Source organism: Brassica napus, chromosome C1 (assembly GCF_020379485.1).
Source record: "Brassica napus cultivar Da-Ae chromosome C1, Da-Ae, whole genome shotgun sequence".
In the NCBI taxonomy this organism is placed as follows: Eukaryota; Viridiplantae; Streptophyta; class Magnoliopsida; order Brassicales; family Brassicaceae; genus Brassica; species Brassica napus.
Window position 1 is genome coordinate 48,947,187 of NC_063444.1, and position 60,948 is coordinate 49,008,134.

General features: G+C 37.6%; 10 protein-coding genes and 1 long non-coding RNA gene across 16 annotated transcripts; 5 read left to right on the forward strand and 6 right to left on the reverse strand.

Moving 5' to 3' along the window:
• Nucleotides 1-3,733: 3,733 nt before the first annotated feature.
• On the forward strand, nt 3,734-4,254 carry LOC106412154 (uncharacterized protein At4g04775-like). The gene is made up of 2 exons (XM_013853047.2): nt 3,734-3,907; nt 3,976-4,254. Exons 1-2 carry the CDS (start codon nt 3,734-3,736, stop codon nt 4,252-4,254), a joined length of 453 nt encoding a protein of 150 aa, XP_013708501.1.
• A 7,921-nt stretch (nt 4,255-12,175) lies between these two features.
• LOC125580099 (glutathione S-transferase T3-like) lies at nt 12,176-13,140 on the reverse strand. The gene is made up of 3 exons (XM_048744073.1): nt 12,986-13,140; nt 12,412-12,805; nt 12,176-12,244 (listed from the first exon to the last, which is right to left on the reverse strand). Exons 1-3 carry the CDS (start codon nt 13,138-13,140, stop codon nt 12,176-12,178), a joined length of 618 nt encoding a protein of 205 aa, XP_048600030.1.
• A 3,276-nt stretch (nt 13,141-16,416) lies between these two features.
• LOC106379394 (cyclin-dependent protein kinase inhibitor SMR1-like) lies at nt 16,417-17,036 on the forward strand. The gene has a single exon (XM_013819358.3). The coding sequence runs from the start codon at nt 16,531-16,533 to the stop codon at nt 16,909-16,911; it is 381 nt and encodes a 126-aa protein (XP_013674812.1). The 5' UTR covers nt 16,417-16,530; the 3' UTR covers nt 16,912-17,036.
• A 1,650-nt stretch (nt 17,037-18,686) lies between these two features.
• LOC106381191 (non-symbiotic hemoglobin 2-like) lies at nt 18,687-21,152 on the forward strand. Its single transcript, XM_013821073.3, has 4 exons — nt 18,687-19,061; nt 19,159-19,273; nt 20,697-20,813; nt 20,890-21,152. The coding sequence occupies exons 1-4, from the start codon at nt 18,958-18,960 to the stop codon at nt 21,037-21,039; spliced, it is 486 nt and encodes a 161-aa protein (XP_013676527.1). The 5' UTR covers nt 18,687-18,957; the 3' UTR covers nt 21,040-21,152.
• A 312-nt stretch (nt 21,153-21,464) lies between these two features.
• On the reverse strand, nt 21,465-25,465 carry LOC106381194. Of its 3 annotated transcripts, XR_001276495.3 has the most exons (10): nt 25,269-25,465; nt 25,117-25,180; nt 23,882-25,043; nt 23,548-23,666; nt 22,864-23,409; nt 22,509-22,797; nt 22,258-22,423; nt 22,070-22,172; nt 21,799-21,998; nt 21,465-21,683 (listed from the first exon to the last, which is right to left on the reverse strand). XR_001276495.3 is itself a non-coding variant. In XM_013821077.3 (9 exons), exons 3-9 carry the CDS (start codon nt 24,920-24,922, stop codon nt 21,881-21,883), a joined length of 2,382 nt encoding a protein of 793 aa, XP_013676531.1. In that variant the 5' UTR covers nt 24,923-25,043; nt 25,117-25,180; nt 25,269-25,465; the 3' UTR covers nt 21,465-21,880. The 3 variants fall into 3 exon arrangements, 2 of the variants coding, with proteins under 2 accessions (XP_013676531.1, XP_013676532.1); XM_013821077.3 differs by having other exon boundaries at nt 21,465-21,998; XM_013821078.3 differs by lacking the exon at nt 25,117-25,180 and having other exon boundaries at nt 21,465-21,998; nt 25,269-25,454.
• Nucleotides 25,466-37,897: 12,432 nt separating this feature from the next.
• LOC106381195 (NAC domain-containing protein 53-like) lies at nt 37,898-40,514 on the reverse strand. Its single transcript, XM_013821079.3, has 5 exons — nt 39,908-40,514; nt 39,644-39,826; nt 38,675-39,187; nt 38,485-38,608; nt 37,898-38,388 (listed from the first exon to the last, which is right to left on the reverse strand). Exons 1-5 carry the CDS (start codon nt 40,361-40,363, stop codon nt 38,051-38,053), a joined length of 1,614 nt encoding a protein of 537 aa, XP_013676533.2. The 5' UTR covers nt 40,364-40,514; the 3' UTR covers nt 37,898-38,050.
• Nucleotides 40,515-41,248: 734 nt separating this feature from the next.
• LOC106381197 (NAC domain containing protein 52-like) lies at nt 41,249-43,704 on the reverse strand. Its single transcript, XM_048744740.1, has 4 exons — nt 43,285-43,704; nt 42,498-42,775; nt 42,233-42,418; nt 41,249-42,017 (listed from the first exon to the last, which is right to left on the reverse strand). Exons 1-4 carry the CDS (start codon nt 43,508-43,510, stop codon nt 41,415-41,417), a joined length of 1,293 nt encoding a protein of 430 aa, XP_048600697.1. The 5' UTR covers nt 43,511-43,704; the 3' UTR covers nt 41,249-41,414.
• Nucleotides 43,705-45,164: 1,460 nt separating this feature from the next.
• LOC106381196 (NAC domain-containing protein 74-like) lies at nt 45,165-47,149 on the reverse strand. Its single transcript, NM_001316012.1, is given in 4 exon segments — nt 45,165-45,772; nt 45,974-46,159; nt 46,243-46,520; nt 46,939-47,149. Coding segments are annotated over 4 exon segments (1,257 nt in total). The 3' UTR covers nt 45,165-45,190.
• Nucleotides 47,150-47,500: 351 nt separating this feature from the next.
• Nucleotides 47,501-50,554, forward strand: LOC125580370 (aldehyde dehydrogenase family 2 member B4, mitochondrial-like). Of its 4 annotated transcripts, none has more exons than XR_007318124.1 (13): nt 47,501-47,798; nt 47,896-47,999; nt 48,115-48,178; nt 48,304-48,386; nt 48,464-48,563; nt 48,856-48,906; nt 48,995-49,063; nt 49,233-49,365; nt 49,488-49,639; nt 49,712-49,827; nt 49,899-50,127; nt 50,217-50,243; nt 50,348-50,554. XR_007318124.1 is itself a non-coding variant. In XM_048744741.1 (5 exons), exons 2-5 carry the CDS (start codon nt 49,797-49,799, stop codon nt 50,361-50,363), a joined length of 306 nt encoding a protein of 101 aa, XP_048600698.1. In that variant the 5' UTR covers nt 49,462-49,639; nt 49,712-49,796; the 3' UTR covers nt 50,364-50,448. The 4 variants fall into 4 exon arrangements, 1 of the variants encoding a protein (XP_048600698.1); XR_007318125.1 differs by having other exon boundaries at nt 49,719-49,827; XR_007318126.1 differs by lacking the exon at nt 48,856-48,906 and having other exon boundaries at nt 48,957-49,063.
• Nucleotides 50,550-51,696, forward strand: LOC125580371. The gene is made up of 3 exons (XR_007318127.1): nt 50,550-50,664; nt 50,995-51,293; nt 51,548-51,696. It is a non-coding gene; the product is annotated as an uncharacterized LOC125580371 (long non-coding RNA).
• A 3,174-nt stretch (nt 51,697-54,870) lies between these two features.
• Nucleotides 54,871-59,889, reverse strand: LOC106380281 (zinc finger protein ZAT5-like). Its single transcript, XM_048744742.1, has one exon. The coding sequence runs from the start codon at nt 56,211-56,213 to the stop codon at nt 55,029-55,031; it is 1,185 nt and encodes a 394-aa protein (XP_048600699.1). The 5' UTR covers nt 56,214-59,889; the 3' UTR covers nt 54,871-55,028.
• Between the last annotated feature and the right edge of the window lie 1,059 nt (nt 59,890-60,948).

Below are 60,948 nucleotides of genomic sequence, written 5' to 3' on the forward strand. Positions count from 1 at the left end.
ATTCCAAATGGACTAAATCCATCGGTGCATAACCCAAGATAGACATTCCGAATATTTGTAGCAAAATCTGCGTGTACCTTGTTGAAATGTTTCCACGCTCTTGCGTCTGATGGATGTGCAACCTCACCATCTCTCTGGACATGTTCCGCATGCCACCTCATCGACGCAGCAGTCCTCTCAGATTGATATAATCTTTTCAATCTGTCTGTAATTGGTAGGTACCACATCCTTTGGTACGGTACCCTATTCCTCCCACGGCCTTGCGGTTTGAATCGTGGTTTTTTGCAGAATCGACACTCTTCTAACTTGTCATCTTCTTTCCAGTAGATCATGCAGTTGTCGATGCAAACATCAATCATCTCCGAAGGCAACCCAAGACTATAAACCAATTTCTGAATCTCATAATAAGATTCAGCAGACACGTTGTCTTCTGGCAAATACTCTTTAAACAACTCCGCCCATGCATCCATGCAATTCTCAGGTAAATTATGATCCGTTTTAATATTCATCATCCTAGCTGCTAGAGACAATTTAGAGAGACCTTCTCTACAACCAGTGTAGATTGGTTGATTTGCAGCATCTAGCATTTCATAAAACCTTTTTGCATCCAAATTAGGTTCTTCTACATTTCCAGTTCCATCAGCTATTGTTGTAGTTGTTTCTAAAAATGCATCACTAATCATATCTTGAACCCTATCATGATCTACCATCTGCTCATGATCTTGATGATAATTATATTCATTATGCAAATGATTCGGTTCTTCACTATGATGACCATCCTCAAAATTATTATTACTACTACTAGCTTCATTTCCCCCATAACCCTCTCCATGTTGATACCAAATGTAGTATTGTGGTGTAAATCCTCTGTTTACTAAATGCTTCCATACAGTTTCACTACGTGCAAATTTTGAATTCTTACATTTCCGACAGGGGCAGAACATCTTACCGCTTTCCTGTGTGATTGGTGTACAGCCCGTCTGGTGCATGAATGTCTCTAGCCCGCTCAGAAATGCGTTCGTCACCCTCCCGTTGGAATCTTTGTGCAAATACATTCAACTCCGTAACTCGTAAATACTACCGCCACCGGCCATTTTTTTCTTAGATTTTTTTTTCAAATCTTTTTTTTTGATTTTTTTTTCGGATTTTTTTTTCCGTTTGTGTGTTGTGAGGAAGAGAGTTGTGGGAAATGACATATATATAGAGAAATTTTCGAGTTGGGTAGTTGAAATATAACAACGATTTTACAAGGAATATTTTACATGGATTTTACATCGTTTTAACATAATATTTACAACGACTTTATGACGAAATTAGGTAAGTTAAAGCACATTGAATACACGTTTTCACCTAAATATAACGGTAACATGTTTCGTTGTAATGTCGATGTAATGATTACGACGTATTTCTCATTCCACGTAAATTCGTCGTAAACTTACATGGATTTTACGACGAAAACAATTCGTCGTAAATTTACATGGCGTTTACGACGAAAGTTGGATTCCTCGTAACTGCGTTGTAAACACCATGTAAATTTACGACGAAATATTTTCGTCGTAAATGTTCGTTGTTATGGGCACGTTTTCTTGTAGTGTAGTCACTGACTACTCAATAATTTAATATAAATAGAAAATGCAAATAAATAATAATACATAAAATTGTATATATATATATACATATATATATATATATAACATTCATCTCGCGCAAGACGCATGTCTTAATCCAGTAATTTGATTACATTTAGAACATCTCCAAATTTGAAGATTCATCTTTTTATTTACATTTTGATTTTTATAATTAATTACACGTCACATTTATGATTCTTAAGTATTTTTTCATTTATCATTTAATCTTTAAAACTTTTTTTATATCGTAATTATTTCAAATTTATTTTTATAAATTCAAATTTTACACATAAAATTAAATGAAAATTTTAAAATAAAATTTATAATTTTTTAAAACTAATTACTTAGAGCATCTTCGTCCCAACTGCATAATTTACTACAAAATAGAGTGAAAATGCAGTCATGAACAAACAAAAAAGCATTACTCCATTTATAGAGTATTGATTTTTTTGTTTGTTCATGATAGCATTTTCAACTCCATTTTGTAGTAAATTATGCAGTGGATTGGAGATCCACTTAACAACAAGAATATGACAAAAAATTTAATTTTAAAAACTTTTTAAAAATACATATGAAGACATAATTATTACACAAAATTAAATATTACAACACTAATAGTCTATTAAATTTGCTATGGAACCTTTAAAATATTTTCCAAAAACAATTTGTGTGATCAAAGATGGAGCATTACGGAAGTAATCTTAACAATTCTCAATCATGGCCTTTGCGGATCGGATCCATATAATTTACAAAAAAAAACTCCAAATATTTTATATATTAATATGGTATTTTGCTTGTAGTTTTATATTTAGTTATGTATTTCTATATATAATTTTATATTTTAGTATAATATTTTATTAATTAATATTACTGTAATATTTTTATATAAGTACTAATTGTTTACAAAATTTTTATGGATTTATATTAATTATGATAAATATAAATACCATAATGTAAATTACAAATAATTTTGAAGTTAAATTTGAAGTTTTGCTTCTGGAAAAGAAAACCTCGAAATTTCAAATATAGAGTTTTGCAAACTCTAAAATAGAAAGTCTTTTTGGAGATGCTCTTATATAGTATTATCAATACTTTCATAAATATAATGAATTTACATCCAAATATAATCGTTTCCTAATTTTCCTCAAAATCTAACATAACCGTTTTAAGAAGTTCCTATGAATAGATTATGAAAGTAACAAATCTGATTTTGATAATAATAAATAAATCTGTGACCCGCATATGTTACTCGGATAACCAAGTGGTTTTAGCCGAGTGATAAAGAGATTCCAGGTGGAACATTCGTTTTGGGTTCGATTTTCTTTGGTCCCTTATAAATGTTTTAAATGACAAAAAAACTCGGATTTCTATCTGTATCTTGGTGATTAGTGATTAAGCCTAGAAAGCTTTTGAAATGACACCAAAATTATATAAAAAGAAAAAGCCAGGACTCGGGCGGCCTAGCTCGTCTAGCAATGATATAACACGTAACAACTAGTATCATAATACAACCTACTTCGATAACTTTCCTTGGTTAGATAATTAATAGAGTAGATATACATGTCATTTTTAAGTTGTATGATCGATACAATCATACATCCGTTCATCTCTATGATAGGGAGACAATTGAATATGTTCCCTAAACATCCAAGGGAGAGCCACCTCTTTATCTTTACTTTTGGTGTCATTTGCTATAGTCTTTGGAATTTTATGCTATTTATATATTTGTTATTGTAAAATAGCTAAGTATATTGGGTAAACGACATATTTCCACACACAAAGTATCATATAGCAGCAGTTCCACACAATCTTTCAAGCGCGTCTTAAGTGCACACAGTTTAACTATCGCAACCTATTTCCCCCCATTTCGAAAGTTCGAAACACGAATCCCCACAGACGAAGATTGGGCTTGGTTTATAACATTAACCGATATTAAACCTGATCGTATTGGTTTATATTGGTACAACCCGAACCAAACATAGATCCAACGACAAACCAAATAAAACCCGACCCGAATCCTATTAAAAATCTCCAAATCGTTTTATCCCGTTAGAACCCTAAATTCTTAAATCCAGAGACATAAGAGAGAGAGAGAGAGAGAGAGTATGAGCAATGAATCTGGAAATTCGTCTGGAACCTCTGTATCTCGAGTAAGAGGTAGGGTCGTTGGTGTGCCCAAGAGATGCTGGTGTGGAGAATTGGTTGTGTCGTTGATGTCCAAGTCCGCCGCGAATCCGTACCGGAGATACTATCGGTGTGCTTTTGCGGTTGAGAGAAAGGTGAGTTTTTTTAATATAAATGTCATTGTTCTTCTTGTGTTAGTTGATCGAAATGTGTGTGTTTGTAGCTGAGTAATGATAATCACGCGTATAAGTGGGTTGATGAGGCATTGGTGGATGAGATTGAAGCATTGACATGTAGGATAAGCAGACTAGAACATACCATTCTTGCTGAGAGTGTGGAAGAAAAGAAGAAGAAGCTTGCAGAGCTTGAAATGAAGTTAGAGGTTGAGGTTTTTGCAAGGGTGGAAGAGGTCGTTAATGAAGCCAAATGGGAAGTCAAAAAAGTGATGGGGATTGTTTTTTTAGGAACATTGGCCATGCTTGTGCTGTCTAAGCTTGTTTAGCTTAAGTTTGATAATCGTTGTGTTATGTTGTTGTTAAAACAAAGTATGTTATTTCTAGCTATTTTAGTTGTTTAATGTCTTATCAATGCCGTGGAACAAGGTCCAAAATGCTTAAATGTGATATGTTATTTCCTTGTGTTTGTTAAGTGTGATTGTACAGGTTCTAAAAGCCAGTAAAATATACACATCAAAAGAGGTTGTAAGCCACTAAAATTATCTGAAAACTCTGAAACATTCATAGAAACAACAAAAGAGGACCACATTCGAGAGAAAAAGTCATAGAAAGAAAACAAATACGAGAGACAAAGTCATAGAAGATCATAAAATTCTTAAAAAGCCGTAAAAGAAGTCATTGAAACAACAATGACTTCTTAAAAAGCCGTAAAAGAAGTCATTGCTCATCATACTCTCTTTCAATCCACCTGATAGCTTTGTTCCTAGCATGTTGACACTGAGGCCTTGTCACTGTAAGTTTCCATTTTTCCATAATCAACTCCTCTATCTTCATAGGCATAAAGTACTCGGGTTCTTCTCGGATCTTGCCAACAAACAAACGAGCTATTACCGGAACTTTTAGCATCTCACAAGTGCCTGTAGGGACACAGCTATGAGCTTTCTTCATGTTCTTAACTTGCCATTTGTTAGGAGACTTAATCGAGGTTGAGCAGTAGATGCGCCAAGAACAACCTTTCCCATCACAGACAAACTCAAGTTTCGTTTTGTCATAACGATTCTGCTTGATGTTCAGACCTGTACGCAGAGCATAATCAAGCACAGCTTCCTTAAACATAATTCCATTGATGAAAACTTGGCCTTCATACAAATTTCCACTTCCTCTCTTAATATGGCTGCGCTTGTCCACTGTCCGTTGGATTTCTTCTCCATCTTCATCTTCATCTGTTTCAGGATATACATTATGCATGACTGAACCTTCATCGACAAAGTCAAAAACATCTTTCTCTATGTTGTAATCGTTACGCTCTCTGCGATCTTCACCATCAGAGTCAATATCAGGAGGAACAGAATCGGGATTTGACGGGTCGAATTCTGGCACAGTATCCCAATCAATAGGCACATCGTTCCACTGATTCGAAGCCATAGTTGATTTCTGCAAAATTGATGAACACAATTACAAATCATTATCTGAACCGGCAGAGATAAATAGGAACAAGAGGAGTTGTCGAAATCACCTTAGGTGTATATGTCGACGAAAAATACCACCGGCGAAGTGACGACTTCGATGATTCTATCAAGTTGTAGATTGTCGCAAGTGAGAGGATTTGGAATTGGGAATTTAGGTTTTTCAATTTACGGGTTTAGAAACATGGGTTAGGGTTGGATTATTAGTTCGGGTCATTAAGTCATGTAAAGCCGGTTAACTCTCTCTAATCGGGTCGTTTCGGATTAATTATGTTGGCCATTGGTTTATATTAACTCAACAGATAGTAAACCAAGCCCAATCTTCGTCTGTGGGGATTCGTGTTTCGAACTTTCGAAATGGGGAGAAATAGGTTGCGATAGTTAAATTGTGTGCACTTAAGACGCGCTTGAAAGATTATGTGGAACTGCTGCTATATGATACTTTGTGTGTGGAAATAGGTCGTTTACCCAAGTATATTAGTATAAGAATAAATAACACAAAGAATACAGGAACAATTCATGATTTGGAGGCCATGCACGTTACGTTTCACTTGCTTTCTTTGTCTACATTGTACACTACAACATATAAAATACTATAACGGTGGTAAATGCTAGTCATTTATCTTTTTCAAAAAAAAAAAAGCTAGTCATTTATATTATTTCTATTCATATCAATACGTAAATGCAAGTAATGCCATAAAATACCACTCATATATATATATATATACCTAATAGATGCAGTATATCGATCGCTATACAATATAGTTTTTCTTTTAACTTTCGCTATACAAAATACAGTTTGTAGATAAGTTAGATTTGGTCAGCGTGTAAATTAGCTCTATACATTATCAGATACATATGCATCACAATATGCATGTGGAATCACTTATATTCGGATATACTGACTAAATTTAGTAACATAAATTTTGAGAGTTTCCCAAAAAAAAGTAACATAATTTCGAGAAAATATTCATACAATAATATGGTCCTAAACATAGTTCTTACGGATCAAAACCTTTCCAAATGCAATCTAGTATCAACGCAGGCAGGGGCGGACCCAGCATTAATTTTCATTGGATTCAATATATTGTTTAAGTAAAAATAATAATGTCAAGAGGGATCAAGAGAGATTCAGACCTGAGTATTTGGAGGTTCATTGGGCTAAACTTACCATCTGAACTACATATACTATACATATTATAAGCCAAAATATTTTTCTTATAAAATTTTTGTGGTGTCATGTGACACCCCTCCTCTCTTACTGGGTCCGCCCCTGGTACTAAAGTTTATTCTTCATATACTTATATCATAATAGATTGTGTTATTGACAGTTTCACACTACGTTACCATCCGGTGCCTTATTGACACATTATCATGTGCCTTACAATGTCGGTCGTCGATCCGGGTAACAGTTATAGTAAATGATGGTTGCTATCATAAATGAGGCATATACTCACATTTTGTATAAATTAAGAATATGGCGGGTTCGGAACCTAGTTCTTTAGTCTAAATATCACACACCACAATTTTTTTTTTCACACACACCACAAAATTATTTTACTATCAAGATTTATTACGAATTTAAAAACCATTTTTATTTTATTTACTTTCATTCGGATCTAAGATTACTTAGACCTTTTCATTTTATATGATCGTAAGTAAAAGAAAAGACACATGATTACGTGTCTTTTTTCTTTGTTGGCATACAAATTTTCTGTATAACATATAATTAAAAGTTTAAATGCATTCGAGAAAAAAAAAAACTTTAGAATCCTATGTTGTGTGGATTTGTTCGACTATATGGATTTTTGGCAAAAAAAAAAAACTCATTCTTATCAATTAGGTTTGTATTCTTTGTAATCCACCTGTAATAGTGATTCTTGCTTCTACGATGTATACTCTTTGCTTTCACCCTGTAATGTAGGGCCATAGTGTTTCATACATTTAGAGTACTAAGAAATTTTTCTCCAACTCAAGTTGTTAATATTATGAATATATCTTTTAATATTGGTCTGATAGTGTAGAACTTTTAATCGATCAACCAAAGTACTATAGATCTAGGACTTTAATCTGATTTTATGTCCTCTTCTGGTTCGTGAACTTGTCCAGTTATAGGAATATATATGTTGAAACCGGTTAAAACAAGATCTGCTGTCTATTAAACTATGATTTCATTGTAGATTCAGATTCTTTTTTCTATGCAATTAAATTTTTTAGGACTTTACGGACTTCCAAGTCAGTTGTTTTAATATCCCGATTCATTTTTAGACGGCTCGGTTAGGCCAAAACAAACAACTGTAGTTGCTAGCTGGACCACCAAAACTTCAACCATAATTGAATTGATGGATTACAAATGCTACAGATTGTTTGATTGTGATTGTATGGTTTCGTAGCCTCATAGATAACATCGGCTTATCCTGATTCCATTTACATATATTTCTGTGCAAACCTCCCTTTGTACCTAAATCAAACTAGAAAACGTGTCCACCCCACCAAAAAAGATAAGAATAACCCAAAAAATTAATGAAAAAAAAAAAAGAGAGTGAAGGTTGACAAAAAAAACATAAATAAATAAAGCAAAGGCACGAGATCGAGATCTCCTGCGAGCGATCATATGGATCTTTCCACTTCTGTACTTTTTTATTTGGATATTCTGACTAACTCACTTCCACAGATCTACTCTATATCATCACCACATGCACTAGTTACGTGTCATGTCCAAAAATATGTCATACTTTGCCGTATATTTACACTGCATTTGTAATTTATATCAATACAAATTGTTTGAATCCAATACTTGCTCGAGAGAGGATGTGTATGTATCTGCTCCTTGGTAGACTATTTAGAAACTTCTTTACTAGAACGTTTTCTTCAATGATCTTCCCGAAAGCAGCCGATTTAGATGCCATCTCTGATAACTTCCCCGCGAAGCTATCTATAGTATCTGAGTCTTTCATCTTGATCATGTCAAACTCGGTCATGAGGGTTTGTAGACGAGCTTCCTTGACACGATCCGCTCCTACGTTGTGTGCTTTGACCGCATCCCATATCCCTTTTGAAGTTTCTTGTTTGCCGACTTGCAATATTAGAGACTCCGGGATTGCTTGGAACAATAATCCGATCGCGATATTGTTCTTGTCTGGATCCTCCATACCTGGTTCGATGGTTTCCCAAACCTTATAGATATTTAATAAGACTTTCATCCTCATGCTCATATAGTTCGTATGAAAGTATAATAAACTAAAGCTAAATCGTACCAAACCATATATAGACTGTAGTTTCATTATTATATCTTATGAAATGAATATATAGACAAAACTGCAACCACTAATAGGAATTGAATCATAACTATCTACGAACATAAGAGTACACAACTAGCTAGCTAGTAGCAAAATACAGCCTGATAATTATTATATATGGCATGGTATATTATGTATATTATTAAAGTCGGCGTGTAAAACGTTGGTGGTCCATCGTATATCTTGAGATCATACTGGCACATAAAGATTATACAACTTCTCACAATGGACATTTAATTAACTAAGGAGAAAAAACACAAAACTGATTCCAATAAAAAAAAAAACTGATTCCAATAAATTGTTTAACCAGCTCAAGTTGGACTAGTGGTCTTGAAGGAACTCCTCCATATAAACCCAGGTTTGATACGCGCTGGCCACATAATGACTTAGGCACTTGAGGATACAGACGCAGGTTAGTTCCGGGTTCAAGGGATTAGTCGGTTGACCATAGCCGCCGGATTACCTCCTGATTAATCAAAAAAAAAAAAACACAAAACTGATTCCAATAAATTGTTTACATAAATATTATGATGCATGGACTAGTGTTTAAACCCAAACACATGCCATGTTCTTTAGGTCGTAGTAGGTACGAGACACATGTATTTATAACCAAACTTTATGTTTGAGATCTTTGATAAGACGTTGATCTGGATTTATATTTACTGTGTATGTACTTTACTTTACCTGTAATGGTATTACTATTATTTTGATGGTTTATAGTTTTTTGAACGACATAGTTTTTTAAGGTATGGGGTGCAATTTCTCTAGTTTTTTTTCTTATCAACTGAAAGTTTCTGTATATATACATGGCTTTAATGTTATTGCTGAGACCATAACCCACACGTCTTTAGATAGGAGACCGATGGTACAAGAACACCATTTGCGTTTGTTTCATTTGTTGTGGCCTTTTAATTCATTCTGATCTTTACTGCGCTTCCAAACTCACAGTTTAGTTTGTCTTTTGTTTATTTACGAAAACTTTAGTCTCCCATCATTTTTAAGGTTTTATTATTATAGTATTCAAAACATTTACATTAAAGCAAAATTTATAGTCATATACTAATGCATGTTGTACTCAAAAATCTTAGAACATCCACATTGGTGAACCCCCCTTTGGGGTTCATACCAATTTTTTAATATATTTATGGTGGGACCATAAATAGTGATGAACCTTTTGATATTGTGTTTCTGCATTAGTGAACCCGAAGAAGGGGTTCATAGGAATTAAAATAATATTTTTTTTAAAAAAAATTTCGTTTTGAATTTTTTTTGAATACATGAATAAAATATAATAATTTATAAATTTTTATAAAATTTTATTCATTACATTGATAATTGATGAACATACAAAGATTATTCATTACTAAATTTTTGCCATACATTTTCAACTAAATCAGCTTTCAACCTATCATGTTTCCCTGAATCCCGAACTTCATTGCGCATGCCTAGCATATTATCTGAATGCAAACTTTCTCTCCTTTTGACCTTCGAACCTCTGCTTGACTCTCCTGACTCGAACTCAGATGTATCAGTAAGACTGTATCTGTCTCGTTCGTCCTCTACTATCATATTGTGCAATATGACACAAGTTCTCATAATTTTCCTTATCTTTTCCTTGTCCCATAGTAGAGCAGGGTTTTTAACTATTGCAAACCTCGATTGCAATACCCCGAAAGCACGTTCGACATCTTTTCTGGTGGATTCTTGACGTAGAGCAAATAGCTCAGCTTTAGGACCTTGAGGAAGTGAGATGGATTGGATAAATGTTGACCAATTCGGATAAATTCCGTCAGTAAGGTAGTACGCCATACGGTAAGTGTGGTTGTTGACCTTGAATTTAACTTTAGGGGCTCGACCTTGCAATATGTCATCAAAAACTGGTGACCGATCAAGAACATTGATATCGTTGAGGGTACCTGGTAATCCGAAAAATGCGTGCCATATCCAAAGATCTTCTGATGCCACAGCCTCTAAGACAATTGTTGGTTTTCCTGAACCACAGGTGTACTGGCCTCTCCAAGCCGTTGGGCAGTTTTTTCACTGCCAATGCATACAATCAATGCTGCCTATCATCCCGGCAAACCCGCGCTTCTCGCCAATGTCGAGTAATCGTTGAAGATCTTCCGGTGTTGGTCTTCTTAGATACTCATCTCCAAACAATTGTACTATCCCATTAGTGCAATGTTCTAAACATAAAAGTGCAGTACTTTCACCAAGTCAAAGATATTTGTCATACGTATCTCCAGATTGACCATATGCGAGCATACGTATAGCTGCAGTACATTTTTGAAGTGGAGATAGGCCATACCTGCCGTGAGCATTTCTTCTTTGCTGAAAGTATGGAACTTCAGTAGTAAGGCGATCAACAATGCGGAGGAACAAGGGTTTGTTCATTCGAAAACGCCGCCTAAACATCACCAGCGGGTAAGTGGGATTTTCGTGGAAATAGTCGTTCCATAGATGAATGTGTCCTTGTTCCCGATCTCTTTCAATATAAGCTCTTTTTTGGGCTTGTTGGTTTGAACATCTACTAGGGAGTCGATGATATTATCAAATTCTTCGTCAAACATATCTTCAAAGGCTTCATCAACGCCATCTGACTCTGAGGATGTCATAACTGAAAAAACGAATAGATAAAATTTATTTTTTTTTGAAAAAAAACTATTAGAAACATAAATCTGCAATATATGTGGAACATTAATTTTTTTAAAAAAATATCTCTTGGAATATCATATTTTCTTTTTTAATTATAACATATAGTGGAAGTTTAGATTTCAATATTGTATCCAATGCTACCCGATCAAACTTGTCATAATGTATTCAATATTTTCTTTTTAATTATAACATATAGTGGAACTTGTCAAACTAAAGACTATAGATAACTCATAATGTGGAACTTGTCATAATGTGGAACTTGTCACTCGATAATGTGGTGATAACAAAACTAAGAGTTTGAGATTTTACTTGGTCACTCGATTTTGTAGTCGGCCAGTGAGTGGTTGGCTGGTTTGACAGAACAAGAGTGAGGCAGCTGGTTTGAGAGAACAAGATTGAGGGAGCGAGTGAGTGGTTGGCTGGTTTGAGAAAACAAGAGTGAGGCGGCTGGTTTGAGAGAACAAGATGGAGGGGTATCGACTGAGAGAACTATGATTTGTAGTTAGAGAGAAGAGAACTATGCTTTGGCATTTGAGAGAAGAGAACATAAACAAATGTTAGAGAGAAGAGAACATATATGAGAGACATGAAACACTTGTCCTTTTTATAACAAAATTTTACAAGTCTCGTGAAGTGTAGAGACAAACAAAATACTACACTTCATATTACAATCCGTGACACCAAGTACTACACTAGTGTCTAGTACAAACAGTGACCTGCTGCGACCCAAAAGATACATGTAGTACTACAACTACATCAACAACCCGTGACCTGCTGTGAACCAAAAGATAGATGAAGTACTACTACTACTACAATACCCGTGACACCTACAATAACCCATCAACGTCAGACTTTATCTCCCATACGCCCGTGACAACGCCAGGACATCCTTTCACCTGCAAAATAACACAGAAGAATATAACTTTCCAGTCAACAAAAGCAGTTGTAAAATTATCAAAGCAAGTAAAGAAGCAAACAAACAGTTAATCAGCTAAAGCATTCAAGAAATTTTCAAGTAAACAACCTAAAGCATCTCAGAAACAAGTTTGTCCTTCCAAGCGACCTCAGCTTCACTTAGACTAGCTATGTTCTTAGAGAGGAGACGATCAAGTATTTTATGTTTCGAAAGATTCTGTTTCTTCTCTAGAATGCTCTCCAGACGATCAAATGCAGCTTCATTGCCATGCTTCTTGTGGTTGGCTGCTTTGCAAGCCTTAACGCCAGGAGGCCTAGCCTCATCCGAGTCAGGCACCGTCTCCGCAGCTTCTTTCATTTTCTCCTTTGTATCATCTCTTGATATAGAGTTCGATCTCCACTTCTGATCATACCTCAGCTCCCTCCACGCGTGTTCAAGTGTAAACTTCGCCTGGTAGTCGTTAAAGAAGATGTCATGAGCTGACTTCATGACATCGTTCTCGTTCTGCCCACTAGATTGCTCCTTCAATGCTGCCTCATAGCTTCCCACAAATTTACACACTTGTTCATTCACCCTTCCCCACCTCTGCTTACACTGACTCTACTCTCTAGGTGGAAAGCCACCGAGCTGAGCGCTTGCATTAAAGTAATCCTTTATTCTTCTCCAAAACGACCCTAGTTTTTGCTGGTTACTAACTATGGGATCTTTGCTTGTGTTTAACCAGGCACTGATGAGGACAATGTCTTCTTGAGTCGTCCACTTTCTCCTTTCAGCAGCCGGTTTAGGAACCTCAGACGACCCTACTTCTACGGTTTGACTGGACTGGGAAGATAATAGGTTCACAAAACCGGGAGAACTTAGTGAAAACGTATCCATTTTGGTTTGGGGTTGTGTTTTGTTTTTTGTTTGAAGTTTTAAGAAGATTAGGGTGGTGTTTTAGACTTGCTTTGTGTTTTCAGAAGTTTGTTTGGGTGTCTATAAAAAGGATTTAGTATTTTTTAAAGAACTACTTGCGTTTGAGTTACGGGTGGTTTCCTAACTACCAAACATTCATTACACTTAATTAGACAACAAATTGTTCCCAGACATTCATTACACATCAAATCAATTTTTAAAAACTCTAACAGGTTTAAGACACAGCAATTTAAACGCATTCATCACAGCAACCAACCAGAGGAAGCAAACTAGTACTAGATATTCAATGAAGTACTACTACACTCCCTACTCTAGATATTTAATGAAGTTAAGTCTCAGTTCAACCAGAGGAAGCAAACTAGTACAGTTCCTACTCTACACGGAAACAGTTCCTACTCGAGTTCCTAGTTAAGTTCTACTTCAGTTTAGTTTGAAAGTTTACCTGTTCTGTTTCAGTCGAAACAGGCCTTCTCCAGAGCAGCCGCCTGGACTGTGAGGTTATAGACGTCACCGGTGAGCTTATCAAGCAGCAATGTGAGCCTCTTAACCTGTGCCTACATAAGTGATAAAGAAAACTTGTAACTGACTTATAAAAACTTAACTTTAAGAAGATTAAATTCCTAATATATACTGAAAAAAGTCTTGACAAACCTCAAGACTCTCAATCTGTTTACTGAGTATGGGCACACATTTGATCATCTCATCAGCCTCCTCCACACGCTTACGCAGGCGTACCATCTCCTCCTGGACACCTATAACCCAAGGCTGACGGTAATGCAACCCATCAGCCTTGGTTAAACCACAGAAACATCAGTCAGACAACATATTTAACTATAAAATTTAGACAACATAATAAGACAGGTGAGATTAATGAAGGGAATGCGAATGATGTGGGTTATCTCGTAGTTTATGCAGCTGAAGAAGCGCTTCCCGGGATGAGTGTCGTACTCCCCCTTGACCCGAACCTCGTCGATGATTCTACCACCACACGGACATCTAGTCGGCATCCCATATGCCGAATCGGCCACGTTGTACAGGTGGTCGAAGTACTCCTGCTTCCTCTTTGTATCTCTTCTCTCATCTGAGGGATCCATCTGAAACAGAGAAATGAAAATGATTAAGCGAATCGATTGAGTCAAAACTAATCGAAACCCCCAAAAATATATTATCAATCGAACCGTGAATCGAACCCAGTACAAGATCTAAACCCACTAATCAAAACCCCCAAATTCGATTTTGAACCCTAACTCGATAAACCCTTTTCGATTTCCAATCCGCAAGAATCGAACCATAAAACGATAAATCGAACCCCTAGACGAGGTAATACAACAATAAATCAAAACTCATCTCGATTTCGAACCCTAAATCGTAAAAAAAAAGGTGAGATTTCCCCAAAGTCGATTTCGAAAGCCAAAACGACATCAATCTAAACGAGAATCCAGTCGAGACCCACCTCTGTTAGTGGAGGAGACAATTACTCGTCGAATCGATGGAGAAAAGTCGAGAAAAAGGGAGAGAGATCGTTGTCGCACGCGAAATCGCCGCGAGGAAGAAACCCTAGAATTTTCGATACAAATGAGAGAAATGAATCTCTCTCCCCTTTCCACCGCGTGACGTCGACACCGCGTATCCAATAACTTGGCGACACGTGGTGTGAACCCGTATCGGACGGGGTCACTCGTAAGGGGCGGATCGCGAGAATTAACCCATTAAATCTTTATTTTCAATGGTCCGACCCTATGAAACTGAGCCCATGAACCTGTCTAAAACCTCTAATGAGGCTGCTCTTAGACCTTTTAATTAAAAACATTTCATATTTAGAAGAAAACAAATTATTGTCTAACCAAGTGATGAGTTTTGATGGATAATTTAAAGCTGAACAAAACAAAACCTGAATTGTAACGTCTCAACTGTCTCTGTCCATAAATTTTTATTTCCATATAAATTTATGCATGGGGATGCTACCCTTGTGTGACGGTGGGGTTTATTTTCCTGAACCATCCTAAAAAGGTAAAAAAACATTGTAACACCATGATTAATCCGAAGTTATTAGGATGTGGTTCTTATCGGAATATAACACCATGATTAATCCGAAGTTCTTAGCGAAAGCTAAGAAACTGTCTTTTAACTAAAAAAGTTAAGAACCGGTTCTTAAAATCCTTATTTAAGAATCGGTTCTTACTTTTTTTTTAGTTAAAAGTTAAGAAACAGTTTTTTAACTTCCGCTAAGAACCTCATCCTAAGAACTCCGGGTTAATCATGCTCTAAGAACCCGTCTCTTAACTTTTAACTAAAAAAACTAAGAACCAGTTCTTAAATAAGAGTTTTAAGAACCAGTTCTTAATTTTTTTAGTTAAAAGTTAAGAGACGGGTTCTTATATTCCGCTAAGAATCTCATTCTAAAAACTCTCCAATAATCATGCTCTTAGATACCGTTTTATTCACCTGATGATCGCTAAAAAACACTGTAACATTAGATACCGTTTTATTCACCTGAGCGATGTTTATCTACGCTCTCTATACCACTTCTGGTTGGAGTCTTGCACTCTTTTCATTATATTCATGTGGATTTGTCCGACATTAATTTTTCTTCAAAACCCCAAAAACAATTCTCGACCGGTTTTAACACTGTAAAACATGTTAGTAGATAATACCAAAAAACATTTTAGTAGATCATTTTTCGAAATTACTTTTGGTTTTTTTTTTTTTTTTTTTTTTTGTAACACGAAATTACTTTTGGTTAAACAACGTTTCCTTAAGATTAATTTACCATGGCAATCATTAAATTAGCTGCATTTTATTGATAAAATCATAGAGACTAAAGAGCATTTAAACATTTCTTATAAGAGTTTCTAAGATGCCTCGCTATTTACCGAATACAATATTATTAATTATTCCATTAAAAACTCATTGAAATAAAAAAACATTATTCAGAAAACTAGGTAAACTCTATCAAAATGGCGAACCACGTGTGCTCTAGTTGTACATACATACAAATACAACTATACAAGTGAATTTATCATCCCTTCCTTAGTAGTAATACTTTATTTTACTAAATTCAGAAATTTACGTCCATTCTCCTTCTTATATATTTACATTGCTTATCTTCATTTTATTTTTCTCTCAATCATGTCAAAAGGTAACTCTCGTTTCCAAATGCGACATTCTAATATGTGTGTATATATATATATATATATATGTGTGTGTATGTAAAGACACAAACACATATAACAACCCCCTCTCAACCTCACTTCCCCAACAAGTTTTCTACATCCATTTTACCAAAAAAAAAAGTTTTCTACATCCACAAAAAAAAAAAACTTCCACAGCAAACAAGAACATACTTCAGATATGGATCCTGATTTATTACAAGATCTGTCCAAATTCAACTTCCCAGCAACCATCAAGATCCAATCCAAAACCACAAGAAACATTAACGAAGGCGATGAAGAAGATGGCTTTAGTTGCAGCACACCCACATCTCAAGAACACAAGATTCCTCCCGTCCTAGATTCTCCACCTCCCCCGCCACGAAAACCTCGTCCACAGCCGTCAAAACCATCTGCTACGGCGGCTCTGATGATCAGATCGTGTAAGAGGAAGCTCTTAGTGTCGACTTGTGAGGTTATCATGAATAGGGAAGAGATAGACCGTTTCTTCACCTCCGTTTATAGTGACACGTCGACCACAGCGAAACGAAGGAGAAGTTATCCTTCTTGTGTCCGAAGATGAGCCTTAGTTCAAGAATTTACATTTTTACAGTTTTACTGGAAATATTGTGAACTCATATATAAATTAAAAGATTATTATTTCTTATTTATTTTATATTTATAAAATGGACGGATAATTTTCTGCAACCGCATATTAATTTTCTCTATTAATTTCGTATGGAGGTGTCGTTGTTGTAAATTCCGTATAAATGAAATTTAATTCCAATTGCCAAGTTTTCTAATAATAATTGGGATATTTATACCATTTATAGCAGACATGATCGACTTATTATCTTCCAGCGTCGTTGGTGAAAATAGTAAATTCGCAATATGTTCAAATCAGTAAAAAAATCGACTTCTACAACTAACAAACGAGTTTATAACCAAGAGTTATGAACCAAAACATCATATCTGCAGCCTGCAGGCACATTAAATCTTACCAGTAAGCATTGCTAGGTGGTGGTAACATGTTCGTTTAAATATATATGAAATCATTGCATTTATGCAACTCAATCAAGAAAATTAAATGAAAGAAAGTTCATACTCTGCTATAGTTTCATATATATATTAATGCCTTAGACGCCATTTTTTTTATTTTCATGCAGATTTATATATATATCTTTGGTAAGTTATGTCAAAATTTTCAAAAATATGTATATATAATTAAAGTTTAGTTATAATCGTCTATCAAAAATTTCATTCAGTCACTTTCATTAGTTGAAAGAAATTTCTAATAAATATTATATATAGCAGTTATTAGATTATCAAAAATGCTAATGACGTTTACAAGTATTAGGTGCTAATTTGGTAGAAGATGTATCTGTTGCGTGTCTTATACTTTGTGAAAGCAACAACGCAGAGAAAATGAAGCCTTGATTTATGCTAATATCTAAACTATATTTTAGTATAGCTTAGCAAATAAAGTATGCAAATGAACTTTTAACGCAGTATATATCTAAACTATATTTTGATCAGAAAGTCATGCTTGCTTCTGACTATTTGACCGGCCGGTAGACGCAACTTTGGGATCTGTAGATACTATGCCATTCATTTTTGTAAAGTATAGTACTTATAAGAAATTATTCTAAATATTTCAGAGTCCGAAGTTGATACTCATCCGTTAATTCTTTACAATCTCCAAAACCATCACATTGTACTTGGAAAAGATTATTGAAATGAATCCCAGCTAATTCGTTTGGTGACCGGGAATTATGCATATGCCAAATGTTAATATGTAGTGAAAATCTAGATTGTTTTCACTTTTACTGGGGTACAGAAAGAAGAAGATTACTCACCAGACCAACAAAATTAAATGTAGAGTAATTATATGGTCCTGAGACAAACTCAATTAATGGACGTTATTTTATTAGACCAATAAATTTGAATGGATATTAAATATAGAGGTAATGATATGGTCCTGCAGCTATGAAAGAGGAGCCATGTCTACGCAACCAACAAGTAAACTGTCTTCGAACATAAGCTACTCTTTTTTCACTTCTTCATGATTGAGTTATTCTGTTATTCGATAGGAGAAGATCAAGTGTCAAGTGTGTATATACCATATCGTCTCTTATATTAAAACAAAAAGGCATGACGGTATCATCATGTCGCATGTAAGATGAGCAACATTTTCGTGACTAATTAATGGATATATTTACTTTCTCTTGCAAGAAAAAGTATTTCAAAAATCAAACAAAATTACAAATATTAACTTCGACTTTGTTTTGATTCAACTTTACACACTTCGGTTTTGTCAGTTGGTTTAAACAACTTGTCAACTTCAATTTGGTTTGGTTTGGTTTATTGTCGATGGAATTCTATAAAGATGTATAGATCCAATGCGTATCGGACCGGATATCTCTTGGGATCTTGTAAGGCCATCAGGCCCATGATAAAATAGTTAATATTCGAGCGAATATAGTGAAAGTTTTAGCAGCATATTTTATACAGGTCTCAAGTTGAAAGAGAGAGTTGACAAAAAAAAAAGTTGAAAGAGAGAGAGAGAGAGAGAGAGAGAGAGAGCTCAGAAGAGAGAGAGCTCAGAAGAGAGAGAGCTCAGAAGAGAGAGATGGGAAAGATTGTGTTTACAGAGAAGCAAGAAGCTTTGGTGAAGGAGTCTTGGGAGATACTCAAGCAAGACATCCCCAAATACAGTCTTCACTTCTTCTCACAGTAATCATATATACATAAACATATCTACAAAGCGTACTTATCTATGTATTTTGTTTATATATGTGAGGTTGTAAACAATACAAAAATGTATAAATAGGATACTGGAGATAGCACCAGCAGCGAAGGACATGTTCTCTTTCCTAAGAGACACAGATGAAGTCCCTCATAACAATCCCAAACTCAAAGCTCATGCTGTTAAAGTCTTCAAGATGGTATTTACTTGCCCTTTTTGTTTAATATTCTGTTTTTTATTTATTTATGCATATATGTGTGTGTGTATGACTTGCATAGAATCGTCTCATAATCTTAGTTAAACATCGTAGAAGAATAAAAATGGTCCATTATGACAGCTAATTAAGTATCTTTATTGACTCGTCCATTTATATTATACATTTTATATTCGCGTAGACATGTGCACACGATAGCGGTCTATCTTGTTTGAACTTGGCTAGTTGGCTTTGTCTTCTTCTTGGAGATGATATTATTGAATCGTCTTAGTAAAGAACAATTAGAATATATTGGCTCATTCGTAAAATCCACTTAAAACAAACATACGTACTCATAACGTACCATTCGGGCTTTTCTCTTTCATCAAAACGAGGAGAAGAAGAAAAACTCCATAGCCACCGATCTCCCTCCGTGGTTGGCCGTGCTTCTCACCACCGCTACGTGAGGGAGGATCTGCTCCTCCTCTTTAGTTTGAGCTAAATCTTGTTTAATTTCGTCTTGTGTTTTTTTTTTAAGTTCTTTTGTGAATCGGATCGGTGATTCGATCGTTTAAGTCTCCGGTGACGCGCCTTCTTCTTCGGTGGTCGTCCGGCTCTGTCTCTGGAAAGCGATGGCTCTTTTAGCATCGTCTTTGCTGGCTTTTGTCTCCGGGAGGGGATGGTTTCTCTAGCATCTCTATCGCCGGCTTTTTCTCAGGTAGATCTACGATCCAGAGCGCTTCAGTTGTTCTTCTTGCCTCTCTTTCTAAGTCTCAGAGGACTTTCTCCTCCACTCGGTTGTATGTGGCGTTTGAAAGTATCTAGGAGGATTACGAATGATTGTAGGCGGTTGTTAGTTTTGTCGGTCTCGTAGATCCTTCAGTGTGTTTGGCTCATTGGCTCGAGCTTTGAGTATATTGTTCTGGTGGAACAAAGAGTATCCGGTTAGTCTATGCCGTCGACGTTGATCCGTAGAATCGTCGTGATAGCTCCGGAGGGTTCGATTACGACACGGTTGACTGTCCCGTGTTGGTAATGGATTCTTTTGTGGGCTTTAGGCCCAAGTTTGGTTTTGCAAGTGATCGGTTTGTCTTTGTGCGATTGTTGCTGTCTCGAACTTGGTTTGTTTTGGGCTTTCGACCCATTAATAAAATTCTAGACGACAAAAAAACAAACAAACAAACATACGTACTCTTCCTTCTATTTTGTCGTCACAAACATACATCCAATAAATATTACTGAAGAATCCAAGGGTTCGGTGATTTCAGGTTTGGCTTATATTTAGTTGGTAACGTAGGAATAAGTAGGATAATAAGCCAGTGGTTTAGTTTCGACAGATATCTACTAAAGATATGTTTAGAAAAACCCTAATTTTACCCATGAAATTATCAATTTTATGGGCTTTAAATGTATTTTTTTGTGGGTGTAGACATGTGAAACAGCAATACAGCTGAGGGAGAAAGGAAAAGTAGTGGTGGCTGACACAACCCTCCAATACTTGGGCTCTGTTCATCTCAAGAGCGGTGTTCTTGATCCTCACTTTGAGGTATTTTATGTTAACATTATTTTTTATTAAATTTTCAATTAAAAGAAACTAAATAAATGCGAGTGTCTGTATTCAGGTGGTGAAAGAGGCTTTGGTGAGGACACTGAAAGAAGGGTTGGGGGAGAAATACAATGAAGAAGTTGAAGGAGCTTGGTCCCAAGCTTATGATCACTTGGCTTTAGCCATTAAGGCCGAGATGAAACAAGAAGACTCACAAAAACCCTAAATATCATTTGGGTATTATATCATTATATGATCATACATATCTGTGTATGTAGTATACTTCATACTTTGACTTTCTACAGTTCATTGTTTTTGAATAAGGATTTTGAGATATCATGAGAGGAGATACATGGTAGATGGTACCGTTGTTTCTCTTGAAATTGTTTTTGTGAGAAAGAAGATAGGGCTTAAAGTCAAACCGACAAATGTAACCGGTTTGATCGGTTTTATCATACAACATCTTGGCTTGACATGGTCTATATATGGGGATCAAGCAAAAATTTAACAAATTGTAAGAGAGTAGCTCATGATTTTAATTGAGGAAGAAGATTGCAAGTTAATGGCTTATAACATACGAAAAAACATCTCTATACAGATCAATGAACCAAGTATCCATAAATATGTAATTAACTAAAATGAAATGTGCAGTAACATACAATATTAGTTATATTTATCAAATGGTGTATCTGTATGCACAAATATGATTATTTCATCCCATCATTTTTGTGAAATATCACTCAATTAGTTATGTTCTTTCTTTAAACACAGAGGTACATGATGACACTCAACAACTGAAAAAAAAACAATCGATGTCAGAATAAATATGTGTCTGCTCCTGGTTTGATCCCTTTCAGAGAGTTTACATGGCTGAAACAACCGGCAGAGACAATGCTTCAAGAACTTAGAGACGAACATGATTTTAACAAAAAACGAAGATTCAAAAGTAATGAAGGTTTCTAGAACAATATAAAAGATTCCAAACCTGTTCTTGCTCAGACATCAATAACCTCAAGGATTGGCGCTCTACATCAATAACCTGTTCTTGTTCTCCAATCTCACAGAGGTTATGCGATAGAATAGGCTCGTATAACCTCAAGGATTGGCGCTCTACACAATGGGCATTTCCCTCCGGTTCGGACCAGCTCGTAGCCGCACTTTGAGCAAGTGCACATGTGCCCACATCTACAGATTCACAAAGATATTTTGGTTCAGTAAACCACACAAACAAACCGGGTTTAAGCAAATAATTTTACCTGTACAAGAGGGCATCTATGTCGGCGTCGCAGCAGACACAGCAAGTCCCATTCCTTACATGAGCCCATCTTGACCCATCTTCGGATGTTCCTGGCCCAAGACCTGATAGCATCATACATATAATTAACAGATAGTTACAGATGCAGACTAGAGATGAAATTTGGATAGAAAGTAGAGAGAAAAAAACCTTTGTCACTCGGAGATTGGTTTAAAGCTGCAGAGACCTCTTGTCTAACCAAACGCTGCAGCTCAGACTGCATATCCATACATGTTTCTAAAGTCCTCTGCATATGGCTCATTCCTTGCTGAAGTCTCGCCATGTCTCCTCTCAAGTCGTTCATTATCTCCCATTCCTATTCACCAGAAACAAAAAAGCTGATAAGAGAGAAGAAACAAACAAACAAACAAACAAAAAGCCTGAAACCAATCTAGGCTTACAAATTCAGATCTATGCAAAGAACGAGCGTAGCTAGTGTGATGCCATATTGGCTGTGGTGGAGGCATTGGTGGATTTGGCAGCGTCTGTGATTGATTGATTCCATCAAGCTGATCCTCGTCCTGTAGAAACCCTTGTTGCTCTCTACGATGTTCTTGAGAATCCAATGTTTCTGGTTGAAAATCCCAGTCAATGTGAGCAAGTCCTCCTCCTCTCCTCTCAACATATGACTGTATCAGTTGATCCAGATTCTCACGGAAACCACTACGTAGAAGGTTAGAAACACTTCTCCTACAATATTGCATATAATTCATTAGGCAAGAAAATATATGCCAGGAAGAAAGTGAAAACGAATACCTGCTTAGTAGCTCCCGGAGTTCAATGCTGTTGTTAACGTTATCGTCATCAGGTAGATGGAGCCTGTTTAGTCTCCTCATTGGGACTGCACGGCGAGCCCTTGGGACTCCAAACCGTGCCTCAGGCTGATTCCCATCAGATTGTCTAGAGTTATCTGCAGGCCATACACTCTGACCTTCTGCTATAACAGTTTCATTTGAGTTTCCAGTTCCCTCGTGGTGCAGATTACCAACTGAGTTTTCAGGCCCGTTATCCCTTTCGCTGAACTGGCTTAACGTTGCTTGCAGCAAATCTCGCCTCTCGCCTGTTGTGAAAACTTCAGGCCAAACCCTTTCTTGATTGGTATCTTCTTCCCAGTTTCTATCTGAATTTGTTGCATTACTTCCCGAGGTGCCCAAATCGTTAGGTAAGAGAGGGGTAGAAGAATTTAAACTCTCATTTAGCGGCTGAGAACCCTCAGAAGTATTAGCTATTATTCGGTTATTCCTGGAGGTACTGATGTTATCGACATTAGTGTTGCTTTCTGGCCTGTCACGAGCTCCTTCCCTGTGACAGTCAATATCTTCATTGAGTAGAGTAAGGTAAATAAGATGAAAGTATATAACACATCCACACATCACACGACTATGTGACAAGTCTAAGTAAATGTTCAACCATTCAAGGGGAAAGGACACAAGTTTTTACCGCAAACCCGAAACTGTCTGTCTTTCTCTTAGCTGCCGAAGTTCACTTGCTGCCATTGATGGAGCTCTAACTTCCTCCGCAGGTGTCTCACTCCGCAAGAACCTTCCTCTAAGAAGCGACTGTGAAAAAATTTAGTTAAAATCAAGTTACAAGGACCTATGGTTCCATCATTAAGTTAATATATATGGTGTTAGTCGCCTAATCTTAGTGTACAATACGTCTTATACTCCTCACAACTTTGGTTCTTATCACAACAACAACTAGAGAGCTTGTTTATAAGTATGCAATCAATGTTTGAACAACTAAGAGAAAGATGATGTCCAAAGAAACAAACCTGAATCCGGTTGCGATGAGCAAAATCAGAGACAGCACGATGCTCCAACAAACCCTGAAGCTCTCTCTGCCGCTCTCGTTCAATCCTCATGAGCAAATCAACTAACGCCTGCCTTCCTCGCAGCCTCCTCAAGTCTCTACGAGTATGCTCCCGTCTCCCTTCCTCACTCTGAACTTGTGCTCTCTCATCTTGTGAACCAAGAGACCGTTGCTGATCTTCTCTTCGACTCGCACGAGCCCCTCCTCCTCCTCCTCCTCTCTGCTGACTTGTCATCTGCATCCACTCCCTGATAATCCTCACTCTCTCCCTTTCAGTATCACCAAGCCACTCTCCTCTACGGTTATCATCGCTTCTCTCTCTCACATTAGACGAATGATCCGTTGTCAATCCACGCACAATATTCCTCACCCTCTCACTCTCAACATCCCCGAGATCCGGAGACTGCTCTCTACTAGAAGAACCATAACCATTCTCACTCTCACTCGACCCCCTCAGAGTCTCACCCACCTGACTCTCCGCCACGTCAGCACTCCTCACCCTCAGCCTCATCCTCTCGCGCGCCCTGTTCAAAACATGCTCATCCTCCAACTCTCTCCACATCTGCAAAATCCCAGACGCCTGAGTCCTCGGCCTCTCAGGCGCCCGCCCGGTAGAGGTGGGAGACTGCGTCTCCTCCCTAAGGAAAGACGAGTCTAGCGTGGAGACGGCGTGCAAGCCAGCGATGGCGATGAGCTCAGACTCACGGTTCCTCCTCTCGATGGTTGTGATCATCTCCTGAGCCTGCCTGGCAGCCCAGCAGCTTAGAATCCTGGACTGCCTGGCGGCGGAGGACTCGGCTATATCATCACCACCCCCTTGATGATGGAGGTGGTCAGACCTTCTCCTCCTCCTAAGAGGTTGTTCATCTTCTTGATCATGGGGGTCATTGTCAGGGTTGTGAATTGTGCTGCAAGACTCAAATGAGATGCAATCTTCGTCCATGAAATCCTCATAACCATCCATAGATTCAGGTTTTTGATGCAAAGGATCAACATCAGTCATCCTCACACTTCAACCAACCCTAATTTTTTTTTTTTTTGAAATTTGATTAACAGAATATTATAATACACAAAGGCTTCATCACACTTCAGAATCTTAACCACAGCAGCAACAACATCACAAACTGCAAAAAGGAGGAAACAAAATCATGATCAGTGGCCACTTCCAAAACGATTCAGACTCAATTGTAATCTCACCTGATGATAATCATATACATAATATAACAATAATCGCCCAGAAAATCCCTAAATTTTCACTTTCCTGAAGAAAAAACACTTTGATTATTTCTGATGCGAAACAATCGGATCCAAATTGCGAAATTAACCGGGAAAAGATGATCGAGGCATACCTTTTCTTCGAGTAACTTGGTCAATGGCGAAACGAAAAACAAGCAAGTTAAAAAAAAAAGGTTGCTAAAATTAAACGGAGAAAAATCTGGAGAGATTTGAGGAAGAAGGAGAAGGAGAGAGAGAGCCGGCAGTTTATATATGGCACAAGAGAGGGAGTCCGAGAGAGAGAGAGAGAGAGAGAGGTGCCAAATGCCAATGGTCATTAGAAAAGCCACGAATTATAAAAATTAATTAAATTAAAAATCATTAATCATAATTCGTATTCATAAAATAAAATCACTCCTCAATGGATGGGTTCGTCACAGAAGAAACAAGAAAAGCAGGGCTTAATGATTTGTTTACTCCTTTATTTTCGACGCTTTTAAGTTATTGCTAGACTTTAAAAAAAAAAAAAATTAATTGGAAAAGGTACTAATCAATAATTCAGTGAAGAACCTTGTCACACTGGAGGTATGTGATTCAAAGGATTCTAATGAGTAATTCAGTGAAGGACCTTATAAAAACTTCAGTCTCTGTGATGGACAAAGGTTTTGTGGTAGCCCCACCAACCTAGAGACTTAAATTTCGTTCAAGAGGGTACGTAGCTCTCACTGGTTCCTCGTGAAGGGTGGTGACAAACCGGTTTTATTAAGGTATCTTCTCGTGAAACAATGTTCCATGATCCAACCAAAAAATCAGAAAACTCATGATACAAAAATCATGTAGCTATCTCGGTTTACTGTAATCTTCGGATGTTGGCTTAGTGGTAAAGGAGTGTCTGGTAGGCGTTCCGACAAAAAGGAATGTTTGAGGGTGAAAGTAAATGAAGAACAAGAGAGAGAGAGAGATGGAGAGAGATGGAGAGAGAGAGAGAGTAAATCAAGAGTAAAAGAGATAGAGTAAAGAAGGATTTATTTCCTTGATTCATTTAGTTCACAATGTTACAATACTTAATGACCTTGAGATGAGATAGAAACAAAGAGAGAAATAATAAAGAATGGTACTCTAAGATGAGATGAAAGGAACAGCACCTCAATAGCTATTTCTTCCTCTCTCCTCTAAATAGATCATGTGACTTTAACTAATTTAGAACTCTAACTTGTCTTTGATCTTGTCAACGGTCTGGTTGACCTTTGAACACATCTTGGACGAGTTTGAACTTGTAAGACTGTTTTTCAAGTCTGGTTCTCAAGTTTGGTTCTATATTTATGTTAATACTTCCCCTTAAGCTTAATCATAAGGTATGGTTGAGCTTGGAACCCATGAAGACATCTCTCATTAAAAACTCTTGTGCGAAAAACCCAATGGGACAAAAACACACAAGAGGAAAAATAGTAGATGCTTCATGGCTTAAGAGGATCGTGATCTAGGCAAGTCTATGAGTCTCAATCTTGGATGGATGAACTCACATACTTTGGTGCTTGCTCCTTTAGTGAAGATATCAGCTAGCTGGTCTTCACTTCTAGTGTAGCAAGGTAGAATGATCTTCTGCTCCACAGCTTGTCTAACTTTGTGACAATCCACTTCAATATGCTTTGTCCTCTCATGAAACACTAAGTTTGAAGCTATATGAATGACTGCTTGGTTATCACAGTGCATTGTAATTGGTGTTGTTGTCTCTATGCCCAAGTCCCTTAGCAAGTTTCTGATCCAAATGAGCTCATTGGTCAGCTTCCTCATTGCTCTATATTCTGCCTCAGCACTTGAACATGATACCACCTTCTGCTTCTTGCTCTTCCAAGTAACCAGATTGCCTCCTATGAAGATGCAATAACCAGTAGTAGACCTCATATCCACTCTATCTCCAGCTCAATCTGCATCACAATATCGCACAATTTCAGTGCTCTTGTTGCAACCCATCCAAACACCTTGACCAGAAGCTTCCCTTAGATATCTCATGATCATCTCCACCATATTCCAATGGTGAACCTTTGGTGCTTGCATATACTGGCTGACTTGATTCACAGCAAAGCAGATGTCTGGTCTTGTAATGGTGAGATAGATCAGCTTCCCAACCATTCTTCTATAGAGCTTAAAATCGCCAAAAGGAGTGTCCTCAATCTCCCCCTCATGCAAGACTTTGTAACCCTCTTCAAGTGGTGTCTTAGCTACTCTTACTCCAAGCTTTCCTGCCTCATTTAAAAGATAAAGTGTGTACTTTCTTTGAGATAAGAAAAGTCCCTCTTTAGAGCGGCATATTTCTATCCATAGAAAGTACTTTAGCTCACCCAAATCTTTAATATCAAAGCTAGATTTAAGAAAAGCTTTAGTAGAGATGATACCTTCATTGTTGCTTCCTGTGATGATGACACATTGATCATAATCACCATAATTTCTTGCTTGCTTGTGAGGGTGAAGAGAGTATGATCAGCTTCTGATTTTACAAACCCTCTTCCATTGAGAGTTGTACTCAGCTTGTGATACCAGGCTCTTGGTGATTGTTTTAAACTATAGATGGCCTTCTTTAATCTTAGGACATTTCCTAGCTTGACCATGTCTTCCATACCAGGTGGTGGTCTCATGTAAACCTCATCCTCTAGCTCTCCTTGTAGAAAAGCATTCTTGACATCCATCTGCCATAAATCTCATTCCAAGTTCACAGTCAAGGAGAGAACAATCTTTATGGTGTGGAGCTTAGCTACTGGTGCAAAAGTATCCAGATAGTCTTCTCCATAAACTTGAGTGTATCCTCTTGCAACTAGCTTTGTCTTTCTCCTTTCTGGCTTTCCATTTGCCAAGTACTTGATGGTGAAGAGTCGGCGACTGGTGACTGCTTTCTTCCCTTTGGGAAGCTCAGTTTCATACCAAGTATCATTTTTTATCATGGCTCCAACTTCATCTCCAACAGACTCTCTCCACTCATCATCCTTCGTAGCTTCTTCATAAGTCTTTGGAACATATTCTTGATCCAGGCTGGTGATGAAAGCTATAAGCTCTTGAGGATAGCTTGCAAAGGAGCAGGTTGCTTGGATAGGATGAGCCACTGCATTACTATTGAAGTATACTCTGGTGTCGACCCACTTGGATGGTTTTCTCACTCTAGTACTCCTCCTTAATGGTTGAATCTGCTCTTCTACCACTGCTTCTTCATGTCCTTGATCACCATCATACTGATCTCCACTAGACTGATCAGATTCAGCTCCATCTTGATCATGAACTGATGATGAATCTAAACACTTTTGTATTTTAAGAGTATGATTCAAACAATCAGAGATAATCAGATCAAGATATTAAAGAGATTAAGAGATTTTAAAGAATAGAGAGAGAGAGACTCAAAAACTCCATTAATTAATATCTGATGAGGTTTACAAGTATTAATAGAGAGAGCAACAAGGGTTTTCGAAATGTATAAGCATGTGGAGTCAATGGACAGGCTGGAACTCCTTTTGAATCACTTGGCTGTGCTTTCTCACATGCTTGCACTAGTAAAAAGCATCCTCTCCTTTCCAGCATCATACAGGCTGTCAAAGTAAGCCCTTATCCCTTCCTTATCCTCTTCCCACGTCCTTCTTAAGATAAGAGAGGATTAACATCAGTTAGACTCCAATTTAACCCATCCTGGTAACTTCTCTTCCTTTCACTTAGTTACCACAGTAACTTTAAAGTTACTGTGGTAAATCCCAAACTTACTGACCACCCCAATACTCTTCCTCTATCAATGTATCCACTCCTCATCACCTCATCTCAACACTCCCCCTCAAGCTTGACCATGTGGAACAAGTCAAGCTTGGAAACCATGAAGACCTCCCTCATTAAAAACCTCACCAAAGAAAACCCATTGGGATAAAACTTTGATGAGGGAAAAAGAGTGGAGACTCCATGGTTAAGGGGCTCAGCTCCTGGGAGTAAGATCAATGAGTCCAAGCCTGGATAGTATGGACTCCATTGTCTTCAATCTCGCTGCCTTGGTAAACACATCTGCAAGCTGATCTTCACTCCTTGTATAACATGGCATAATCACTCCTAAGATAATCATCTGCCTCACCTTATGACAATCCACCTCTATGTGCTTTGTTCTCTCATGAAACACTGAGTTGGAGGCAATGTGGATAGCTGCTTGATTATCACAATGCATAGTCATAGGAGTACTCTGCTCAATCTCTAGATGCTTCAAGATCCCCTTGATCCACACCAACTCGTTTGTCAGCTTCAACATGGCTCTATACTCAGCTTCAGCACTTGAACAAGAGATAACCTTTTGCTTCTTACTCTTCCAAGTAACCAAGTTCCCTCCAATGAATGTACAATATCCAGTAGTTGATCTCCTGTCCACTCTATCTCCTGCCCAATCAGCATCACAATACCCAACCACTTCCGTACTGCCATTGCAACCCATCCAAACTCCTTGACCAGGCGTGCCACTCAAATACCTCAGTATCCTATCAACCATCTTCCAATGATGTACCTTTGGCGCCTGCATATGCTGACTCACTTGGTTCACTGCAAAACATATATCTGGCCGTGTGATGGTCAAGTAGATCAACTTGCCAACCATCTTCCTGTATAGCTTAGGATCCTTAAATAACTGCTTCTCTTCAACCTCCCCCTCACGCAAAACCTTATACCCCTCCTCAAGAGGTGTCTTTGCTACCTTTCCTCCAAGTACATCAGTCTCCTTTAGCATATCCATTGTATACTTCCTTTGAGACATAAACAAACCCTCCTTGGATCTGCATATCTCAATCCCCAAGAAATACTTCATCTCTCCCAAGTCTTTGATGTCAAACACAGACTTGAGGAACTCTTTAGTGGCTTTAATCCCAGCCTTATCACTCCCTGTGATAATCAAATCATCCACATATACCAGTATCACAATGATCCCTGATGGAGTAACCAAAGTGAAGAGTGTATGATCCAGTTCAGACTTCCTGAATCCTCTGCCATTCAGGGTTGTACTCAGCTTCCTGTACCAAGCTCTAGGAGACTGCTTCAGCCCATAGATTGCCTTCTTCAATCTCAAAACATTTCCTGGTTTTACTAGATGCTCAAGACCAGGAGGAGGAAGCATGTATACCTCATCTTCTAGCTCACCTTGTAAGAAAGCATTCTTCACATCCATCTGCCACAAATCCCACTCCAAGTTTGTTGCAATGGACAACACAATCCGAACTGTATGTAGCTTAGCTACTGGTGCAAAGGTATCAATGTAATCCTCTCCATAGGTCTGTGTAAACCCTCTTGCAACCAATCTGGTCTTCTTCCTATCAATCTGTCCATTTGCTAGATACTTGATTGTGAAGATCCATCTACTAGATACAGCCCTCTTTCCCTTAGGCAGCTCACTCTCATACCATGTATCATTTTTGATCATAGCACCTGCTTCAGCTCCCACTGATTCTTTCCATTCCTTGTCTAACATAGCTTCTTCATAAGTCCTTGGTACATAACTCTCATCCAGACTAATCATAAAGGCATGATGCTCCTCTGGAAACTCAGCAAAGGAACACACAGCTTGAGAAGGATGCTCCACAGCCTGGGCATTGTAGTACACTCTCGTGTTTACCCAGTTGGAAGCATCCCTCTTTATCCGTGTGCTCCTCCATTCAGGGTTGTACTCAGCTTCCTGTACCAAGCTCTAGGAGACTGCTTCAGCCCATAGATTGCCTTCTTCAATCTCAAAACATTTCCTGGTTTTACTAGATGCTCAAGACCAGGAGGAGGAAGCATGTATACCTCATCTTCTAGCTCACCTTGTAAGAAAGCATTCTTCACATCCATCTGCCACAAATCCCACTCCAAGTTTGTTGCAATGGACAACACAATCCGAACTGTATGTAGCTTAGCTACTGGTGCAAAGGTATCAATGTAATCCTCTCCATAGGTCTGTGTAAACCCTCTTGCAACCAATCTGGTCTTCTTCCTATCAATCTGTCCATTTGCTAGATACTTGATTGTGAAGATCCATCTACTAGATACAGCCCTCTTTCCCTTAGGCAGCTCACTCTCATACCATGTATCATTTTTGATCATAGCACCTGCTTCAGCTCCCACTGATTCTTTCCATTCCTTGTCTAACATAGCTTCTTCATAAGTCCTTGGTACATAACTCTCATCCAGACTAATCATAAAGGCATGATGCTCCTCTGGAAACTCAGCAAAGGAACACACAGCTTGAGAAGGATGCTCCACAGCCTGGGCATTGTAGTACACTCTCGTGTTTACCCAGTTGGAAGCATCCCTCTTTATCCGTGTGCTCCTCCTCAATGGTTGAACCTGTTCCTCAGTATGAACCTCTGCGTGACCCTCTGGTTCTGTCTCACTCACCTCCTCTTGATCATGAACCTCTCCTTGCTCATCCACACTGACCTGAGGAAAATTCTCTACTTCTTGTGTCACCACTTGATCATGATGACCTGAATCCCCTTGGTGCTGCTCTTGCACTCCTGATTCAGACTCATTTCCCCCCTCATGATCAAGGGGAGTTGTTCTTTCAGGTTCTCTAACCTTATCATGGGACATGTTTACCCCAAGCCTTTCCAATATGTTCCTCAGATTCTCTGCCATGTTTCTTGGTTCTTGAGACAGATCTTCCAAGTCTTTCCAATTCTTTTCTTCATAATACCCCTTGGTCTCTATGAACTTAACATCTCTAGACACCAACACTCTCCTGGTTGCTGGATCATAGCACTTGTACCCTTTCTGAGTGATTGAGTACCCAATGAACATAGCTTTAGTACTCTTTGCTTCTAGCTTGTTCCTTCTTTCTCCGGGAATCATCACATAACATAAGCACCCAAAGACTCTCAAATGATCTATGTGTGGCTTGGCCTTGTTTAATACTTCAAAGGGAGACAGTTTCTTCAAGACACGTGTTGGCACTCTATTGATGAGATAGCAAGCAGTCTGAACAGCATCACTCCAAAACTTCTTAGGGACATTCATGTGGAACATTATTGATCTCGCAACCTCCATCAAATGTCTGTTCTTCCTCTCAGCCACACCATTTTGTTGTGGTGTGTAAGGACAGCTAGTTTGTTGCACAATCCCATGCTTTGCAAGATGACTCTTGAAAGCATTGCTAGTGTATTCTCCTCCATTATCAGACCTCAGAATCTTCACAGTGGCATTGTACTGGTTAGTAACATATGCTTGGAAGTTCATGAAGGCTTCCAGGACTCTGTCTTTGGAGGGAATCATGGTGATCCATGTGTACTTGGACTTCTCATCAATGAAGGTCACAAAGTACTTATGGCTGTCTCTAGACATACAGGGAGCTGTCCACACGTCTGAATGCACCAGATCAAAGCAATTCTCATATCTGGTCTCTGATGTTGGGAAGACCGTCCTACAGTGCTTTCCAAGTATACAGGCTTCACACTCCAAGTGATTGAACGCCATACTTGGTAGAATCAGTTCAATTGCCTTGGCATGAGGATGTCCCAGCCTTGCATGCCATGTGAGATTATCACATCTATCCGTTGTGCTGCTTAAACACACAGACTCCACAAGACTAGGCGCCTCAGTTGTTTGGAGATGATAGAGCTGATGCTTGCTGTCTCCTCTGCCAATAACTCTTCCAGTCTTTAAATCCTGGAACTCAACTTCATTTGGTCTGAAAACCACTTGACAATCCAGATCAACTGTAGCCTTCTTAACTGAGATTAGATTGGATGTAAACTGAGGTAGGTAGAAGGCAGTGGAGTTCTTCTCAAACAGCTTGAGGTTTCCCACTCCTTCTATTGGGATCCTGGTACCATTGGCTATCATGACACTCCATGTTGCTGCTTTAACCTCACTGATTAGTCTCTTGTCACTGATCATGTGGTGTGTTGCTCCAGAATCAATGATGATGGGTTTAGATGTGGATGCTTTGGCAGGAGCACCCAGACTCCGGGTCGTAGCCAAAGCATACACATGCTTAACCAACTCATCCCATTCCTTCTTTGTCACAAACTCATCTGCCCTCTTGGTATCCATTCCTCTCATGTCCGCACTGTCTCCTACTGTCTCTCCCATGTAAGCTGAGTATGAACACTCTCCTATAACCATCTGCTGAAGTACATCCTTGATTCTCTTCAAGATTACACTCATCCTGTCACTTAAGTGCTCAGACTCGCTATCCTTTCTCCATGCTCTTCTCTTCATTAACCACTCCTTAGAAAGTTTTCTCAACCTTCCCCTCTTACAGCTTGTACCTCCCTTCCATCTTTCTGGCTTCCTGTTTATTTCCCACACATCATATGTATATTTAACAAGCTCACATACCTCTTCCATAAGGAAGCTGAAGATCACATCTTGCTTCCTCCTTTCTTGACAACATCTCGGATTTGATGTGTGTGTCTTCACCACATCTAGCTCTGACCATACTTCTCTCAGCCTTCCCACAAGCTGATAACACTCATCCTTTCCTTGTCTCAAGCCACGGATCACCCCTCTGTCCTCAATGACTCTCACAAGCTTGGACTTGCCTAAAGTTGCTTCAATCTCACTCCTTGTAGTGTTTCCTTGAACAACTTCATTTCCCAGCTTCAGACCTCTTGTCTGACCTTCTTCAGTAGCCATTTCCATGAAAGGTTTCCCCTTTCCATGACTACTCCATAACCCACAGCTTTCCAAAGCTCTCTTTGCCCATCTTGACCAATCGCCATCTCTCTCTTCTTCAAGCTCCATGGTTGTACTAGATCTGTGCTTCATTTCCATGTTGAGATAGTTTGAATCCATCAGAATATCTCACACCACTCAGATAATAAAGACCAGAACTCAAGAACACCAAGAACACTCAAGAACACTCAAGAACACTCAGATTTTTATGAAAAACGAAATCACACTCTCCCCTGTTCGAACAACCTGGCTCTGATACCATAAACACTTTTGTATTTTAAGAGTATGATTCAAACAATCAGAGATAATCAGATCAAGATATTAAAGAGATTAAGAGATTTTAAAGAATAGAGAGAGAGAGACTCAAAAACTCCATTAATTAATATCTGATGAGGTTTACAAGTATTAATAGAGAGAGCAACAAGGGTTTTCGAAATGTATAAGCATGTGGAGTCAATGGACAGGCTGGAACTCCTTTTGAATCACTTGGCTGTGCTTTCTCACATGCTTGCACTAGTAAAAAGCATCCTCTCCTTTCCAGCATCATACAGGCTGTCAAAGTAAGCCCTTATCCCTTCCTTATCCTCTTCCCACGTCCTTCTTAAGATAAGAGAGGATTAACATCAGTTAGACTCCAATTTAACCCATCCTGGTAACTTCTCTTCCTTTCACTTAGTTACCACAGTAACTTTAAAGTTACTGTGGTAAATCCCAAACTTACTGACCACCCCAATACTCTTCCTCTATCAATGTATCCACTCCTCATCACCTCATCTCAACAGAATCATCTTCTGGTGTTTCTGGTGTTGATTCATGCTCATTGTCCCCCTCAGGATCAGGATGGACTGGCTCAACAATTGGTACTGCTTCTTCATTGGTTACAGCCACTGGTGTTGATGGAGAGGTTCTAGGCACCTCATTGCTCTGAGGCTTACTGATTCCTAAACTTTCCAGGATGATCTTCAGGTTGTTTGCTCTATCAAATGGCCCATGTGAGAGATCCCTAAGGTTTTCCCAGCTCTTCTCATCATAGTATCCCTTTGATTCCACAAACTTGACATCCCTTGAGACCATTACCCTTCTTGAGTTTGGCAGGTAACACTTGTATCTTTTATGTGTGTGAGAGTATCCTATGAACATAGGCTCTTGGGATCAAGCTTAGTCATTTGCTCACCTGGTAGAAACACATAGCATACACACCCAAACATACGCAAGTGATCAATAAGAGGCTTAGTTTTGTTCAATACCTGAAATGGAGAGGCATCTTTGAGGACTTTGGTTAGGATTCTATTGATGAGATAGCATGCAGAAACCACAACATCTCCCCAAAATCTTTTTGGAACATTGGTGTGAAACATCATGCTTCTTGCAACCTCCATAAGATGGCGATTTTTCCTCTCAACCACTTCATTTTGTTGTGGTGTGTATGAACAACTTGTCTGGCGAATAATTCCATGTTTTGCTAAATGTTGTTTGAAGGCATTGCTAGTGTATTCTCCCCCATTATCAGACCTAAAAAATTTGATCTTGGAATTGAAATGGTTAGTTACATAGTTTTGGAAGTTAATAAAAGCTTCTAAAACTCTATCTTTACTTTGAATCAATGTGAGCCAAGTATATTTTGATTTCTCATCTATGAATGTCACAAAATATTTATGGTTTTCTCTAGAAACACAAGGTGCAGTCCAAACATCAGAGTGAACTAGATCAAAACAATTCTCATAAATAGTCATAGATGAAGGAAAAACAGATTTATGATGTTTACCAAGAATACAAGCTTCACAAGTTTCATTTTAAGAGATAGATTAGGTAACATCAGTTGCAAAGCATGAAAATGAGGGTGGCCTAATCTAGCATGCCATAACACATCATTAGCTAAAACAGAAGCATAATTAAATGCATAAGTAGAATCTGATCTAAGCTTGGTATCTTCAAGGAAATACAACTCTCCCTTGCTCACACCTTTGCCTAGCATCTTACTTGTTTCAATATCCTGAAAGCACACATCATTAGGACTAAAAATAATATTGCAGTTTAAATCACTAGTGACTCTTTTCACAGATAAAAGATTAGAAGTAAAGATAGGCATATAAAAAGCTTGAGATTCTTTATCAAACGGATTCAATTTCCTACTCCTTTAATTGAAATTGTATCCCCATTTGCAGTCACAACACTTCCTAGAGCTGGTTTAATATCACTAATAAGTCTAGCATCCCTAATCATGTGATGAGAAGCTCCTGAATCAATGATTATTGGTCTAGCAGTGTGTGAGTCATTGTGAATAGAATTTAAAGCATTAATACTTTGGTTACCAGAATTTGAATTGAGAGCCTTGATCAAGGCCTCAATGTCTGACTTCCTAATGAATGCATCCTCATGAGATGGCTGAGGCATGACATGAGAGGTGGAGGCACCAGTGTGGGTTGTAGAGACCAAGGCTCTCCCATCATCTCTCATGTGCATGTAGCTTGGTGTTGGATGCTCCTGAGCTCTTGCTTCATGGGCTCTGGCCTGGCTGTACTTGTTGGCTGAGGCTGGCATGAGATGAGGATGGAGGATCCAGCAATTGGTTTTGGAGTGTCCTTGCTTCTTGCAATGTTCACAAGTCACTTTTTTGTCTCCTCCTCCTCTTGGCTTGAAGTAAGCTTTGTTAGCTGATGCACTTTCCATCTTCTCAGCCTTGTGTGCCATAGAAAGACCTCTTTTTCCACCTCCAAAAAGACCATCTGAGCCTATCTCCTTTTGAAGTTGAGCACACACTTCATCATAGCATGGAAGCTCCTTGTCTCTCAATATATGTTTCACCACATCATTGAAGTTTGGGCTGAGTGTGAGAAGCAGTCCAAAGGTCTTGTCTTGCTCACGCCTGGCTTCAAGTGTGTCAGGGTCATTGGTGCTTGGCCTTAGCATCTCCAACTCAGGCCACCGCTGACTATACTTCCCAAGGTGCTTGGTGAAGTCTCATTCTTCTTGCCGCAAGTTGTTGATGTCTCTCTTCACTTCAAAGATTCTGGTGAGATTTGAAGTGTTGCCATACACCTTGTGCAAAGTATCCCACAACTGTTTTGTGGTGGTACAGTGTGAGTAAGAATCCATAAGAGGACCATCATGAGATCTTCATGAACCCATTTGCCTTCATCTGCCACTACAACCTCCTTGTCATCTTCTCCTTGGGTGATTTTCTTTGGAACTGAACCTGAAGTGACATGCTCCCAAAGACCTCTACTTCCAAGGGCCATCCTGGCCATCCTAGACCAGGTAATGTAGTTTCCTGGTCCCTTGAGTGTACATGGAATGTGAACTGGTTTGTACTGCTCCATCTTTCTCAAGTAGAATTAAGACAGAACAGAGTGAGCACAACCAAGAATTTTCTTAAAGAAAAACACTCAAGAACACTCAAGAACTCAGACTTATTATCTACTGGATAAAAGAAATCTGTAGAGAAATTTGTGAAATAAAATAGAGAATCAAGAGAAAGGAAGTAACAGAGTGAGTTTTGCGGAAGTGTTTGAGGTAATCAGGAGCTTATAGCTCTGATATCATGAAAGTAAATGAAGAGAGAGAGAGAGAGAGAGAGAGAGAGAGAGAGAGAGAGAGAGAGAGAGAGAGAGAGTAAAGAAGGATTTATTTTCTTGATTCATTTACTTCACAATGTTACAATACTTAAAGACCCTGAGATGGAATACAAACAAAGAAAGAAATAATAAAGAATGGTGATGCAAGATGAGCTGAAAGGGACAGCACCTCAAGAGCTCTTTCTTCATCTCTCCTCTAAATAGATCATGTGACTTTAACTAATTTAGAACTTCAACTTGTCTCTGATCTTGCCAATGGTCTGGTTGACCTTTGAACACATCTTGGACGAGTTTGAACTTGTAAGACTGCTTCTCAAGCCTGGTTCTATATTTATGTCAACAGAGGGTTCCGGGCAAAAAAATAAAACCAATTTCTGGTGAAACAATGTTCTTTGAATAAAAAAAATAGGGTTATGGTCGTTTGGAATTTTGATTGGTTTGTTAGTTGAAGAGAGCTCCATGTTTGTAATAAGGAGGAGACTTTTGTTTGGGGCATTGATGGAAGACGTTTTGCAATGCAACAAAGACGAGAATAATTTTGAACTCTGATACATATACATTATTTTTATATGTCTTGAGATATAGAATCATTGAGTTGCGGAAGAAGACTACAAGTAAAACCTATATCACAATCAATGTGTTCAACACACAAAAGGTCTGTCTTTTTTTAAAAGTGGTACTTATTATCACCGAGAAGAAACCAAGGTGCTTATTTTGAAGCTAACCGAGAGCACTAGGACCCAGAAGCATATGAAGATTAGCATCACTCTTGTTAAATTATTTTCTGATTTTCCTGGCACATTCTCTTGGACCATACCGAAACAAAGGTCCCCGTTTTTGCTGTATGACCAACCCATGTTGCTGTCTGATACTGTGATCATACTTACGTGAACCGAACCTGATGACTGTCCTGCTTGTAGCCGGACAACTCCATCCTTGGTGAGGATCTCTGAAACAAATTCAGTTGGAGTGGGAATAGCACCAAACATGTGGCTCGCCTTCTTGAGCACCGAGTTCTTGTAATCTGCGTTAAAAGGAAATGAACCATCAGCTAAACATAACACGTGGGGCCTATTAGCATATGGAGGGCGAGTTCAGATAGTGGTAAGTGTGTGTTTACCTGGCTCAAACTCTGTTGTGTCCGCATTGACTTGTTTCGAACAACATGCTTCATCATTCTCCTTTTCTTCCACCACGTGTTTGCCTCCTGAGGCTTCCTCTTTCTCCAGTTCCTTGGTCTCAGCCTGTCAGGTTTTTAATGGTGAGTTAAAGGAAAACTAAAAAAAGGTCAAAGACAATGGCTTATATACCATTTGAAAGAGCTCTTCTTGATCGGGAATCACATCTCCAGTTCCCATCAGTTGAGAAGGATCAAAAGTCAAGTTTTGGTCATCCTCATCAAAGAAGGTGAGATAATCTTCAAAGTTGAAACCATCTTGCTCAGTACTGTTGAGATCATTCGTCTCTAGGTACAGACCATCGTTCGGGTCCAGAAACTCCTCACCGGTAAAGTAGTTACCCTCAACAGGAAAATCATTGTAGAGTGATGCATCGGTTTCGAAGATGTTGTCACAAGATTGCAAGTTCGCCGTGATCTCGTCCTTGACGCCACATCCATTTTCTTCATCTGGAAACAATGCATCACGGATGATAAGCTGTTGTTCTTCCTCTGAAAGGTCCACTGGTCCTTCAAAGTTGTCATGCACATAGTTTCCTGGTTGGATATAGTTTGTTGTGTCTGAGTGATTTGTTTCAACATTATTGCTGGATTCCCCTTGATCAAATCCCAAATGTATAGGAATGGCATCATAGACGTCAAGCTTCTACAATAATTAAAAAAAAAATAGTTCAGAAATGGAAGAACAACAGCCAAGGGAATCTATTAGTATCATTGAATGATAAAGAGAGAACAAGCTTCTTATATTTCTCAAGACTGAATCCTCAATGAATACAAAGAACCAATAGCTAACCACAGTAGATCATTAAATGTTAAAATACCAAACTCTAAATCAACTATTTCCAACAAGTTCTACCTCCATTCTATTTGTACTGTAAACAATTCATTCATCTGGTTTCACCTTTTTGTCGGGAATTCAAACAATGTAAATAGTGAACCCGAGCGGCAGAATGCCTACTAAACACTCCTTTACGACTAGACCAACAGCTCACAGCTCGTTGGTACCATTCATTTATATATATCAAATATTTCAATATTCTAGTGCCTAACAGAATCAATAACCATAACATTGCAACAGGACCTACACTACCAGAACACAAACCTGATCAATGTCATGGATGTCGACATAAACCTGATCTTCAAGACTTCCAGGATCTTGATTTGGCTCAAAAGTCATACCATCCTCCTCCTCCCACTCTTCCTCAACAAACGGAGCACCATACTGCTCTCCATTTTTAGGACCAGACCCACTCTTCTGGAATATCTTACAAAGCACATACGCATCCTAATCCACAACACATCACAAAGTCAACAAACCATAACACAAACTCCCAAAAAAAAAAAAAAAAAAAACTCACAAACTTACTTTCTGAACACCAGCTTTAACAATCTCATCATCAACCAAACGATACTCATGCATAACCCAATTACTCCTCTCACCACGAGGAGCACGACCTTTATGATAAACAAGAGTCTTCTTCATCCCAACGACTCTCGACCCATTACGAATCTCCCGATCCTTCCCCGTCGTCTTCCAGTACCCCATCTCCGTCGCACGGTTCGTCTTGGACCCGTTCGAGTATTTGTTATCGAGCACACTGAAGAAGTACCACTCCAAGTCTCTGCTCTTCAGCTTCGACTGACTTGGGAGATCCCACGGCTCGGATTTGTACACGTGGGTGACGGAGATCGCGTCGAACTTAAAGGGTTTGTTGCAGATCTTGCGTTTTAGGTAGTAACGGACGAGTTCTTCGTCCGTTGGGTGGAATCGGAAACCAGGAGCGAGCGACGACGTCTCTGAGGAGCCACCACGACGACCCATTCGAACAGATACAAGGTTTGGACGAGTTTTGGAAATCGTGTCGGAGAAGAAAGAGAGAGGATGCGACTGGAACTGGAGAGAATGAGATAAAAAAAAGCGAAGCGGAGAAAGACTTGAGATGACGACCAAACACAACTACTTCGCGAGGTTTTAAAATCTTCCAGGAATGTGTGCCAATAGAGACTATAAAAACGACGAGCTGTGATGTGTTTTAAGTGACAGTCTCTAAGCGCACCGACACGTAGGAAGTCTAGAACCAGTCAGAGATAGTAGAGGAAGCTGGTAGGTGCATAGGTCCGTAAAACTAGCAAAAATAATAATTTCTTTGTAGAATTAGCAAATTAAATCCGAAGACACTAAAAATAGTATATATAAGTATAAACCTAAACTAAGTTTTGACAAATTATAAAAAATATTATAGCATAATTATCTACGTTTGAAAAAATTTAAACCCAAAAACTTAAATTACATAAAGATAATAAATCTACATATTTATTTGAAAATGGAATCCGGGACTTTATTTCGTATTAAATCCTTTACAGTAAAAAATAATTATTTGACAAGAAAAAAGTTTTAAAAATAACTGCAAGTTACGTGTAACAAAAGTTTTCTAACGACGCTGACGCAACGGCGTTCGTAGCTTCCTCCTATAACCCGAATTGTCAATGACGATAATATCCTCGGTTCTGACGAGCACTCACGACTTTTTACTTGAAAAGCACTTTACTCACTTCTCATAAAGACGGGAGATAGATTCTTGTCTGTAGACTATTTTACCCTCAGACTTGACCATTAATAACGGTCAGGCCCAGGCTAGCTTACACACCAAGAATTCTTGAAGCAAACAAAGACTGTTCTTGTCTGAAAAGATTAGATACATGACAATGGACCAAACCTGAAAATGTTAATGCATAAACATCCCATAACAAACAGAGTTTATCCTAATTTTACAACAGTTTCTCAGTCTGTCTGAAGAAGCTACATAGATAGCTCATAATATTAGGGAGATTACAGCTAATAAGAAGCCTGGAGAGATGAGGTTTTAGAGCATTTAGTGTCCATTGGCGCTGGTCTTCTTCAGCTCATCGTTCTCCTGACGCAGAGCATCGATCCTAGACTGGAGAATACTGATCATAGCCTCTGCACTCATCATCTCAAGCTTGAAAGTTTCTCTCTCAACAGACATCTGGTGAACCTCCTTCTTGAGATCATTAAGCTTCTCTTCAGGAGTAGGAGGAGAAGCTTCCTTGTGAGTAGGTTGCGAGTTTTCTTTCTTGTCGGAGATACCCATGAGTGAGAACTCAAGCAATGCAGAGATGGCTGTGTTGGTGGCAGCTGCAGCGGTCGAATTAGAGACTAAGGTTGGTGTATTGTCGACCGTTATTGTGGACGAAGAGTGGTCCTGTGTGGTCCTGGTTGATTCGTTTTGGCGTCTGCGTTTGTATTGGAGGAGAGGCAATGGAGCTTCTTTGTTGAGAACACATACAGGAGGAGGAGGAGGACGCTCATCTTCTTCTGTTTGCTCACGTTTAAGTGCCTCCTCAACTTCATCATTACGGTTATTGTTATTATTCTCATGATGGTTAACTTCGATATCCATTTGGGTAGTCTCTCTTGGTGGCTCGTTGATGTTAATGAGGTCCTTGCTTTCTGGCTGTAAAGTGTAAACCAAGAGATTGATTCATCAAATCATATCAACACTTGCACTTAGTAACATTGAAATAGTAGTGATTAATCAATAAACTAGTCCAGTTCAAAAAAACTGCGTCAGTCCACTGAAACCACTTAAGAGATTGGTTTCAACACAGAGCTTTTTGCATATAACAAAAAAAATAAAATGAAACTAAAGGTTATGAAGGAAGTACAAACCTGGTTCATCTGGTTGTTTCCATTGGCTAATGGTAATGGCTCTGTCCTGACCCTAACATCTACTCCTGGAATCAGAGCTACTCTATCATCAGACCATTCCTCTTCCATGAAAGGTGCGTACCGGTTCCCACTTGGTGGCCCAATGTTATTCTTGTGAAAGATTCTACACAACACATATGCATCTTGCTGCATCCAAACAAAGAATCGAGTTAATATAAGAAGTTAACTTAGATTCTTTGGACAGTATCAGGTAAAAGCTATATACCACCAAGTTTCCATTGCTTTCAGTTTCATAGTCCACGAGGCGATACTCGTGCATGACCCAATTGGTGCGGAGCCCGTCCGGGGCACGCCCGCTGTGGAAAACGAGTGTTTTTTTCATACCGAGGATCTGAACGTCACGGCGGATCTCTCTATCTTTGCCAGTCGCTTTCCAGTAGCCTTTGTTAGTCGCTCGGTTCATCCTAGCGCCGTTGCCGTACTTCTTGTCTAACGCGCTGTAGAAGTACCATTCCTGGTCCCTTGTCTTCAGCCTCGAAAACACTAGAAACACACACACACAACACAGCAGAATAAAAAAAAAAAAAATCAAACTTGAGATATTCAGACAAGTAAAAAACAAACTCTATGTCCTGAAACACAAGCAAACTAATTGGGAAACACACAAGTTAACAAGGAATCTGAAAATACACCAAACTAAACTCTAAACTTCAGATAACTAAACACAGATGAACAAACTTCATCCCCTGAAACACAAGCAAAGATGCCCAAAATACTAGATTTTACACAATTAAATAATTCGATTTTTTTTTTTATCAAAAATAATTCGATTTATGTCGCAGTTTTACAGCCTAAACATAGCAAAAATTAAATCTTCAATAAACTTTACCCAGAAAATGAATGAAACCCATAAAGCTAAACTCTTTACCCAGAATTGAGTCAAGAGACCAAACCACCAAGGAAGCCTAAATCAGAATCAAGAAACTCACAGAGAAACCCAATTCAAACAGATTCTCAGAAAATAAAGAGACAACGAGAGAAACTCAGAGAACCTGCTAAGTCCCAAGGCTCGTGCTTGTAGATATCAACCTCCCCAATCGCATCGAAGCGCACAGGCTTCCCCAGAACCTTTCTCTTCAAGTAATAGCTCACGAGCTCCTCGTCAGTCGGGTGAAATCGAAACCCAGGAGCAAGAGAAGTCGCCGACACAGCAGTACCCGGTGGTGGAGTCGCAGACGGCGGCGAGGACTCAACAACAGCCATGGATTCGCGACCCATTAAAAGAGAAGACAGTACTCTGTTTCTCTCTTTTCCCCAAACACACAAGGAAAGTTGGGAAAGTGGGTTATCGATTAGACGGAGAAGAGAGAGAGATTGCCCCCAAAGATTAAAAGGTACCTTCAATTGCAAGAAATTTATTTTTTCTTTTTCTGCGTTTCCAAGAAACAAAGTTATTTCATTTTCCCCATTTCTTTTTTTTCTTTCGTTTCAGTAATAAACCCTAGCTTACTGAGTAGGTTTTTGTCGTATTATGTAGTAAAATAATTAAAACGCTGTCGTAGTGGTCTCAAAAGTAAATTTAATTTTTTAACTTTGGAAGGTAAAAAAACCAAAAGAACAAACCTACCCTACACATACAAACAAGGTACGATCATTCTACTGGGACACACAAACTCATAAATGATGGAGACATTAAATTATGAAAAGAGTTAAAACATAGACAGGTTCCGTATAACATATCGACATAGTCCAAAAATCGAAAAATCTTCCCAATTTGAATAAGACCATACGAAATGTCATAAATTGATTACATTTCCAAATACATACGTCTGTATAGAAAATGTATTCGGATTTTATCAAAAGTCTTCTTCGAAACTTGATAAACAAGAAATTAGACCTTAAAAATGTGAAAAGACATTAATATAAGACAATAAACGTAGAAGCGGGGCCGGCTAAGGAAGGGGACAAGCGGTGTGATCGTCCCGAACCCAAACCCGTGTCCCCCGTATATTAATAGTTAAAAGATCTAATTTTTTAAGAAAATCCATATTTTTATACAAAAAAAATTATAAATATAATAAATAAAATTATAAAGGGTCCAAAAATATTTGATATGCATATAGTTTTATTTTCATCACAAAATATACAAAATATTATTGATTAAATTTTAAAAATATTTTAAACATTATCTAAATATAAATTTTAAAAAGTAAAAACATTATTGTGTTGTTCTAGGACCCATAAAAATGTTAACCCTGCCCTGCCTGGAAGCTTGTAGATTAACACTAGTTTGATGCACAAGAAAAGTACACGTGGATTTTTAGTCCGAATGTGGTTGGTTACTTGGATTATTTTGCAGATGAAAAAAAAGATTTATTGATCGGTTTAAGATAAAGTATAAATATATAACCCTTTTTGAAAATCGAATCCAGGGTAAATTCGTACCTATCCCTTTTTGCTTTTTAAAAAAAATAATAATTGCAAATTACGTGTAACGAAAGTCTTCAAACGTCGTTGACAGAACGAACCACATTCGTTCATCGTAACGATAACCAATCAGTAAAATGGCCTTTATACCCCTCACTTTTATCACTAATTAACGAGGTTAAGCTTTCTCTTCCCACTTCTCGAGGAAGACAAAGTAATTTCTTGTCTGGAAGACCAGATGAAGCACTTAATCATGGAGATTGAACATTCCTTGAAACAGATTACAGAGAGTTCTTGACTGAATAGACTTAGATGATGATATATGACAATGGAGCAACCTGAGAATGTTCTCAAAAGATGTAGAACCATCAGAAAAAAAAAAAACCCAAACCGGTCCCGGTTTATCCTAATTTTACACGGTTCTCAATCCGTCTGAAGACGAAGCTACATAGATAGCTCACAATATTTTAGGGAGATTACAGCTAAAAAAGCAAAGAAGAAGACACCTGGAGAGATGGGGGTTTAGAGCATTTAGTGTCCATTAGCGCTGTTCTTCTTGAGCTCATCGTTCTCCTGACGCAGAGCATCGATCCTGGACTGGAGAATACTGATCATAGCCTCTGCGCTCATCATCTCAAGCTTGAATGTCTCTCTCTCAACTGACATCTGGTGAACCTCCTTCTTGAGATCATTCACCTTCTCTTCAGGAGATGGAAGTGGAGTAAGAGGAGGTTGAGGGTTTTCTTTCTTGTCGGAGAGGCCCATGAGAGAGAACTCGAGCAACGCAGAGATGGCCGTGTTGGTGGCCACAGCAGCGGTTGGTGTGTTGTCGACGGTTGTTGTTGTGGACGAGCAGTGGTCCTGTGTGATCCTGCTAGATTCGTTTTGGCGTCTGCGCTTGTATTGGAGGAGAGGTAACGGAGCTTCTTTGTTGAGAATGCATAAAGGAGGAGGACGGTCATGATCTTCATCTGCCTCCTCACGTTTGAGTGCTTCCTCATCTTCATCACAATGGTTATTCTTATGGTTGAGTTCGATATCCATTGGAGTAGTAGTCTCTCTTGGTGGCTCGTTGATGTTAATGAAGTCCTTGCTTGGTGACTGGATTGAGTTCTACAAGATTTGGTAGCAAACTCAATAGACTAGTCTAAGTTTAAGTAACTGACAGAAGCTTTTTACTTCATCATACAGCTTTTGCATATAAGAAACATGACATTTAAGAGAAGGTGATTCACTTCATCACAGAGCTTTTGCATATATGAATTACTGAGAAATGAAACCAAATAGCTTCTGGATTACGAAGGAAGTACAAACCTGGCTCATCTGGTTGTTTCTATTGGCTAATGGTAACGGTTCAGCCCTGACACCAACGTCTACTCCTGGGATCAGAGTTACACCATCATCAGCCCACTCCTCTTCCATGAACGGCGCGTATCTGTTCCCACTAGGTGGCCCAATGTTATTCTTGTGAAAGATTCTACACAACACATATGGATCTTGCTACACACTCAAAAACAAAGAATTGAGTTAACATAGGATACTATTCTTTGGACAGTATCAGATAAACCAATAAGTAACTATACCACCAAGTTCCCATTGCTTTCAGTTTCATAGTCCACGAGGCGATACTCGTGCATGACCCAATTGGTGCGGAGCCCGTCCGGGGCACGACCGCTGTGGAAGACTAGAGTCTTTTTCATACCGAGGATCTGAACGTCACGGCGGATCTCTCTGTCTTTGCCAGTCGCTTTCCAGTAGCCTTTGTTAGTGGCTCGGTTCATCCTAGCGCCGTTTCCGTACTTCTTGTCTAACGCGCTGTAGAAGTACCATTCTTGGTCCCTTGTCCTCAACCTCGAAAACACTAGAAACACACACACACAACACAGCACAAGAGAAAAAAAAAAATCAAATCAGAGATAATAATAACACTAAACTTGAGACACTCAGACACGCAACAACAACAACAAACCTCATGTCCTGAAACACAAGCAAAACTAAAGTGGAGTACAAATTACAAAATACATCATTACCAGAAGACAAAAAATGAATTCAACAAATCTGGTAAAAAAAAAAATGAATTTTCCCCAAAATTAATAAGTCGTTTTGATGCAAATTTATTCACAGTGTTACAGCCAAAGTCATATCAAAATGGTACTACTAACACAAAGAATCTGCAACAAAGCTTAAACCTTTCTCCTAGAATTGAGTAAGAAGGCATCACCACACCACGAAGAAGCCCGAATCATAGAGATACACGCAAAGAATAAAGAGACAAGAACCTGCTAAGTCCCAAGGCTCGTGCTTGTAGATATCAACCTCCCCAATCGCATCGAAGCGCACAGGCTTCCCCAGAACCTTTCTCTTCAAGTAATAGCTCACGAGCTCCTCATCAGTCGGGTGAAATCGGAAGCCAGGAGCAAGCGCCGTCGCCGCCACAACAGCACCCTTCGCCGGAGAAGATACAGCAACAGCCACAGATTCGCGACCCATTTAAAGCGAAGTTACTTGGGGTTTCTTGTGAAGAGCAAAGAGAAGTAGGCAAATGGGATTTGGGTTTTGTCTGGAGAAGAAACCAAAGAGATACCTTCAATTGCAAGAAATTTGTTGGCTGTTTCGGATTGCGATTCCGATTTTCATTTTCCCCCAATTAATTTAATTATTTTTTTCTCTCTTTTTGAGTAATGACAGTAATAAACCCTTCAAGACGTTACTGAATAGGTTTTGTCGTTAAACCATCTATCCTATACTAAAAGGGATATATAATCATCAGAGAAGGTGTCCACGTCAGCCAATTAAATCGACCAATGAGAGAGTTTCAATATGACAGGTCACGTAAGCTTCTTCGACTTTAACGTGTAATCAACTCCGGCGCTTCCACTCCTTGCAAATTACTGTTTTTTTTCTTTGAATTAATCACGATCCAATCCTTCTCTCCATTGCTCACTATTTCTCCGAATCCTTGAACCACCGCAATGATGGTCCTAAAACGCTCCAAATCGTCGATCTCTGACGGTTTACTTCTACAAAGTCGCCGCCGGTCAAGTCGATTCAGTTTTGAGAAGCCCATAATCTCGCTAAAGTAGGGGTGCTAAAGTAGGGGTGCTAATTTCGCCTTCAGCTGCTTCTGATTGACAAATAGGTATGACCTAATCTTCTCAAACCCTTAAATTTGTTAGTCGCCAATTTATGTAACCTAACATATATCACGCATCCACATGGCTCCATTGTTCCTACAGTTTTTCTGGGAATCCACACATTGCTTTTGAACCAGTCAATCGAAATCGAAATGGGTGTTTCAGAAATGCATTCGTAGAGTTTTATTTTGTGCCAGACCTTTCAAGTACTTATCACCTTTTACCTTTTTCATGTTTATGTTCTAATCACACTTTGTTTTGGATGGCTTTTCCTATGTTTCTGAATTAAGAGGTATGTGTTGTTTTCCTTTCACGTTGCAGGGTCTCTAATGCCATAACTCTTTGAGGGTTTCTGCATCGACTATAACAAGAGTTTGATAAACAGGTTTTCTCTTTGGCATAGGCACTATATTTGGTTTTAAAAACTTACGTTTCTGATTTTTTTTGGTACATATCATTCATATATGTATGCCTTTAATAACCATGCCTGTCAATTGATGGTTCAAACAGGTTCTTGATGGGACTAACTGAACTCCTTCTTGAACCATCTCTTACATTCATGATTCTGACACTATTTATGAACCTCATAACATGTAAAAGTTTTGTATTAGTGTTTCTTCTACTCTATAACCATATTGTCTCTGTTTCATCACTTCATTTTCTCTGCTAGCTGACGAAGGGACAATATAACTCGCAATTTAAGTTATATGCTGGAGATTGTTGACCAACACAAACCAAGAATTTCGCTGCAGTGGCATGTGTTGCATAAGGTACGAAAGCTTCAGATCTGTCTAGCATTTTCAGTTTCTGGATTATGTGTCCTCTTTCTTTTTGTATAAAATTCTTTGAACCCCAAATTCATGTACCACAAGTTTGAATCCTATTATTGCACTTTCCTTCAGATATGATTCTTGGTTTATAAGCTTTTAATCGTTGATTTTCAAAGAATCTGTGGAAATTACGTTTTTGTATAACACAATCTTGAATTTTGGGCCATTCCTTACCCTTCCATACGTTGATCTTGATTTTTATTTTATTTTTATGACTATTACTTGCTACCAGAATTTTGGAAGAGTTCCACGGATATATTGAAAGAACTAAGGCCAATCAAAGGTTTCTCTTTCTCAAACCTCAATTTTAAACAAGAAATGTTCTTTGGTTAGGTTATGATATGATCTTTACCAAGAATGCGTACTTTCAGAATCTGGCTCAGCCGAAGATTTTGAGAAAGAGGCGCTGATTCAGCGGTTTCGAGGCTGCTCAAGCTCAGGTTCAGCTCCTTTGGAATCTGTGTGTTCTTTGGTCAATTAGAATTTTTGTGTGTTAAGGTGTTCGTTACTGATTTTTGGATTAGTTGTCATTTAGTGTTGAGAGGGTACAACAACGAAGCAGAAAAATTTTCATTTTTAATGTAGACATTAAAACATTTCGGTTTGCAGGAAAAAATTATAACAATGAAAGTAAGATCGTACGGAGATTTAGAACTTCCCCTGCAGCTGAAGAAATCATAAGCCAGTTCACTTTTTTACACACAGCTCCTCAACAATGGGAACTTTGTAGACGCTGCTTCTGGTGAGTAAAGTTTTCATTTTAAAAAGGCTATGTTCAGAATCAGAGAAATAACAAAGAAAAAGTTTGACTTGAGATTCAAGTTCCATGAGAACTAATGTTTGGTTTTTGAATTGGTGATTTAGGTAAGACGCTGCCTACTCTTGATCCACGCATAGAGGGAGTTATTGCGAACATAGCTGAAAGTCGATGCTGAAGATATAGACTGGGCGGTGAAAGCCACAAGCCTGCAAGGAAGGCCATCGATGAAGGACCATGGCAAAAGATAATTGCTTATGTATATATATAATATTCTTGTGTCTTGAAATTAATATGAAATTCAATGTGATATGGACTGATCTTTGTTTAGTTTTCAGGAACAGCGAAAAGCTTGCAGCTATAAGACATGGGACGATGGGAAGACTTATGAACAAGCCAAAACAGCAGAGATTCCAATGCTCGCCAGATTCTTTCGCTATTATGCTGGTATACCAAAATCTTGAGAATACTATCAAAATTTTCATGCTTTTGTTGGTAAGTTTTGGTTTGATGTGTAGGATGGGCAGATAAGATTCGTGGGCTAACTATTTCAGCCGATGGAAACAATCATGTCCAGACACTGCATGAACCAATAGGCATTGCTGGTCAGAACATTCCATGGAACTTTCCACTTCTGATGTTTCCTTGGAAAGTTGTTCCTACTCTTGCTTGTGGTAACACCATTGTCCTCAAAAAGCTGAACAAACTCATTGCACTGCTTTTTACGTCTGCAAGCTTTTTTTTGAAGTAATCAATGTCTCTTTCACCTTCTACTTACCATTCTTGCTATTAAAATAAAAGCCTGAAGTAACAATTTTTCTTGAAATTTATGACAGGCATGTCTTTCTCCAACAACACCTCCTGTAAGTAGTAACATATGCTTCTGATGTTATCATTATAATATATATGTCTGATTCTCACAACGTAGCAAGTTATCCGACACTGTTTTGTCTATTTGTTCAAGCAGGTTCTGTGGGTTGTAGTGAGGTGGAACCATCCATAAAGCTACTGTTGCATGCCTACTATTGGACTGGCATCTTATAAGCTCAAAGTATCTGTGTGGAACCAAAACAGAGCTCAAGAGTGCCACAAGCTCTCTTCTTTGCAACAAGCTGTAAATAAATGGCTTGAGCGTCTGCAAGTCGACCAGCCGGACTACAATTTCTACATCTGCAGCATCCCGCCAATAAGGGGAAAACATATACTTTACCATCAATTTGGCTCTGGTCTGAACAAAAGACCCATTATCTGCTATTCTACTTTACATATCGCTTACACTGAAGGGTATGTTGTTTCATTCCCAGAAGATGCTTTATGAATTGTAATCTTATCTTTCCACTTTCTTATACTGAAACTTTTTGTGGTACAATTAGATTGTTGAATCTGAAACACAGCTTGGGTTATATATCTATTTGTAACAGGTTTCAGTAATGAATATTTTTTAGCTTTGATAATTTTGAGTCTTGAATAGCATTAAAAGGAGAAAAGTATATAAAGCTTTATACCTACAATTATCTGCTCAATGGTTTAGCTATCTTTTTTAGCTCACAAAAAATATGTATATAGTTCTTGATCATTGTATAATAAGATTTTCTACAACTTATTTTCTGTCAGCTGGCATTGAAAAGAACAACACCTGCTCATGAATGGCCTGGACATAGTTCTGTGATGGCTGAAGGACAAACATGCCCACCAATGAGCCAATAGATCTATCTGTTTCTGCTGGTTACAATGGAGAGGAAGATCTAACTGTCACTGTAGATGTAGGGCGCTCCGCCAAGAATACTCGCACCGACTAAGTGTTAATACCCGGTTTGATTGGGACTCTTAACTGTCTTCCAAGATTCGATACCAAGCTTGCAAACTCCGACATCAATGGCCTACCACAAAGCTTGGATCTCTAGCTATTGCAGGTCTGAATCCTTAAATATATCTCATCAGAAGTTATGATTCTGTTTCTTGCCCTCTGCCTAATGATAAAAAACTTTTTAATACAATTTGATCAATGGATTCTACTTGCAACATCTTTCCCATAGGTGTTTTGATGGTTTTAGCATTTTAGTTGCTTAGTTTTTTGTTTGAACTTGGTTAATATCATCTACTTCTGGGTTCATGAGCTAAAGCTCTTATCTTACGTGATTTGTGTTGTTTTCCGCATTCTTTTCAGTGGGTGCATATGATGTAGGGAAACTGAATTTGGAGCTTGAGGTTCGAATGATAAGTGTCTTCATTCAGCTTGGTTTTGAGGACCAATCAGACACTGACATACTTCTGTGCAAGGTCTTCATCAAGATATCCATAGGATAGGAATGACAAAGAAGGACAAAAGAATCTGAGGTTTGGCAGTATAATCCAAGATGCTGTAAAGGATCTTTCTGATGTTGTTCTTTTTTTTCTATTAATTTGTTAGCCAGATAATTTCGTGCGTATGTCGTATGATGATAACATTTACTTGGGATAATATTTTATCTATGATTGTAAATATCTAATATGCATAATTGATGTCATAACTAATACTAGATTATATCATGTTGTTATTTATCAGCATTTCAAGTTTTAATCAGCTGGAAAAAGCATGATAAAGATATCAAGCAACATTTCAACCAAAATATCAGAGTTTATCAAAAATAGATGATATATATAAATGTATAATTTAAAAATTTTGAAGGACATACTTATAATATTTGTATTATAATTTAAAGAAATAAAAATTACTAACAATTTAAAGTAAACTAAACACTTTGAAATATTCGATAAAATTTATTATATTTTATATACTTCGATCAGTTACTAACCCGCCCGTAGGGCGGGCCAATCCCTAGTTTTTTTTAAATATCAAAGAGGCCTCTGCTAGAATGGTTTAAGCATAATATCTATAGTTGACAAAAAAAGAATATATATCTATCAAATAAGGGTAACAGATATTTATTCGATTCAAAGGTTTTAAAAAAAAAAAATTCTGAAAAAATAATCAAACTTTCCCTTTTATACCAAGAGCATTGTATATGTCTGTAGTTAAATATATTTTATATATCTTCCAATAGTGTAATTTTAAATATACCAAATAAGGTAACAATATTTTTGGAAAACCGATATGCAAATATATAATGGCTTTATACTCTTCTGAAAAAGTTATTAATTCTTGACACTCATCAGTATGCCAACACGTACATGTCAGTAAATTTTTTAAAAAAATAATAATAATCTTATTAATTTTACTTTTTTTATCTAACCTTACGAATTTTATCCAGATTTACATTTGATCTAATCTCTTATTTAGTTTTAATGTCGTTTACTAGGGAGGATAATGTGGTTTTCTTCTTCTTTTGGGGAGGGGACAGTATTTAATGGTGTAATAATAAATTCCAGAGATATTTTCGATTCAAATATTAAAAACAAGTGATTGTTGAGATCATAACAACGACTAGGTTAATTAATTCAAATGTGTAGCCCAACAAGAAATTGAGAAGTTGACCTGAAAAAAAAAAGTTAATGAGAGAATCGAATGGCTGGAAACAAAAAAGGAGTGAGTGACGGTTACGTTTGCTTGCAGAAGGATCAGAAGGATACTTTACCAATAAGGCAAGCTAAAGAGGACGAAGACTTGATCCACACGAATCATCATCTTCCCCATCTTCTCTTATTCATTTACAATTATTAATTGGGAAATATTAATTTTCTTCTTGCTTCTATGTCTATCAGTATTCAGTAGGCCCGAGACGGATCGGATATCCAAGTAATTTTAAGGTATCCGGATCCAGATCCTTATCCAGCGGATCCATAATTTTACTATCTTTATCCGGATCCGGGGTTCTCGGATATCTGGGTGTCGGATATCCTTCTAAAAATTGTAATATCCGGCAGATATTCGGATCCGGATTTGAATCCTTAAAATAAATAAAAAATAATATTAATATATATAAAATATTAAAAATAATTTAAAAATAAAAAATATATAATGTTTTTAATTATTTCTATGTATAATATTACAAAATTTACATATACTATTATAAAAATGAAAATATATTAAATAAAATTAATTTTTATAGATAGATATTACTATTTTTGAAATAATTATTAATAAAACTTACGGATCCGGATATCCGGACTAAAAAATTGAGATATCCGGATCTGACTTTGACGGATCCAACATTTTACTATCCGGATCCGGATTCGACCCCTCTGGATATCCGATTTTCGGATCGGATCCGGATCGAATCTCGGATCGAATCCGGATCGAATCTCGGATCGAATCCGGATCTCGGATAAAAGTCCCCGGCCTAGTATTCAGTAGTGCAAGTCCAATCCAATTTCTTTCGGTTTTCAGTTTTCAGTTCATAGTTTCTTCTTCGAATAAACAAAATTTATATCAATGTATTGTCAGCTAACTGAGTAACTGACAACACTGTCCCCAAAAGGACAAAACGCTAACACAACTTTTTCAGCCTCAGCTAACTTTTTCAGCCTCAGCTTGATTTCTTATTATTATTATTATGGGCCTAATTTCTTCTGACTTTAGAATATAAATTTTAAAGCCCACTATTTATTTGGATTGGACAAGGTCGAGTTTGACTTAACAAACAAAATAAAAGCATGAACGGCATAGTGTACTGCATTTTTGAACTTTCACTCTCCACCTAGAATTTTAATGTCAACAGTCAGCATGAACTAGTATTGTAACAGAAGTATTAGGACCCGTCACGCCTTTTTCATGAACTTTTATTTCTTTTTCGAACAAAAGTTGTGTTTACTTTTGTTTCTTAAAAGGGTCTGTCTGTACTTCTTCTTTTTCCTCCAAAAAATACATTCTTCAAAGTATACGTGTTTGTTCTCATAATTTGTACGTAACAGTTAATCAATTTAAAAAAATGTGACATAAAATTCTAACTATTTTTCTATGAACTATATAACTAAAAGAAAATGATAACTTTTACAAATTTCAGGATCATTTTTGGAAATTTATTTTCATTAAATTTGAAATAATAGAATCGCTCCTAAAACACTAGTATTGAATTATCTAGCATTTATTATTACAACTTTTTTACTGGTTATAATTATTGAAAACATCTAACACTTAAATAACTTTTTATGCGTTTTATATTGAAAAATATAACTAGAAATGTGGTATTTTGGAAATCATATAACCCAGTTATAGAAGAATTTGCGTTAATTTGTAAAACTATACAAAAATGAAGACTTATATAAAGTATTATGCAAATAATTTATTTTCGCACTAAAAACATATATGCATATAGTTATATTTGTACCATTACATAATGCCTACTCTTGATAAAAGTTTCAAAAAAGGTCTAGTCATACTAATAACTTTCCTTGATATTTTTTTTATTATTTTCGTGTTGAGTGACCAAAATGTCTTACATTAACTTGGATGTAATTACATAGCATCTGCACATCTGGACTACGAACACAGAGAAAAGTATTGTGGCTGTATGTATATTTTTTTGAAATGAGGTAAACAAACGAAGAAAAAAGAATCTTGCAACTTAGACAAAAAAAAAAGAATCTTGCAACTCTTGTACAAGCAAAGGAATCAGTATTTTTTTTTAATTAATTAATGGTTCATTAATCTCTGCGTATTTTATTTTTTTTTACAAATTAATAAACAAATTTTGGTATTGAATTTTGATTCAGTAATAGCAATCTACCAATGTAGGAGCAGAAGACAAAACAATAGACTTTTGTTCTTCTCTCCGTTGTGTTTGTCCATGTTCTTGTTCATGTTCTTGCTTTGGAGCAACACTTAATCCGTTGACCCGGTTCTCATCTTCAGGAGCTGGTAGATTCAGATCTAAATCCAACGACACAACCGCACTCCTAGCTCTCTTAACCGGAGCCTGAACCGGATAAACCGGACCGTCAGACATCTGATCGAACGACATAGGCGACAATGACAAAACCGTGTTTGCAGTAGCCGCACTGGCCGGAAGTGCTAATGTCGCGGTTGGGGTGGCTGTGGCTGCTACCCCTGCGCCTCTATGGCGTCTCATGTGACCACCTAAGGCTTGTCCGGACGTGAACTCGGCTCCACATATTCCACATTCATGGACTTTATTGTTATTCGCTTTACCGTACACCACAAGCGATCTATGGTTACTACTGTTGTTAGGAGTTGTGGTGAGGACGTCGTTGAGATGAAGAGAAACGGCGTCGTTGTAGATAGACTTCTTGAGCTCATGAAGACCCGGAGCGGCTTTAGGCTTCTTGTGGCTGGCTCTATGGCCACCAAGAGCTTGGAAAGAAGGAAAAGTTCGGTCACATGTTTTGCATTGGTAAACATAGTAACCAGCTCTGCCTCCACTTGTCGTGGTCCCGTTAGATGAAGATGTCTCTAGAAACCTCCTGCTGCTAGATCTATAAGCATTGCTGCTGTTGTTATTACCGGATTCTTGATAACTTACCATAAGTTGTCTTGTTTGTGGTTGTTGGTGGTTGTGATTGTGGTTGTGGTGTGGAAGAGAGTGACCTTTGGCAAGGAGGATCAAACAGTTAGCCATATCTTGATCTTCTTCGTCAGCCGCGGCCTTTAATGTCGCATTGTTGAAACATGAAGAAGTTGAAGATGAAGATGTCACACCATTGCTCAAAATGTTGTTATCATTCTTATTATTGTTGTAGTTTATCTCATCATTGAGACTCTTCTCCTTGGCAACAAGACTAGTGGACTCTTCTTGGGCATCCGGTTCTTGAGAAGACATTGGAGCGACAATAGAGAAAGGGATTGGGGACTGAGGACGCTGCCTCTTAGTCCTCTTCCCTTTAATGATCAAGGCTTGCGCCTTAGCTGCCGATATCGCCTCCTCGGCTGTTTCCATTGGGCTGATATAGAGAGTTTCAAGAAACAAAACAGAGAAGATGAACTAGAGAGAATTGAATATGAAGACAGAGATGATCAAGATTGCATATATATAAATATGTTTGTGTGTGTTAAGAGAGATATAGGTGTGTGGATTGAAGAAATGCATACATAAATAGAGAGTGATTTAGGGAGAGGAGTCAAATAGAGATACCACATTCTCTAAGTGTGTGGAATATGTTGGACTTGTCTTTTTGCAGCCTCTTAAATTTTAGTACTTCTCTAATTGTCCCTATTACAATTTTCCCAACTTGGCAAACTCATCACAAGAGCTAGAGAGAGAGGAGAGACACCACCAAACATAACAAAAGTAGTGTAAATTTAGACAATTACTTGAGTTGTGTATTATTTGTCTCTTCAACATCCCTTTCTTTTACTCTGTATAATAACTTATTATTGGATTAGTCCTGTCGAAAGAATCTGACGTGGAGATAATTACATGTGGTTAGATTCTAAATACAAATGTTACCGAACTTTCTAACCTTAAACTCAACATTTTCTTTTTGTTATTGACAAAGAATGTGACATTTTGGTGACATACAATTAACAAATAACGAAAAAATTTAACTAAACATGCTATTTATATCCAGTAAAAATATTTCATGCAACAGCTATATGTATCATGAAACTTAGTTTGAATATTGTTATATGATCTGCTGCCATTCATTAAGAAAACAATATATAAAAAAGAATGGTAAGTAGAGGCAACTAGATCACTTTTGGTGAACGAATGTGTAAATTAATGATAGTGCAAGGCTGCAAGCCTGGCTGTCACGGAGTCTACGGCTCTCCCCCTTTGGTCTTTCTCTACCATTACTCCACTCCATCTTCTTTCATTTTTTTATTTTTTTATTTTTTTTGGCATATATATGTGTATACGTATATATTTCTAATACGTATACGTACGCATCTCTACGTATGTACATGTTGGTTTAGCGAACAAATACACTCTTATTAATTTCTTATGACATACACCAAAGACCAAAAAAATAAAAATCCAACCAATATGTTGTAAGAGTACGACGACTTATCAAACCAGACTTGAGAGTTGAGACAATGATTGGGGAAGTAAGTATTAACCAAATATTAATTAATGACCAAGTCTCTTAGTTAAACTAATTCCAAAATATGTAAATTCATGAGACCAAACATATGAATCAATTAAGTAGGGAAACATCAGCGACGTGTGTGTGTATATGAATGCGGTAGATTAAATAATTATTCGTCACTACTATTATGAATTTACGTAAGAACCGCAGTAATGTGATACTCTATTGGTTATAAATTTATATCTTTCAGAATCACATGCATAATCATTAATTATTAACCACTGATATTTTGTCCCAAAATTCGTTAACGTAATGTTTAACTTGTTTGAGTTCCAAAAAAAATTGTCTGATTTGTGAATTGTAATAAAACTTTGTATTAAAAACTAAGATGGTACATGTTCTTATCGATGATCCGGGTCATCCGAGGCGTAGATCCGACTAATTTCGGAGGCCAGGACAAGAACTGGTTGCTTAGTCCCTTCCCAAAATAATACATGTTGCCATGTGTATTGTATTATATTGGAAGTATGCTCATTCGTTCATGTCTGCATGATGTGAAGAGCACCCATTTCACGTAAAGAATATTACTAAGTGACAAGAAATCAACAAATGCAGCTCATCACACCTCCAAGACTTTTCAGATCATCAACCAATAACAATTATATATATATTAATTAACACGAGAATTCTGATTTGTACTATAGCATTGCAAAAACTAAAGAGTTGGTAATAACTATCATATATATCTCAAGACATGTGTATAAATTAAGGTGATGATAAAGTTTTTAGATGAAATAAATCTGTGAAGTAAGGCGATTACGTATTGCTGTATTTATTTTATATAAAGTCTACTCTCCAATGTCTCCATCATGTCGGATGTAGCTAATAATTAGCATAGAAATGATAGTCACTAATTATTGCTTATTCCCAATGATTAGGGAAGAGTAGACTGGATAACATGGACTGCATGTAACCATATAATACAATACAGTAGACCTTAGTACATACTTTCAGTATTATAGACTTAAGTAAGTATGAAAACATAAGTAAACGAATTGAGAAAGTAAATCAATTCTCATTTTTCATTTGTATCATCAATTTTAAAAGAAATCACAACGTCTTAATTAACACGATATATTATTCTAAGCAGTATACTACCTAGGTATTTACACATTATTTTAAAACTATGTAGCATTAAAAAAATTGTTATTTATCTGCTCATTGGTTGAATTCTATGACACATAGAGAGAGGATATATAATGGAAGAGTTAAGGAGAACATGTCACTTGTAAGTTTCGTTTAGAAGAAAGCTTTTAGTTACTGAGTGAGTGGTGTCTTCCTCTTGATCTCGTGTCCCCTTTCATCCTTGCACGTTTCTTATATAGTTTAAATTTAAATTAAAAAAATAAAGTAATTCTTCTTAACAAATTATAAACTCAAATTTAGTATTAGAATCACTCGATTAATTATAGAATCATCCCATAAATGTTTTTCCACGGGTACCTATGATATAGAAGTTTTATATCTGAATGTGAATGTGGAGAGAAATGTTAATAAAATAAAATAATACATTAAGCGGGTGCAAGAATGAATACTAAGGTGATGTTATGGTGATGGAAATGCTGCAAATGTTCATTTAACTAATTTAGCATTTGCGCCGGGATAGAAATGACTGTGTGCGACAAAACTGTATATGTTATATATATTTTTTTTCAGATGAATTTATCTCAATATATATATATATATATATGGTTTACTGAAAAGAATAACAAGAAAAGATGAAAAATGTGGAAGCCTCTTTAATCTAGTGGTTTGACTAAAGTTTCATTAATGCTTATACACTAGGAGGTTTGGGGTTCAAACCCCAGAAAACGTAAATTATGCAGATGATGGAAAAAAAAGTTACAAGAGGTCTTCAGTACGGTGCATGGCGTATCATCGAATATGGATCTCATAGGACGGCTCGCTTCAAGAGAATGATTCGGAGTTCTTGCAGAGTGGAACCATGCAGTACCAGAGACGAGATAGGTCTTCCATCTCTGTAATAAGTAAATGCTTATTTTTCTCCGGAAATTGTCGGAAATCTGATTCAAATCCAATTCCAATATACCCGGAGTGATGCATATGCAGATTATGGAGAAAAAAATTACAAGAGGTCTTCAGTAGGATGCATGGCGTATCATCGAACATAGATTTCATAGGACGACTTGGAGTGATGCAGTCAGACGTGCATTTTCATATGATGGTAGAATTGTCGGCTGTAGAATCGTCTATGTAATATTTCTCATCGTTGTAATAGCATAATTAACCAGACCTTAAAAAAATGAAATTAACTTATTAATAGATAGATTTAAGTTTAATATTTGTGACATAACAATTGACAGGTGAATCAAACTATGCATTTATCAATTTTTTTTAATAATCCACTCAAACCGGACATGGTTTAATGTTTACATATTAATATGAATCATAAGATACCAACAACAACAAATTCCAATGCTGTAAAGTTTTTCACCCGAGTTATATATACTTGAATTTCAAAGTATATATAAAAATAAAAGCAGATCATGAACCCCCTATTTCTTAAAGTTTGTTATCCCAATGATACTTGAATTTCCAAGTTGCACCATTGATAGATTGATAAATACCATCTCCCCTCACTGACCATCTTATCCAAGCGTTTAAGTCATGTGGATACTGCCTACTTTCGAACGCGACTATCACCTGAAAATGCTCCAGATGAGGACCTTGCCATATGTTGCACCAAAATAGTGTTGTGCCAAATATATTATCGCTAAAATCAAAACCGTACACTCCTCCGTATTTCCTCACGTGCCACCCCATATCGTTGTCTTTGGATTTGCAATGGACTTTCATTAGGGATCCATGGCGCACCTGGTTATAGATAAAGAACGACCCTCCTATCGTTTGTTCGGTGCATACACTTAAAAGGATAAGGATTACTACTGTAAGACGAAACATTGTTATTTGTTGTTGTTGTTGTTTCTTTTAGTAATGGATGTTCTGAAGTATTTATACACGTTTTGATCAATGTCTTAAAAGGTTACGCGTAAAAATCTCTCTGTTTTAAGAAAGTTATCTTCTGTTTTAATTGTTTTTCGGTTATTGTACCAAAGAAGAGAAAACAGCTATCAGCTTTTAAATGCTCATCAAGGTAACGTACATGAATGTAACAGGCAACGTATATCGGATAAACCTTTTTATCTGCTGATATATCGCATATGGGGAAGTTAGCAAAATTTTGTATGACATGGCTCAGTTTTATTGGATGATTTTGGAGAATTAATTTGCATGTGGTGGCATAGCTGAGAGGCTTACCCCCCTATATAGGAGATAGAGTCCAATACACTTTTTACAAAAATTCTTTCTTTTATCAACTATCCATATATATATACTCAAATCAAATTTTGGTCGATAGAAAACGTATTCTAAAGAACAACTTTAACCGACTATTTAGTTTACATGGAGGAAAACTATGCATTTAGTTCTAGGTTCATTTGCTAGTGAGAAGACCATATATTCATAATATGTAAAAGCAACATAAACCTAAAAATCATAAGAAGACTACAAGTCTCTAGGGTATAACCTAGAAGAACACAATAATAAAACACTAATGTGATATTG

What these genes read in the sequence shown, in the direction of transcription:
- LOC106412154 (XM_013853047.2), top strand. Translation starts at nt 3,734, where the DNA reads ATGAGCAATGAATCTGGAAATTCGTCTGGAACCTCTGTATCTCGAGTA. An exon ending in CTTTTGCGGTTGAGAGAAAG is followed by an intron (nt 3,908 to 3,975) that starts GTGAGTTTTTTT and finishes GTGTGTTTGTAG; the next exon opens with CTGAGTAATGATAATCACGC.
- LOC125580099 (XM_048744073.1), bottom strand. Translation starts at nt 13,140, where the DNA reads ATGGATACGTTTTCACTAAGTTCTCCCGGTTTTGTGAACCTATTATCT. An exon ending in ATTGTCCTCATCAGTGCCTG is followed by an intron (nt 12,806 to 12,985) that starts GTTAAACACAAG and finishes ATTTGTGGGAAG; the next exon opens with CTATGAGGCAGCATTGAAGG. An exon ending in CTAGTCTAAGTGAAGCTGAG is followed by an intron (nt 12,245 to 12,411) that starts GTCGCTTGGAAG and finishes GTTATTTTGCAG; the next exon opens with GTGAAAGGATGTCCTGGCGT.
- LOC106379394 (XM_013819358.3), top strand. Translation starts at nt 16,531, where the DNA reads ATGGATCCTGATTTATTACAAGATCTGTCCAAATTCAACTTCCCAGCA.
- LOC106381191 (XM_013821073.3), top strand. Translation starts at nt 18,958, where the DNA reads ATGGGAAAGATTGTGTTTACAGAGAAGCAAGAAGCTTTGGTGAAGGAG. An exon ending in CTGTTAAAGTCTTCAAGATG is followed by an intron (nt 19,274 to 20,696) that starts GTATTTACTTGC and finishes TTGTGGGTGTAG; the next exon opens with ACATGTGAAACAGCAATACA. An exon ending in TTCTTGATCCTCACTTTGAG is followed by an intron (nt 20,814 to 20,889) that starts GTATTTTATGTT and finishes GTCTGTATTCAG; the next exon opens with GTGGTGAAAGAGGCTTTGGT.
- LOC106381194 (XM_013821077.3), bottom strand. Translation starts at nt 24,922, where the DNA reads ATGACTGATGTTGATCCTTTGCATCAAAAACCTGAATCTATGGATGGT. An exon ending in CTCATCGCAACCGGATTCAG is followed by an intron (nt 23,667 to 23,881) that starts GTTTGTTTCTTT and finishes ATTTTTTCACAG; the next exon opens with TCGCTTCTTAGAGGAAGGTT. An exon ending in CTCCGGGAGCTACTAAGCAG is followed by an intron (nt 22,798 to 22,863) that starts GTATTCGTTTTC and finishes GCAATATTGTAG; the next exon opens with GAGAAGTGTTTCTAACCTTC.
- LOC106381195 (XM_013821079.3), bottom strand. Translation starts at nt 40,363, where the DNA reads ATGGGTCGTCGTGGTGGCTCCTCAGAGACGTCGTCGCTCGCTCCTGGT. An exon ending in AAGAAGAGCTCTTTCAAATG is followed by an intron (nt 38,609 to 38,674) that starts GTATATAAGCCA and finishes AAAACCTGACAG; the next exon opens with GCTGAGACCAAGGAACTGGA. An exon ending in CACAACAGAGTTTGAGCCAG is followed by an intron (nt 38,389 to 38,484) that starts GTAAACACACAC and finishes CTTTTAACGCAG; the next exon opens with ATTACAAGAACTCGGTGCTC.
- LOC106381197 (XM_048744740.1), bottom strand. Translation starts at nt 43,510, where the DNA reads ATGGGTCGCGAATCCATGGCTGTTGTTGAGTCCTCGCCGCCGTCTGCG. An exon ending in CGAGCCTTGGGACTTAGCAG is followed by an intron (nt 42,776 to 43,284) that starts GTTCTCTGAGTT and finishes GTGTGTTTCTAG; the next exon opens with TGTTTTCGAGGCTGAAGACA. An exon ending in GAAACAACCAGATGAACCAG is followed by an intron (nt 42,018 to 42,232) that starts GTTTGTACTTCC and finishes TACACTTTACAG; the next exon opens with CCAGAAAGCAAGGACCTCAT.
- LOC125580370 (XM_048744741.1), top strand. Translation starts at nt 49,797, where the DNA reads ATGCTCGCCAGATTCTTTCGCTATTATGCTG. An exon ending in ATTCTTTCGCTATTATGCTG is followed by an intron (nt 49,828 to 49,898) that starts GTATACCAAAAT and finishes TTTGATGTGTAG; the next exon opens with GATGGGCAGATAAGATTCGT. An exon ending in TCTGCAAGCTTTTTTTTGAA is followed by an intron (nt 50,128 to 50,216) that starts GTAATCAATGTC and finishes AATTTATGACAG; the next exon opens with GCATGTCTTTCTCCAACAAC.
- LOC106380281 (XM_048744742.1), bottom strand. Translation starts at nt 56,213, where the DNA reads ATGGAAACAGCCGAGGAGGCGATATCGGCAGCTAAGGCGCAAGCCTTG.